Raw genomic sequence first — 67,483 nt, forward strand, 5'->3', positions numbered from 1 at the left:
TCCCGTGGGTACCCCAGTTTATGATACAGGGATTCCAAGGGATCCCCCATGAGTGTCCCAGGGCCCAACATGGGGGTTCCAACGGGCCTGGGGTTCCCATGGGGCAACATGGGGATCCCAATGGGTAATGGTGCCCCGGGATGCAGGCGGGGGGATCTCAGTGTCTGGGAGGTTCCAAGGGTGCCCAGGGTGCAGGAGTGGGTCCCAATGAGTGTGTGTGGGGGGCAGGGGGGGGCAGGTCAAGGCTGCCCAGGGTGCAGGCAGGGGGTTACGAGGCATCTGTAGCAGGGGGGAGGGTTCCAAGGGTGCCCTGTGGTGCAAGAGGGGAATCCCAAGGGGTTTGGTGGGGTCCCAGAGTGCCATGTGGTGCCACAGGGGGTCTGAAGAGGCCTGGGGGTCCCATGGTGTCCCAGGGTGCAGGTGGGGGGTGCCAAGAAATCTGGGCAAGACCAAGGGTTCCCCAAGGTGCAACGGGGGGATCCCAGTGGGTCTGTGGGGTTCCCAGGCTGCCCCAGGGTGCAGGCAGGGTGGTCCCAAGGCGGCTGGCTGCCCTGGGGTGCAGGCAAGGGGACCCCAATGGGTCTGGAGGGGATCCCATAAATGCCCTGTGGTGCAGCTGGGGGTTCCAGTGGGTCTGGAGAGCTGCCAGGGGCTCCTGGGGCAGGAGGGAAACTCCATGGAGTGGCTGGGGCTCCAGGGGGAAGGGGGCCCTGCCCCCCTGCACTGCTGGGTGCCTCCTGGTGACACTGAGCCCGGCACAGGGCTCCCCGCGGGTGCTGCGCTCCAAGGAGCTGGAGGGGGCCGTGGGGCCCAGCGCCCCCCCCGTGCTGGAGCTGCAGCTGGAGACGGGGCCCGCGGCCCCGCAAGCCCCCGCACAGGTGCCCCCGCGCGCGGCGCCCCTCGCCCTGCGGCCCCCGGCACCCATTGCCCCTGGGGCGCTGCCACCGGGACCCGCCACCCTGGGGGGTCCCAGCACGAGGAGCCCTCGCTGTGGGGCCACCTGCACCAGGAGCCCTCATTGCTGGGTCCCAACCAGCAGGACCCGTCACCTTCAGGCCCACAACACCAGGACCCCCCCACTCAGGAACACTTCCCACCTGGGCACCTCAACCTCAGGCTCCCAACCCCAGGCCCCTTCATCCCTAAAACTTCTGCCCATGTCTCTATCGTTATAGACCCCCCCACCCAAGGCCAATGTCCCAGGGACAGTTCACCCGTGGGAACAAGTCCCCAAGATCCCTCTGACCATCAGGCTGCTTCAGTCCCAGGGCTAGGCCCAGAGGACCCTTCACCTGTGGGACCGGCCCCCCAGGACCACTTCACACATGGACCCCCATTCCCAGGACCCCATCACCTGTGGGCCCTGGTGGTACCCTGGACCCTTCTATTATGGACCGCCCCCTCCCAGCTCCTTCCCCCATGAACCCCCAACTCTCAAACCCGTCACCCGTGGGCCCTGCTTCCCTGGGCCCTCCTTCCGTAGTGCCCGCTGCCCTGGACCCTTCACCCCTGGGCCCCCGCCCCCAGTAACCATCTCCCGTGGACCACAGACCCCAGGCCCCACAACTGGTGTCCCCCCAACCTGCAGGACCCATCTCTCATGGGTGCAAAACTGCAGCACCCATCACCAAGGGTCCCTCCCCATCAGCACCCTTACCCTGTTGGCCCCCACCTCCCAAATACTTCCCCCATGAGTCCCGTTTCTCTGAACCCTTCACCCGTGGGCCCCCCACCTTCCGGCCCCTTCCCCCATCAGCCCCCACCTCCTGAGCACTTTCCCCATAGGCCCCCGTCCCCTACACCCTTCTTCCATAGGGCTCCGTCACCTGGACCCTTCTCCCATGGACTCCCACCTCCACGTCCCTTTATCCGTTGACCCCCACCTATGGAGCCCATCACCCGTGGTCCCTGGTTCCCTGACCCCTTCACCCATGGACCCCCAACTCTCAAACCCATCATCCCTGGACCCTTTTCCTTGCACCCGTCCTCGGAAGCGTCCCCTCCCCTGGACCCTTCACTCGTGGGCCCCAACCTGCAGGATACTTTACCTGAAGACCCTGGTCCCCAGCACCCTTCATTCGTGGACCCCCGCCTCCCGGCCCCTTCCCCCATGGGCCCCCAACTGTCAAACCCGTCACCCGTGGGCCCTGCTTCCCTGGTCCCTCCTTCCATAGTTCCCCCTACCCTGGACCTTTCACCTGTGGGCCCCTGTCCCCAGGAACCATCCCCTGTGGACCACAGACCCGAGGCCCCACAACTGGTGTTCCCCACCTGGGGAACCTGGCCCGCTTCCTGGCCTGCTTCCCTGAACCCTTTACCCATGGGTCTCCACCTCCCGGCCCCTTTCCCCATGAGCCCCCACCTCCTGAGCACTTTCCCCGTGGGTCCTGGCTCCCCGGACCCTTCTTCTGTAGGGCCCCGACTCCCTGAACACTTCAGCCAGGGGGTCCCCATCTTCTCGGTTCCCCCCCCTCCCGGAGCCACCACCCATGGGCTCCCACCTGCAGAACGGTTCCCCTGGGTGTCCTTGTCCTCAGTGCCCATCCCCTGTGGTCCCCCCTCTAGCACAGTTGATCCATAGGCCCTATGAGCCATCCCCCTTGTGCCCCCACCCCAGGACCGTTGACCTTTGGGTTCCCTTTCCCCAGCGAGATCCTCCCCCCAGCAGCCGCAGGGCCCTGTTGCCAGGACCCCCCACCCCCAGGACACTTCCCTCCCAGCCCCTGTCCAGGACCCCTCCCCCTTGAGCTGCCCCCAGCCCCCTTTACCCACAGACTCCGGTGCCCAGGACCCTTCCCCGCCTGGCCCTCACCCCAGCACCCTTCACCTGCACAGCTCCTGCCCCCAGCGCCCCTCGCTCCCCGCAACAGCCCCCGATCCCTCCTGCCACAGGCACCCAGGACCCTCCAGCCCCTCTTCCCCTGGCCCCTTCACCCACAGCAGCCTCCCCCGTGCAGCCTGGATGCCCAGAGCTGGTGCCCGAGCCTCTGCAGCCTGCAGGGCAGGGGTGCCCACATTGTCCCTGCGGGGCCATGTGTCCCAAGTGCCCTGCACCCCTGGGTGCCCACGTGCCGGCGGGTGCCTGCCGGCTGCCCCAGCGCATGCGCCCCTCGGGTGCCCTCAGGCAGGTGCCCTGGTGCCTGGGTCCTGGGGTGCGTGTGGGTGCCGAGACACCTGGGTGCGTGGGGGTGCCTGTCCCTAATGTGCCTGCAGGCTGGTACCTGCAAGCCTGGGCCCTTGGGTTCATGCGGGCGCCCGGACGCCTGAGCCCTCGGGTGCGTGTGGGTGCCTGCTGGGGGGCACCCCGATGCCAGGGTCCTCGGGTGCCTGCAGGTGTCCAGAGTGAGCAGCGAGCTCGCAGACACCCAGGTCTGTGGGTGCATGCAGGAGTCCGGAGGCGAGCGTGGAGCTCCTGGGTGCCCAGCGCCCAAGGTTTACAGGTGCTCGTGCAGAACGTGGTAGTGCCCCTCACTGAGATTCGGATGAAGTCTCAAGTGGCGCATGGACAACAAGGACAAGAGCAGGATGCCAGGTGAGGCCCCCGAGGCACCCACGGGTGCCCCGAGTCCCCACTGACACCACTGGAATCAGAGGGGAAGAGCAAGGAATGGGGATGGCCAAGGGCACAGGGCAGCTCCCCCAGCAGGGGCAGCACCCGCCGAAAAGGGGCACAGGAGCATCCCCAGGGTGGGCAGCCCAGCCAGGTGCTCACCCATGGGTGCCCCCAGATGACTCTGCTGACATGGACAACTGTTCAGAGGAGGAGAGCATCTACTTGGAGCAGGAGGGCAGCAACGACGCTCTGCACGGCAGGTGGGTGCTTGACGGGCGTCCCACTGCCTGCGCGGCACCCACAGGTGCCTCCGATGGTGCCACCCTGTCACACCGTCCCCCAGGACCTTTTCTACAAGAAAGAGGAGCTGCAGAAAGTGAAGAAGAGGAGGAGGACGCTCCCAGGCTCTGCTTGGACCCAGGTGAGCAGGTGCCTCTCCAGTGTGGAGGTGACAGGGTGCCCGGAGGGTCCTGCTGCAGCCTTGGGTGTTGTGGGTGCCGCAGGAGGAGCTGGGGGCAGTACCCAGGATGCTCCCCCATGTGCCAGGTCCTAGAGTTGTCCCCAGGGTGTCCCCAGCGGTGCTGGGTCCCCGGGGTGCCCCTGCCTCTGCCCTGACCTCCTGCCTCCCCCCAACAACAACCCAACATGAAGCAGAAATTGGTGGCCTTGCTCAGACACTTCAAAGCGTTGGGTGAGGTAGGCACCCATGGGTGGCCCTGGGCTCCCAGGCTCCCTGTGGAAAACGGGGCTCTGCAGATGGTATTTGGTTCCCCCCAACCTTTTCCACACCCTGCCCAGGATTGGGGTGCCCCAAGCTGCATTTTCAGCCTATATTGGGGTGTCCCAGTTCCTCCCCAGGATTGTGGTGCCCCCAGATCCCTTCATCGCCAATACTGAGGTGCCCCAATCCCTTCATACCTAATATTGGGTGCCCTAGGACCCCCCAGCACCTTTTAATATGGATATTGGGATGCTCATCTCCCCCCCAATATGAGGTTCCCCTTTATCCAACATTCTGGAATACCCCAGACTCCCCTCACTATTGAGGTGCCTCCCATCTGCCTCCCCCCCAGTACTGGGGTGCCCCAGGATCTTCTAAGTGCTGGGCTGCCCTCTAATGCCTTCCTCCCATTTTGGGGTAGCTCAGACTCCCCCAGTATCGGGGTTCCCCCAGCTCCCTTTAACCCAATAGAAAGGTGAGACCTTCCCATAATGGAGTTCCCCAGGTTCCATCTCCTGATATGGGAAGGAATTGCCCCACTTCCCACTCAGGTTTGGGTTGCTCCCAAATCCCTTCACCCACAATTTTGGGGTACCCTGGGCCACCTCTGTAGTGGGATGCCACCAGCAACCTTCATCCCTAATATTAGGAGTCCCCAGAGACCCCAATATTGTTGCCAGACCCCCCCAGCCCTGGTGGTTCCCTCAACTCTTTTCACCCCTGTCCTGGGGTACCCCAGAGCCCTCCAGTTTTGAGGGTGCCCCCAGCTCCCTTTCCCCTCAGTTGTGGGGTGCCAGAGACTCCCAGCATTGGTGATACCCCCGGCTCTGTACACCCGCTCTCTTAAGGTGTCCCCAACTTCTGCCAGGCTCCTCCAAATATGGATCTGCCCCCTTCTCCATTTACACTGGATATTGGGGTGTCCCAGAGCCCTCCCCAGTATGGGGGTGCCCCAGACTCCCTTCAGCCCAGGTATTGTTGGGCCCCAGCTACTTGCACGGCCAATACTGAGGTGCCCCCGACATCTCCCAGACCCCTCCCTGTAGTGCAGGTGCCCACAGCTCCCTTCATCTAAAATACTGGGGTGCCCCAGATCCCCCAACATTGGGGTGCCCAAAGCACCCTTGGCTGCCAGTATTGGGGTCCCCTGGAATCCCCCAGTATTGGGGATGCTCCCCGCTCCCTTCACTCAGAAGTTGGGGTGCCCTGACCCTTTTGCCAAGTATGTGGGTGCCCCAAATTCCACCCCCCCACATATTGGAGTCGCTCCTAGTTTTTTGAGACCCTACCCAATCTTTCTCTCTCAAAACAAACAAACAATATTGGGGTGCCCTAGAGAATTTCACCCATAATATTGGGATATTCTGGACTCACCACCCCAGGTTTGGGTGCCCCCAGCTCCCTTTTCTCCCAAAAGGGAATGTGTGATTTCCCCTCTGTATTGGGGTGCCCCAGCTGACTGCCCTAACCCCCCCAGTGACCTTTCCCTGCACAGGCTGCAGGAGGAGGACCATAAAAAGCTCATGGATTCTGGAGGAATCCCCAAAAAGTTGAAGACCTAAGTGAAAAGCAGCCAAGAGGAGCTGACATCAGCCAGGTGAGGGGCAAGCTGGGGTGGAGGGTGCCAGGCATCCAAGGCTGAGGGGTAGAGGGGGGATATGGGTTGAGTTGGGGTCCTTGATTCCTGAGGTGTGGGGACATTGGGGTTGCAGGAGGAATTTGGGGTCCCTGGGGTGGGATTTGGGGTCCCTGAGTGGATGAGGGATTTGGAGTGCGGGAGAAAGGGAGGAAACTGGGTTCTAAAGAGGGCTTGGGGGTCCCTGTCGAGGAAGCAAGAAGGGATCTGTGGGGGCTGGGGGGATTTCGCATCTCAGGACAGGGGACATCAAATTTGGACATAAAGTTTGGCTTCAGGGATTCGAATGCTGCTCAGCAGATCAGACAGCCTTGTGTGGCGTTATCAGCAGGACTAAGTTTGAGTGAAAGCTGGAGTACTTTCAAAGTTGTCACAAAGCAGCTTTTAGTCATGCTAATGACCAGCTTGAGAAATCTGCAGTTTTGTCACATTTTCCCAAAGCAGGATACTCTGCTCCCGACCCGTGCCACCAAGGCGTCATCCTGACTGTGTCCATGACACCGAGGCGTCACCCTGACCCTGTCCCTTGCACCCTGGAGGCATCCGAGCAACGTGTGGCAAGCGAGGCAGATCTGCTGAGCTCTCCCTGCCCTCAGCTCACCCAGATGCTGAGGTTGCTCATATTACTCCAAACTTTCTCTGTAGATGATTTGGTGACACTTTGGTATAGTTTAGTGACAGCTCTGACCCTGTGAACAAAGGCGGTAGGAAAAGAAGAAAGTACAAATCAAAAGTAAAGCATCTTCCTGCCCAGGGGGTGCACAAAGTGGGATAAAACTTGCTAAGTGTTGGGGACCACACTCTACCTGGGATAGAGTGAGCTAAATCGTGACTTTCTCCTAGCAGCTTCCAAAATCCAGCCCAGCTCCTGGTAAGTTGGGAGCTCTGTTGGCAAGGCAGGTATTTTCCTGTATTTCATGGTTTTCCTGGAAGCAAAACCACAACCTTTCATCTTTATATTGCTTCTCTGCCCTTTCTACAGACACACATATACATGTTAGCTGGGATAAAACAGAGCATCAGGACAGGCCACCACTGACTGTACTATTATAATTTCTGGTTGGAAGGAGACTAAAATGAACAATCCTGTTGATTTCCTTGTCTGCATGGAAAAATTAACTCTAGGTTATTACTGCAGTCATGCTGGTTATCTTAGTCCTCAGGTGGATACTTTGTTCCAATTTTACTTGCAAATAATTACTCCCAAAGCAGAGCAGTTTTCCAGAACAACCATATCTTGCTCTGAAAGAGCCTCTGTCTGTCCAGCTTCCACCGAGCGCAGCCGCAGCCCCGGTCTTTGCCTTGCATGGGCAAAGCCTGAGAGGGAAAACATGTAGCCCACGTTTCCGCTGCAACATGTTGCGGCAAATAAGAGACTGAAAGGGCTGAATGAGAGAATTCTCCAAAAAGTTGGATGAAGCCACACACAGAATATGAAAAACAGTGACTTTATGGTAGCTTTAGTTTGTGTCAGCCGTCACAAACGGGCACAACAACAATAGTGGTGTGGTTCCAACCCTTTTTATGCTACCTTTTAAAGTCCAACTGTGCCTTCACAGCAAGGGAAAAATAAGCTAATAGCTATGAATCTATCAGCAGAAATTTGTCTCCATTTACACCATTCCCCCTGCATTTAATTGCTGGCCATACTATGATGCAGAGTTCTCCAGACACCATAGATTTCTCGCAGGGCCCCAAAGTGGGTAACCACTAGGAACTTCTTAAGTTTCATGCCAATTTCATCTAAGAGAGCAACTTATCATCTCCCCCAAACAGATCAAGCAGATGGTGGCAGGTGGGGGAAGATTCAAAAAATGCTGCTATCAACAAGATCTAAACTTTAAAGTGAAAAAATATACAACTGGATATTTTTACTGAAAATTCTTTGTGGATAGTATCCATTAAATTATTAATTCGCTGCAAAAGTCTAAGTTACATACTCCACATAAGTATTACCTTAACAGACCAAAATAAGTCAATAGTAACAACCTAAGTGTTTCTGATTTAAACATTCAGCTATCTCTTTTCACAGAAACATTCTTTTTCCAAGCTTCTCAGAATAAAAGCCTCTCCAAGATTATTTTGCAACACCTACAAGATACAATTTTCTAAAATCTCTCTTCAATATGCCTTCCAAAGTCATCACATGCCTGGATTTCAGTGGTCTAGGATATTAGGTCAAGTTTACCTATTAGGAAAAACTTGTATATTTGCAGAAACCAAATAGTTTGCAAGACATAGATATGAAAAAATCTAAGGTTAAAGCAATTGGGTTCTAATGTTCTTCATAGAGCTTCTCACCAAAACATGTTTTTTTTCCTTGATTTCTTCAGCAAGTCAGTCATTCTACACTTTATATTACTATACACCTATCACTATATATATGTGAAATTATTCTCACACACCTGCTCTGATGCTGTGTTTATTTTTCTTTGCTAGAATAATTTTTGGAATTCTTGGACTTCTATTTTTAGGTTGTCAGTCCGCATCATTCCCCTCTCTACCTATAGCAGAGCTCCTCTGTGGTTTATAATTAATAAGATTTCATTGTTAAGTACTTGGGTACATGCACAGCATCATTTACTAAAGCACCTTTTAAAGTTGAACATGATTTTTGCACAAAAATCCATATCTGCACATGCCTTTTGGAGAAAGCAGAATATTTTACTAACAGTGATTGTTGAATTCTCTGTGTGCTGTCTCAACAGGATAGTAAGAAAGGCGCTGAAGAAAGCTTTCTTTTCAGAAAACTGGCACCAAGGACTTATAAAATCTGTATAAAATCTGTGCAATAGATATCAAGTGCTGCTTTAAAGATGCTCATTTCTAAAGCAATCCATCTTCAGAGAGGCACTCACATCTTTAATACACAAAGAGCAGAGGTAAACAAATCAGCATCTTGTGCAGCCCATGATTAATATAATACTGACAAAAATATATTTTTTCAAATATTAGCCAGGTTTTTGAGAAATCCTGCCACACAGCTAGCCAGCTGCCAACACTGCCTGGTGTTGGGGTACCAGCAGCATTCCTGCTTTCTCCAACACAGGGCCACATTCACAGGCTGCCGGAACTAAGGGCATCAACTTAATTTCATAATTACTGAATTAGATCAGGGTCACCCTTATCTTTTTCAACACTGAAGTGCAGCCAGGGAAAATGCAAGCCCAAGTTCCATGTCCTCTCCTCTCTGGAACAGGAACCACTTGCTGCAGACAAAGATGTCCATAAAGAGTCTACTCATTTGTTTCGTTAAAAACCTTGACACGTTTGTTATTCATTATAATCTTTTGCAGTCAGATAGAAATGTTCATCTGAGGAGCTCATTTTACAAATTTAGCTTGAATCTGGCCTGGCCTCTGCTATCAAGTATTTGAGAATTATGTCCGAACTTTGCCTACAAAAAAAAGGAAGATGTATATTATTCCTTTTCCTCATAATGAGTAACCATTTCTCATGATATACAAGCAGCTTTTTGAAAGAGGGGTAGTGTTTCCAAAAATCATATCTAGTCACTTAAGTTCCTGAATTCCTCACCACTTTATATACTGGCATTCTACTAAGTGTAATAAGGACAATAAGATGTATTTATCTAGCTAGTACCTAGGTGCAGTTGCTTTCAGTTGCTTTCCCCAGTTTTAAGGGATCTCAAATGCACTGTACCAAAGACAATGTAATATTGCTAAGTGATGGCCAGGGATAATGAAGTGCAATGGTTAGAATATTTTTGTGGCTCATGAGGTCTCTTTCCAATGTTGCATACATAGATGACATATTCAGGAGAGACTTTTCATTCCATTTGTCAGCTTTTGCCACAACAATGTGTGCAGCACCTTTCTTTTTCCCCTAGAGGTGCTCAAGTTTCTCTCCAAATTCTATTTGTTGCTCTTGAAAATTCTTCAGAAGAATTCTCTGAGAAAAAAATTATCCCTAGTTGTGCTGCAGTTGGTGTTTCTTTGTGGTCACATATCCATTGCACCACCCACAGGAGCCTGTTCTGAATGCCTTCACACTTAGGCTTTCACTCTGTGATATTTCCTTTTCTATTACTTATTTAAAAGAGATAGAAAAGTAAGAAAATACAAGCTGGCTAACAAAAAGACTGCACACTTGAATTTTTGTAGTCCTACAGAGCACACAGTCTTCAAAGACCTGAGGAGCAACAAAATGTTCTCCTGTAGGTACTTCAGTGGTCACCTTAAAGCACCCAAAGTCCAGTTTCATATTCTGAGTTGATGGTGTTATTCGCCTCAAAGTACCTGGGGTCTGGGATTGTGAATAAGCTAAGAAAAAAGTTTTCTGCACAGTTCTATTTTTGTATCAAATCCAAAGCACCGCAAGCCAGAGCTGTTGCTTCAAATGAACATTTTTTGTGTTGTTGACACATAAATTCAGAAGCCCAGTGAATCAAATAAATAACTAGAAGTTCTGATAGAAAGGCAGAGACAAAGAGACAAACCTAGAAAATTAAACAGTTACGCTGTCCTTAAAGAACTGCAATTTATAGCAGTTAAAAAAAACCAAAAACACCTTGAAAACTCCTCAGAGCTGAAATGTCAAATACTAATGCAGTTCAGCTAAATACCCCACCATATAAATCCTATTTCTGTGACATTAAAGAGTCAGAACAGAGAGAATTACTGTTCAGGGAGCCCAGCACTGGGATGGAGGAGATGGAGATGCACCTGAGGAGAGGAGGATGCAGCGACAGGTCGGACTTAGCAGCCTCTTACATCCCCAGTCTGGTGAACTCGCACATGGAAGTGAGTCGGCACCAGAGCTGTGGATACTCCTGTTTCTTTCCTAGGCTGATAAATGATTGAGCCTTTGCTCTGCTGTGGGTCCGGGGGATTTAACAGAAGGTTTGACCTGGTTCGGGGCTAATTCACTTGGAGCAGAGACACCTGAACATCACAAACACCATGAGTATTAAAGGGGTCTAAGTGAAACTCGGATAACCCAAGGGACTGGTGTGCAGTGGGGCAAATCTCACAAACCAGATTGGTGCCAGCCCGCACAGAGGGGCCTCCTGGAGCACAGCCTGCGATGCTGCAGCTGGGCATGGGCACAAGGCTGGGTAGCGATACTGACTCCAGTGTTTCTGAGGCTGGAATTACAGAGTTGATGGAGAGCTGCTGAGCAAATGCTGCTTCCGATTGTGCCAGCTTGTGCACTATTGGACCCACTTCTGACAGCTCCCATCGGTCCCTTTGGTTCTTCTCCCCTCAATGTTCTGCAAAGTGCCAGCGCTCCCTCGAGGCCTCCTTGCCATGCAGCTGCCTGCATGCGCATGGGGCAGAGCGCTCGCCTCCCTGGCCAGCCTGTCTCAATCTTTTCTGTGTAGTCACCACTCGTGCACCCATTTGAACATCAATCAAGAGCACGCATGGCCCCAAGACTATGATTCACCAGCTGGGACCAACCCAGATATGCTGATGAGGCGACCGATGGCATTAATTTATGAACTTGCGGGCAAACTAGGAGCAACTGGGACATCAAGAGGGCTTCTCAGCTTCATTTCTGCACAGCACTTAGCCCTGGGCAACACTAGTGCGAGACAAGTGGTTCCTTATGGACCACCTGCACGATGACAACACCACCCTGATTGTCACCAGTCCATCTCTCCCACTCAGCCAAGCTGAAATGGCCAATGCTTCCCAGCGAAACAATCCCGTTGTGCCCCACACTATGGCTATTGCTGTGGGCAAATCCATTGGTCATGGCACAGCCATCGCTCCCCAGCGGCTGAAGCGGAGGAGCCCCAGCCTTGCTGCGCCTTTCTCTGCCACTCCGCTTCCTCTAATGCAAAAACCAAGAGGATAGAGGGGTGCTTCTGAAACAGAAAACTTAAGAGGAACCACTGCTAGATAGTCTCAGTGCTGCCGTCCTCCCCCAGCAACAGGCCTGCCCTCACCTCACTGCAAGCTCTGCCTCTGCGCAGAAGAAATAGCCACTATGAAATCCTTACAAAGAAAGGAGAGCTAATGGGATATTGCTATTTCTGGAGCTGCCCATTAGAGAAGCTGTTCCGTGGTACACAGTATGCCAGGGCACTCTTAAAAAAATAAATAAATAGAAACAAGAATAGTAGCAGAGGAAGCATATGTGGCCCCAAGGTCCACAGGTTCATCAGGTTAAATCCACCAGCTGAGGTCAGTGGTTCTATTTATCAGCTTTTATTTAGGAATATGATGATGGGGCAGCAGTTCTATTACTTAAGTTTTACATGCTGCATGTAATATGGCAGTGATTAATGGTCTGTAACTACCTAGCCAGCTTCCGAAGTCTAAAAACAGCCCATCTATTTCAAGGTCAAGAGGCTTGGTTTTCCTCCTAAAGCAGGCTTCTGGCCAATAAAAGCAGTCCTTCTATAGATTTCAGGGTGCATTTATAGGCATTGAAAGTGTTTAGTGCTCTCATCAGCATCTACAAACAGAGCCAAACAGCAGCTTGAGGAGAAAAGCCCAACTAATTGCACTTCCACAGCTGCACATCCTTTGTGCACCCTGGGAAGGCAGAAGCATTGGGAGGGCTGCCCGTAAGCTGATGCCAACCACAAGGCCACTTCAACAAGTGAGAAAAAAAATGATCCAACAAAGTGTTCTTTTTGGTTAAAGGCAAGGTGTCCCAAATTTTGATGCAGTGTCTTCCTCTTTAGCTAGCCTGTCTACTAGGCATCCCTACCTCCGGGGCGCATGGTTCAGGTGAGATGGTGCTAGTGGGAGGACTGACAGTGGATTTGCTCCTGGACAGCTTCACTGGTGCACATCTGAGCTCAGGCTCAGACGAGCAGATGGCAGGAGACCACTCGCTGCAGGGAGATCCACTTAGGCTGCCAGGACGGTGCATGCAAAGCATTAGAGCAGACACCAGTCACATGAGGTCCCCACTGTTTTGTATGTGGGTTATCTTTTTAAGCAATCTTCGCCTGACTGTGAAATCCTGCTGTTCCGTTTCCACTGTTGATCAGCAATCGCTGGCAGTGCTGACGGAAGGACAGTGCTCCCCTCCAGCCGAGGGGCACCCAGAAGCCTATACACACGCCTGGGTACAACGTATTGGCGTGGAAAGACAGACCCTTGTCTACTCAGGGACCTTTCACCAGGAAACCAGTGGGGCATCAACAGCACAAGCCCTGAGCAGGAGAACAGTTGAGTTATCTCTGATTTTCCCCCTCCATTTCCATTTCCAGTAAGGAAACATGGAGCAACTCTGCTCAGCATGATGAGCTTGTCAGCATCCCCACGGATGCTCACCCACCACCTCCTTTCCCCCCATCCCAGCCAGATTCCCACATCCAGACACTCCAAGAGGCAATTTCCAGCCCTTCCTGAGCCCACAGGCACCCAGCAGCCAGGCCAGGCAAGACTTGCTGGGGGAGCCCCACAGGGACAGCATAATTAGAGGCCAAGGGCTGCTCTGTAATTACTGAGGAGAAGATAACACTGCAGCTCCACTCCACGCCCGTCTCTGAGCAAAGAATTTTGTCCAGCTTTGCCCACCCTCCAGATCTTCAAGTCTTTTCTTAAGCAGACTTCTATACAAGATATTTTTGGCTAGTTTTTTTTTTTTTTTTTTTTTTTTTTTTTTTTTTTTTTTAACTCCAAAGCCGTTACTAAATGACACTCCCAAGGTTTAGACTTGTGAATCCCATCATTTCTGATTGAAGTCACATGTATCCCAGGTCCCTGGAATATCAAGGAGAGGCAATTTACCTGCTAGTGACAGGGTGATAATTTTGTGCTCAGGTTTGCAGGCATCCTCTGCAGCTCTTTCCCCACTAAGTGCTTGGCCTCTTGAATATTTCATGGCTAAGACAACTATGACTAAAGCATCCATAACAATTTTTTTTCTCCTTTTTAAATACAGGTTAGCTTCTCTTTTATTTGCTTTGCATGGGCATTATTTCACTCAACAATTCAGTGGCTTGTGACCCACTTACAGGCTGGAACAGGCTCCGGTGAACTTTCATGTCTTGGTATTCAGGTTGCTCTTAATATTAAAAAAAATAAATAAATAAATTAAGAAACAGAGGCAACTGTATCCCTGAGCTCTAGATCCAGGATTGCTATCCAGCCAAAAGAGGTCTAAAAATATTGTATTGTAATTCACATGAGTTATATGGGGGCCAAGTGGGGTCTAAACTGGGCACTGGGCTGCCATGAACCTTCTTTTAACTCTCATCCTGCATCCAACCAGGCAGGGAACTCTCCAAGGCTTACTCCTGACTTGCACCCAGAGCAAAACTGCTGAGGAGGCTTTGGGGGGGGGGGGGGGGTCCCTCAGCCACCCCAAAGATCTTTCAGAGCTGAGGCCCCTTTAGAAGAAGTTGCAGAACTAAAAAGCTTTTCTATCCCAGCACAAAGGTGTCCTTGTGAAGAGCTCAAATAGCAGCTGCCACTTGACTTTACAGGGATATTTGGGCCTGTATAGTGTCTGCTCTTCTCTACTCACATACCACCAGTTTGTTTTTGAAAAGGCTGAAAGGGGACTTGGTTACATTGTCAGGGCATTTTCTCAGGGGAAACATCACAATATATCAGCTGGGAGTTTCAGTCAAAATATCAAATGAGAGATGCAAGACAACTACACAGCATTAATGCGATATTAACCCTATTCAGATAAAACTAGCTAAGTATGAAGCAAAGAAATGAAAGGTACCTGGTCTCTTCTTAGCCTCATATCAATACCTTAAAAAAGAAAGTATCAAGGCACACAGGGGTGCAGCATGAACTGTTATTCCCTGGGGGGATCTCTCTTACTGTGCCATTTGCTCCTCTCTAATTTACACCATGATTTTCAGCACCAACTCTTAGCATCTTTCATATATTGCTCTCTCTTATAAAGATGTCTTACTGGAAAGCCCAATTTAGTCAAGACCTGGGATGGACACAGTGGGAAACAGATATAGCCTTGGGCCAGGAGATTGGACTAGTTTTACTAGCAGCCTCTCTTCACCTTTAAAATCACCTTAATTAACAGCCATTTTATTAGCTTTTACAGCTTTAAAGGAGGAACTCAGTTATCCAAGAGCAAGGCAAGTGAAGAAGATGTAGAAATATACAGAAATACCCTAACAGCTTTCTATAGCCTGGACTATTTAAGTTACATGTTATATTGTTCATTATAAACTTATTTTTCCTCTTTCTTCAAAGAAAAAAGATCTGAATCTGATGTGTGAGAAGCACCAAAAGACAGTGCCTCCCATGTAGAGCTTAAAAAGACCAGCTCAAGCATCAGAAAACTCAGCAGGCATACAGCTTACCTATACTGCGGATGAGAAGCAGAAGAACTCACATCAACATAAGCAGAGGCTGCAAACAGCACAACCTGACTTCCCAAAGCACTTACAGAGCTGTTGGCTTTCTAGGATACTGCCATGGATCTGAACTCACCACCACATCCCTCTTCAGCTGCTCTAACCACATGCACAGAAACCCTGTGTAGAGGGAAGCTCTTCCACTATCATCAGCTGCAAATCATGATTTACACCAACAGCTGACACTTGCTTTGAATCTTTCCCTTTCTTTTTCCCAAGGTTTTAATGGTCTTTATTAAGGTTGCTTCACACCTGTGATTCAAAGTGGACAGGGCATAAGACTAAAAGTGGTTTGTGATTTCCAAAGAAATCCCAAGAAATGCCTCATACTTTTTTAATTACTTACCAATGTATGTACTTAATTAAATTTAAAAACAATTATCAATCACCACAACTGATGATATGAATCAACTCTTTAGCAAACTGAAATTGCAGTTGGGTTTCCCTCCCTTCCCCCACCCCATTCTCTATAAATGATTCTGGTTATTTTGTTGTGGTTGTTGTTGTGTCAGAGAACTGAAAGATTGTGATCCTGCTGGTGCTCCAGGTGTTCTGTTAGAAGTGATACTAACTTCATTGCTATCTAGAGGGAGGTCAGGTGGAACTGGCACCTGAAAATTGAGAGATGCTAAGAATCTTTCTGAAAAACATGGTGTTAAGTTAGAGAGGAATAAATAGAAAGTGTGTGTGTGGGGAGAGGGGAAAGGGGAGATCCTGTCCATGGAATAAAAGTTCATGCTGCACCACTGTGTGCCTTGATACTTCCATTTATAAGGCATTGATGTGAGGTTAAAAAGAAAGTGGGAATCTTATACTTCTGCTTCATACTTAGGTAGTTTTATCTGAATAGGATTGATTTGGTGTTGATGCTGTGTGATTGTCCAATGTTTTCCCTGTTTTATATTTTGACTGAAACTTCAGCTTCTCTGAGTAGTTGCCACCCTGGTACTTTCCCTCTGCTGCCTCTCCCATCCCAAATTACTGGGGACACACAGAGCTCTAGGAGCAGCTTTCCTGAGAAGATTGAATCCTTCAGGCATTGGCATCTTCTTTGCCACTTGATTGTCCCCCGTGTTTGGTGACAGCCCCGTTGACTTGCTCCAGGCTGCCCCATTTGCAAGGGGAATAGGTGCATGTCCTGGCAGTCCCACCGAGGTGCCAGTGCTGGGTGCAGACCGCACGTTTGGGCCTGCAGGCATGGAGTTCCCTGTGTTTGGAGAGGAGATGAGCCTGGAAGGAAGGAGCTACAAGGACAGCATTTGCTGTTGGCTGCACATCCAAAATCTTCCAGGGGCCAATCTGCAGGCTCTGAGTTGCTTTGGGAGGTGAATGCTGGGGGAGCAGGGACTCATCTGCCTGTGCGACCAAAGGGCTGAACACCAGCCTCAAATGCCATTCATGGGGCAAACTCACCTGTTTCTGAAGCCTTTCTGTGAAACTGGTGGCTATAACTGAAAGACATGCTAAGAGCAGGACAGTCACTAACTGCTCATAGCTTTAGTTATCTTTCAAGCAATTGTCTTCCAAAGATGCACTTCAATTACAGCTCAAATAACAGCTGCTGCTCACCTTCACTGCGCAGAGTAAATGAAAATGTGCCAGACATTTCTGCTGTTCATGGCTCACAAATCCTTAACCCTGATATTGACTGTCAGCCATATGTGATGTTGACAGCATGTCCTTTCCATTCTCTACAGAAGAAAGGGAGAAAAAAAAAGGATACTTTAGTATGATCAAAAGTAGACTTTGCTTCCCAATAAAAAAAGAAAAGGCAAGAAGCGAATTTAAATACCAATCTATAAGTGCTGTGCACAAATTCCTCTGTATGTCAGTGCTGCTTGTGCAAAAGGAATTCTGTATGTCTTTGGCCCAATATCTCTAATTCGAGAATATTAAGTTGTGTGTAAATCTTGCACTGGATCTCTGGGGGAAGCTATCAATAGCTAGTGCCTAACATCTGGCAACATATTTGCAGAAAGCAATTTATTAATTCAGTGGATTCAGCTCCATTTCCTGTTTGCAGCACATCCAACAAAACAGACCCTCATTGTTATTCCAAATGCGTGCACAATTCCATTTTTATTTCAGGCCTGTTTTATTTGTATATATTCCCAGTTAAAGGTCATAGGTACTCCCCAGGTTTAAGTACAACCATCCCATCACATGGTGTTTTCCTGGCTGGCTGAAACCTCCATGAAGAGCTGACTGCTGCACAGGCATGAACACGGAGTGGACACATCCACAGTGCCTCGGCTGCAGGAGGGAGACCTCCATACGTTCAGCTCTGCAGTTCTTGCTCAGTGAGTCTTTGCTACCCTACAGGGTCCTCAGCACGCTCAGGGCAGGTTCCCTGGGACAGAAGTTTCCAGGGAAAGATGCCCAGTTCCACAAGAGCGCTCTTATGGTGCAGAGCCTACCTGGACAGAGAGCCGTACCCACACGGCCTGGGGAGCAGCAAGTCTTCCCAGCCTCTGGCCCGGTACCAGCTCCACTTTCCCTAGAGGAGAAAAAAGAGTAATCAAATACATATCTGTACAAGATCTTTCTGAAATGTCATAAGAGTATTGCATAAGATTAACTGCATCAGGAATCTCAGACCTTTCCAGGAGAGGAAACCTTCTTGGACCACTTCTTGCTCAGACATCAGTGTGAATCTCCAGCAAGAGCTCTGCCAAGTGACGCAGCTGAGGTGGGTTCCTCTGAGCATGGCTTGCAGAGGTGACCTGGTTTTGCTAATTTTCTTCTGCAAGTGCTCTGAATACAAGACCTGAGATATTTAATGGTGTGTAGGCTGTGGAAGAATTGTTTGTGGAAGAATTGTTTGCAAGCCAGAACTCAGAGAAAGACTAGGGCCCAACCGAAGTTTTGGCATTACAAAAGCTTTCTTGGGGTGATACACAGTTGCCACTTCCAGGATGGTTGGTACGCACGGACTCAGCTCCTCCACGGTTCCCTGGGCAACACAATCTGCCCTCCTCGCAGCTGCAAAGGGGAGTAACGGAGGATGGAGCGAAGACACCGCAGCCAAATTCTGTTGCACTCCCTGTGCTGGGCTGCTGATAAGCCGCACAGTGGCTGTCTAATGGGAGATATATGATAACATGTCCAGTGCTGAGCCAGCAAAGGTGGCAAATCACTCCTTTCAGATGAACTTTGCTGGAACTTTGCTCATTATAATGTGAAAACCACACCTCCATCCCCAAAGTTACCCGCCTCCGAGGTATGACCACTCCTCACCGAGCATGCACTCTAGATTTTCGATTGACTGTACCTTTAAATGAAAGTGAGAAACTTTTCCACCAATCAATAACAATATTAAGTATGACTCTAGTCACTCAAGCTCCACCTGAATGTAAAGAAAAGTATAAAAGGTGAACTAAGGATGAAAAGGTGGGGGAAAGAAACCATTGTAACTCCTGGGTCATTTGACAGGCTGAGCCCCCTTCCCTCCCCTCAGGTCGGGACACTGCCTGAGGAGACTAAGGCGTGAGGAGGAAAGAATCCATCTAACTCTTGGATCAGGTGACAGGCTGATCCCCCTTTCCTCCCCTCAGACTGGCGCGCTGCCTGAGGAGACTCGAGACTGAGAGCCCTCTCCCATCTTCTGGGGTGAGTGATGATTGCACATTTGTACATCAGAGCTAGTGAAAAACCCCACGCTCTAGTAGAGAATTTCCTGTACTGACATCTGAAACCTGCTTTGTAAATGTTGCATTTGAATAAATCATACTGTTTGTGAACTCGGCTACTTGTTTGGAGGGGGCGATCGGACCTACAGTTGATGGACTGTTCGCGATTCCGATACTGCCAGGGTCGAGCTTATAGGTGATCACACTATTTGGGAACTCGATTCGCTCCTAGGAAGGCGATCGGACCTACGGTTCACAGACTGTTTGTGAATCCGATACTGATTTGATATCTCCTTCCCCCCCTCCCCCCACCACCACTACCACTATGGCTTTCAATCTGCAACATTTCACATAGGCATTGCTCTATTTAGTGTTGCAAAACTTCCATGATCTTCTTCAGAACTGACTGACCATCTTCAGAAGTGACTGGAGTATTCGGGAGCTTGAAGAGTCATAGCAGGATTTTAAAAGTTGGTTGTAACATGATTTGGTTTCACTTGCACAGGCAGAAAACAGAAAGGTCTATAAGGGCTCTCCATTGTTTATGGACCTTGCTAATATTCATAACTCTGCTTTGTGCTGCCGTGTGGGACACGTTCAGCATCCGACACAAAGCCCCAGGGTACCTGCCCCAAGAAAGCTGCCCAGAGGATGGACTAATTCCAGACAGAACCTCCAACATATTTCATGGGACAGTTATCAGCTGGCTGCAGAACACCAATCTTGTTGCACGCCACTTTACAACAAACCAAAGCCTTCTTGGCATTTGCTTTCAAGATCCATCCCAGGGAAAAGGGGGAAAAAAAAACACAGATTTGAAGGAATACGTAAGAGGAAGGGATAGAGAATGTCGACACACCCTAAATCCTCACAGACTAGAGCATTAGCTGGTGGCAAAGCCTATCCAAGCAGACACCAGATGAGAAGGAGCTGAGTGATGTACTGGGAGTCAAGAAAGCAAAAGTGAAAAAGCAAAACATTTTAGTCTATTTTTCCAGGAAAAAATGAGTTTATCTGATCACGTTGTAAGTATATCTGTGCTTCTTTCTTTTTCCCACTTCTCCCCTTTTAACCAAAATGAAGGAACTTTCCAAATAACTGAAATCTCCATAACTTCAATAAAAATAGATGGCCAAGTGGAGAAGATGCTCTTCAGAGCTGCAGCACAAACTCTTTTTTTTTTTTTTTTTTTTCTTAGCAGAGAACCCAGAAAGAAAATTAATCCTGTATTGTTGGGAATTGGCTACGAGAGCGTGGACATGAGTATGGTTCTACTGACTTTGGTTCAGGCCTGCAACTGAGCAAGCAGGGGCTTCTGGGAGATTAGGCCTCAGGAGAGAAGTGCTGAGGACGTGCTGGTAAGGCAAGGACACTCTGTCCTTGGCTAGTTTCGTAAACAACCCTGAGGGGATAAGGCAGGAAGAATGAAGAAGCTGCTTGCTTATCGATCGTAATCTGGGCTGGCCAGACAGAAGTTATCTTTCGAATAAACAACCAAATACCGTGGAATAAACAATCAAATACCGTTGGCAGCCAATCGTGAGCTCAGGCTTTGCAATATGTATGAGGCTAATTATCTACTGTATAAATATACTTGCTTGTGGGACAATAAACGAGTTCTGTTGATGACCAACGGGTGTCTGCAGTCTCCCTCTCTCCGACAAATGGTGACCCCGACGTGATCGCCACGAAGGAGAGAAGTATTAGAGAGTCGGGTTCCGCAGCGCAGCCGGGACGGTGCCGAAGCCGCCATTGGAGTGGAGAGGAACGACACCCCCCTTGGCCACATCGGTGAGTAAGGGGCCGTACGCGCCACCGAAGCCTGGAGAAAAAGTAACTGCTAGCGATAAAGAATGGATAGGCAAGTGGCGTATGAATTATTTACCCGTACCTTACAACAATGTAACGTACAGGGAATTGACTTAAAGAAAGAATTACCAGGATTATTAGCATGGGGGTACGCAAAAGGTTGCTTCATGGTGAAGCCGGGATTGTGGAAGTCCTACGGAAATTTGGTGAATAGGCTCGTGCAATCCCTGGAGCAAGCTACTGATGAACAGGCCCTCTGCAAGCTTTTGATCTGGTGCAGAGAGAATGGGTTCAAAGCCGAGCCCCACCTAGTATTCAAATCCGATGTGAAAGCAAAAAGCAAAGTGGCCATCGGAGCCACGGCAGCCTTTGCAAGCACTTCAGGACCGGGACCGCCACGCCACCGACAACCGCTGGTGTTTGGAGATCCATCGCTAACCCCCCCGCCCGTGCCTGCCTCTGTGCCTGCACCTGCGGCGCCTACACCGTCTGTGCCCCCGCTTCCGGACCCCACCCCGTGGCACCTGAAGAACGGCCCGGCTACGTCCAGGACTTGTTAGATCGCCTTGAAAAAAAAAAAAAAAAAAAAAAAAAAAAAAAAAGGGAGAAAGGGGGCCGGGGAAGAAAAGGCGAATGAGATCAAGGAGACTGACGTTGCTGAGGGCTTGACAACAGCCAGGGGGGAGGTGCAGGGGAATTTGATCTGTCTTTTAAAGTGGGGGTTGAAGAATTGTAATGCTTTAAGTGAGGACAGAAACCGTTATTAGGGCTATTATTTCTGTTTGCTATGTTCGTCTGTATTATGTGTTGTGTCCTTTGTATAATGATGCTGACACGAGGTATGGTTGAAAGGAGGAAATTTGTATGATCTGTAGAGTCATAATGGGATCTTGAGAAAGAAGATGTTTGCCTGCCCGGGAACTGCAAACATCCTCTAAACTAGTTTGAAGGTCAAACATCCGAGCGGGAGGAAGATGAGGAAGGCAGGAGCCTCAGACTGACGGCTGGGACCGCTTTCTGATATGCGCACTTGCGCACCCAGGAGGGAAGGTTATGTGACTGAAGGTGGAGTTTGTCCGCCCCCCGGACTGCCTGCTGGCACGTACTGGCCCTACGTGGCAGGATGCACCGGGCTTAAACAGACAGTGCAGAGAGAGGGGGGGGGTGAGACTCCTAATACTGAGATCCACGTTGTCTCCGCGGGGACGCCCGCTGAGTTAGGAGCCTGTCAGCAACCCTCTAATCTGCCAACTCGAGAAGATGTTCAGTCTCAGTATCCTGCCGACAAGTATTACCTCAAGAGTAGTTATTCATACATTGCTTATTAAAGATGCTTTCACCTGAATAGAGGCTCGCAGTAGCTACATTGTTTTGGGTGATTATTGCCAAATCCCAAGCCCATTCGCACCTAATTGGCGACAAGGATGGGCTTTGGCAATTGAGACAGTGGAACTCACTAGTGAAGTGCACAGCTACGTGGTCGTGCCACTAGATAGAAACTATGTTTTTGCTGTTTGTGTGTGTAGTCTTTAGATCTTTATTGTATAATATATATCAGCAGAGAGGGCTGACTAAGTACAACAAGAAAGTGCAGAATTTGAAAGCGGGAAAGCCCGGAGTAACTCAGACTACGGTGTACTCCACCCCACCCCCACCAGTGGAGGACTGGGAGTTGTACTCTGACTTGTATCCCTGGAAAGAGACTAGGGAAATACTTCAGCACAGGAAGTAAGAATGAAGAACCAAACGCTGAAATGCCATCTCGAATGGTTGTATACATCACTGCAACCACACACAACTATTCAGCAGAAAGTAGAAAACTTGGCGGAACTGATTATGAAAGGGAAAACACGAGTGGTGCAGATCACGGGAATGGAACCAGGTGTAATTAGAATTCCAATAAAAAGAGATCTGCTTGAATGGTACCTGCAGCATTCTGGAGAATTACAAACGAGTCTATTATCAACAGCTGCTGATATCAAAGTAGACTCTATATAAAGTCACCGGAACTACAATGGGTGAGCCGAAATGAGTGGATTATGCCACATAAAAGAAGTGAAGTACCATTAGCGGACGCAGTCACCGCCTTCATGGATGCAGGGAAGAAATCACGACGAGCAGCTATCACCTGGATGGAAGGAGTGGAATGGCATCACCACCTGCTAGAAGCAGCAGCAGGGGACTCACTACAAACGCTGGAACTGGCTGCGGTGGTTTGGGCGGTACTTAGATGGCAAAATGAGCGGCTCAATCTGGTCACGGACTCTTTATATGTTGCTGGAATTGTTACGCGCATAGAGGGGGCGAGGGTCCGGGATGTTAAAAATCCGCGGTTGAATGAGCTCTTACGCAGGTTGCAAACTGCTTTGCAACAACGGTTGTGCCCGTATGCTGTGATACACATCAGGAGTCACATGTGGACTCAGGGTCTGGGCGAGGGTAATCACAGGGCTGATCAATTGGTGGCCGCGGCTGTACCTCTCAATGACTTCATTAAGGCTAGGGAAGCCCATCACATGTTCCACCAGAATGCTAAAGGCCTTAAAAGTCAGTTTAATATAACAATGAAAGAGGCCAGGGGAATCGTGCGCGCCTGCCCCGAATGTAGCCATCATGGGCCGGGGTTGGGCATTGGGGTAAATCCGCATGGTCAAGGCCCTTGTGGGCTCTGACAAATGGATGTTACCCATGTTCCAGAGTTTGGCCACTTGAAGTACCTTCATGTCACTATTGACACATTCAGCCACTTCATATGGGCAACTCCCCAGGCGGGAAAAAAGGTAGTCCATGTAATCTGTCACCTGACGACCTGCTTTGCTGTAATGGGAGTTACTGGATGGCTCCGCAATGTTTTGCAGAGCTTGCTAATGTTTTTAGTAGTAGCTATAATTGTATTGTTATGTTTAAGCTGTATCTTATCCTATGTAAAACGCATGATAAATAAGAGCATGGGGGATGTCCTGCTCGCGCAAAAAGAAAAAGGGGGAATTGTTGGGAATTGGCTACGAGAGCGTGGACATGAGTATGGTTCTACTGACTTTGGTTCAGGCCTGCAACTGAGCAAGCAGGGGCTTCTGGGAGATTAGGCCTCAGGAGAGAAGTGCTGAGGACGTGCTGGTAAGGCAAGGACACTCTGTCCTTGGCTAGTTTCGTAAACAACCCTGAGGGGATAAGGCAGGAAGAATGAAGAAGCTGCTTGCTTATCGATCGTAATCTGGGCTGGCCAGACAGAAGTTATCTTTCGAATAAACAACCAAATACCGTGGAATAAACAATCAAATACCGTTGGCAGCCAATCGTGAGCTCAGGCTTTGCAATATGTATGAGGCTAATTATCTACTGTATAAATATACTTGCTTGTGGGACAATAAACGAGTTCTGTTGATGACCAACGGGTGTCTGCAGTCTCCCTCTCTCCGACACTGTATAAATGCCCTCACTATAGGAAAAGTTCCAGTAGGGGAGAGCAAGTTCTTTGAGCACTGACACTGGGACAAGATCTGCTTACAGGAGACTACTAGCAAAATCATTATCCTCCACTGTACATCCACCTTGCTGCGGGGGTAACAGCTCAGCTTTTGAAAGATGCAGACAGCAGTTTCAAGGTAAATCAGCATCAGTTCCTGTTCGTCCTAACAAAATGTGTTATAAGCCATAGCAGAGAGCCAGATCCTTTAAGTCAATCAAAACCTGCAGAATACCCAATTTCAGTTGGTATTGGTTTAAAAATATTTGCTGAAGAAGGGTTGGTTCCTTGAGGCAACAGCAGGGAATCAGAGAAGAGGGGAAAGCGACTTGTGAAGAGGGTAGTTGAGTTGAGCGACTGTAAAAGTGAAGGAAGAAAAAGGTTAGAAACAAAGATGCAAGAGTGGAAATAGCCAAGACGGAATCAGTAGAGATTGTTCATGAGTGTGAAAGAGGAAATCACCAAGACATGAAATAGGGAAAAGGGAAGAAACAAAGATGACCAGGGGCCAAAGTTGAGAGGGGAAAATAAACAAACAGTCAATTGTTTGGAGGCTACTACTCATCATTTCCTTGCCCATCCTTTCTGCTTAGGAGCAAGCTTTTCTTCTCACCATTTCTAGAGAAGCTCTTTCTGCTGAATCAAAAGGCATTTATTCTCCTTGACTTTCCACAGTGCTTAGTGTTGCTGCTTTGTAGGTGCAAGAAAACAAGACCCAAAAGGAGGGAACTCCACATGTTATTCAGAGATGAACTTGGGCAGTTCACAAGGGTTCTTGTCTGGAGCCTCTTCCCCACCCAAAGAGCCTCCCTTTCTACACATACCTGAAGGCACACATCTATACCTGGCACTTGCACAGTATTTGAAAACACCTGATTTTCCAAGTAATTAAACTGTTGTAAACATCACCACAGAATAAATGAATTTCTACTTTTGAAAAACGTCTGTGTTCCTCTAAATCTAGAAAAACACTTTCATATAGAAAGACAGATGGACACGACAGGGGAAACGAGGATGTAACAGACTTTGACTAGTCAAACTGCTTGAAAGCCATTTTAGACAGAAATGAGACCTGATGGAATTCTTTAGTTCTGTTCCCCAAGCCGGCATAGGCCAGAACCTTAGGAAAAATACTTGGAAAGCACTTGGCAGATGAATCCTTCAGCTATTGCATGCACGTGATACACACTAACCATTTGCAGCTTGTAACGTGAAAGGATGCTTTATTTTGTTTCATTACAGATTCAGTCCAGTTCACAGAGAACACATTAGTTAATACATATCTTCACTTTGTAGGAGAAATGGGCATGAACACATGAGCACTCAGTTTCCATTCCTTTATAGCCAATTTATGCCATTTTCACCTGGAAGTGTATGCAGGTCTCAAAAGCATCATGCACGGCCCACAGCTGCCGATGCCGACTCCACGAGACGGAATGAACGACACTTCAATGTGAAGCAGGTTCAATTCGCTTTACTATTGTCTACTATGTAGCTTTATACAATTCTATCACCCGTAAGCGTACACACGTGCTAAGCAACAGCATTCCCATTGGTTAGGCTATAGTGTCCATGCATAGCTAGCTTGCAGCTGACTGGTGTTCTTTCCCGATGCTCTGTTGCTGGGCCTCCTGGATGCTTATCTGGTTATGGCTGGCCTAATTCATTAAAAGGTTGCTAACAGGCGTTATCTTCTCCGGGTGGCCTTGGTTCCCATCGCTTCAGCTCCTCGGTTCTCATCACTCAGCTCCTTGGTTCTCATTACTTCAGCTCCTCATATTCTTGCAAAAGCACTAAGGCCCCAACATTTCCCCCTCTTTTTTCAAAAACAGAATTAGCGATATTATGCATCAAGTGTTGCAAGCATTGGCAAAAGCAAGGTAACATAATCACAAGCACGAGTATAACCATCCCGATCACGCACAAGTGGTACAACATTTCTGTAACCCATGGTCCTAAGCCTAACGATCTGAGCCAATCTTCCAATCCCCAACTTTCTTCCTTTAACTTGTGCAGCCCTTCCCTCAAGAGCACAATCTTTTTATGGATGGACTCTGAATGATCGGATAAGTTTAAACAACACATACCTTCAAAATCCTCACACCCATGCCCATGTGCTAATAGCAGAAAATCTACTGCGGCTCTATTCTGCAGTACTGCATGATTTACGCTAGCTACATCTTGCGATAGCTGGTCTAAAATGTCCTTGATCGGTAAGAGCACATAGTAGTATTTAATATGGTATCATTAAGCACAGCAAAATTAGCTACGTACTCATTGAATTCTTGAGGTTGCCAAACAGGGACTCCTATCAAACAAGTGCGGAAAGGGTCTCCTGGACGTTGCAAGCTAAGACGGAAGGCATTTTGGCCTGTCTGATTAGCTATGGTGACCCAAATGTTCTTCCTCTGCTGAATTTCATTTCGAGGGTTAAGCCAATTTAAGACATAGCATGCTTTGCTGATTAATTCGTAGGGACCCTTCTCCCCCTCTTTTTTCAAAGCAAACAATAATTGTTTTAAATTTCGATGGTGACACTCGATCATGGCCTGATCACCGGAATTATAAGGGATACCCGTCTGATGGATTATATCTGCTGTCCCACAAAACCAAAAACTCTTAATTTGGGTATAATTAACAATATGCCTAAGAAGCATGACATATCCATTAAAAGCAGTATCAGCTCCTATAATAGCATTAAAAGCAACACTACCTCCTAAAAGCCACAATATACAACTAATAATAACAGTAACATTTCTTCCTCCCATGTTGTTCTGCAGGCTCACACTTGCACCAGCTGCTTGCCTGCTTCATCTGATGTATGCGAGTTTGCTTCCAGCCAAGGTCTCACCCATTTCGCTGGCACCCATCTGGTTCCAGTATCTGTAACAACACAAGCATACCCTTTCCCCCAGGTTATCAAGTCCAAAGGTCCCATCCAGTTTCTGCTTTCAAACAATTCTTCCACAAACACTTCTTCCACATTATCCACCCCGTGACCATAGTCACTCAAGCTTCACATGGAATTGTTTAGGTGTTAATATTACATGCCCTAAACATGATGCAGGTAGGCGAGTGATTGCACATTGGTACATTAGACGGAGGAAGCTACAGAAAAGGAAGGGAGTCTAGTTCTACAAGAATATATATACAGAAAATATTGCAGTTACAATAGTAAGTAATTGAGTATAACAAACTTTGTATCCACCCCGTGACTCCAGTTACCATTGTATATTGAAATTTAGTCTCAAATTAGAGTCTTAGTACTTGGGACATCAATTGGGTCATCCACCTGTAAAGGGGTATAAGCGGTGAACTGAATCATCTTTACGTTAATAGCTTTCATTATAGTAGATTTTATACAGGATATTGCTATACTTAGGATAATTATCATCACAATGAACATCACCACATATTCTATCAAACTGAATCCAACCAGTGACACCAAATCCAAACCAACTAAACACCTTCGCCAGCCAGCTAGTGTTCATTGATTCTCAGAGTTCATGGGTGTCTTTTGCCACCTGTCGCATCTTCTCTGATTGGATATCCAGGTCCTGTGTAACATTAGGGATATAAATGCTGCAGTCGGTACTGGAGAGGTTTAGGTAGCCACAAAGTCCATTTTAGCATAACAGCATCAAGTCCAGTGCCATCCGGTTCTGAAGAGTCATTGTTGATGTGGCTTGTAATTGATGATTGAGCAACTGTATACTAGTATCGGTGGCATTAGCTAATTTTTCTACTTGATAGGCTGGCTTACTTAACCATAATCGCATTTGTAAGACCAAATCCAAAAAAAAAATCCTTCCATCTAAGACAGATCCTGGGAAGTACGGCAATCATTACGAGGCACAAAGTCTTCACTTACTGATTTATATTTTATGCTGCGATTATGGCACAGCCTATTTTTAGGGAAATGTAAACTGGCCAATAGTGTCTGACCCAATTGTGTTGTTCCCAATTGGAGCAATTTATCACATTTTAGCAATACCACAACACTGGCTTGTTTGATACTGAACCGAAATATGTTCCACTATGTCATGGTCCTCAGGATGCAATGGTATGGTGAAAAAAACAACCCTTTAAATCAATTATTAAGATGTCCCAATCATTTTGGAAGGTTCTCTGTTTCCATTTCTATTTATGTTTGCATAGCTTCAATTTGGTTTCCTCTCTGTCCAAGGATACAAGTCAGAGTACGGCTTCCAGTCCTCCACCGGTGAGGTGGTGGGTGGGTGGGTGGGGGAGGCGGGGGGGGGAAACGCCGTAGTCTGAGTTACTCCTGGCTTTCCCGCTTTCGAATTCTGCACTTTCTTGTTGTGCTTATTCAGCCCTCTCTGCTGATATATATTACACAATAAAGATCTAAAGACCTCAGATACAAACAGCACAAACACAATTTCTGTCCAGTGGCACGACCTCATGTAGCTGTGCACTCCGCTAGTGAGTTCCACTGGTTGTCGGCAGGTCACTGAGACTGAACATTCTCTCGAGGTGGCAGATTAGAGGGTTGCTGACAGGCTCCTAACTCGGCGGGCGTCCCCGCAGAGACAACGTGGGGCTCAGTGTTAGGAGTCTCACCCCTCCTTTCTCTCTGCTCTGTCTGTTTATGCCCGGTGCATCCTGCCACGTAGGGCCAGTACGTGCCAGCAGGCAGACCGGGGGGGGGGGGGGGGGGGGGGGCAGACAAACTCCGCCTTCAGTCACATAACCTTCCCTCCTGGGTGGGCAAGTGCACATACCAGTAAGTGGTCCCAGCCGTCAATCTGAGGGTCCTGCTTTTCTCATCTCCCTCCCTCTCGGGTGTTTGACCTTCAAATGAGTTTAGAGGATGTTTGCAGTTAAGTTGGCTACAAGCCCGGTCGAGCAGCCGCCTTCAACTGCTTTCGGAGGAGGTTGGCTCTGAGCCTGGCTGAGCAGCCGCCTCCGCGCTCCTTATCTCTCAGCCTGGGTAGGCAAACATCTTCTTTCTCAGGGTCTTGGATTCTGTTTTGTACAATAGTTTTATGACTCTACGGATCATACAAATTTCCAGCTTTTCAACCATACCTCGTGTCAGCATCAATATACAAAGGATACAACACATAATAGAGATGAACATAGCAAATAGAAATAATAGCCCTAATAACGGTTTCTATCCTCACTTAAAGCATTACAGTTCTTCAACTCCCACTTTTAAAGACAGATCAAATTCCTCTGCATCTCCCCCTTGGCTGTTGTCAAGCCCTCAGCAACATAAGTTTCCTTGATCTCATTCGCCTTCTCTTCCCCAGCCCCCCTTCTCCTTTTTTCAAGGCGATCTAACAAGTCCTGGACCCAGCCAGGCCGTTCTTCAGGCGCGACGGGGTGGGGGGGGGGTGGGGGGAGGGGGCGGAAGCAGGGGCACAGATGGTGTAGGCGCCGCAGGTGCAGGCACAGAGGCAGGCACGGGCGAGGGGGTTGTGATGGATCTCCAAACACCAGCGGTTTTCAGTGGCGTGGTGGTCCCGGTCCTGAAGTGCTTGCAAAGGCTGCCGTGGCTCTGACGGCCACTTTGCTTTTGGCTTTCACATCGGATTTGAATACTAGGTGGGGCTCAGCTTTGAACCCATTCTCTCTGCACCAGATCGAAAGCTTGCAGAGGGTCTGTTCATCAGTAGCTTGCTCCAGGGATTGCACGAGCCTATTCACCAAATTTCCGTAGGACTTCCACAATCCCGGCTTCACCATCGTAAATGATGGGGTCTTTCGTTCTGACGGCACTAAAAACAGCGCCTGCTTCACAGCATCCACGGCTGCGTTACGCTCACTGCCTCTATTCTCCAACTTCCCTGAACTTTCTGCCGACTTTCTCGCCACTCTGGCCCTTTCCTCAGCCCCCGCCGGTGGTCCTGTCTCCTCCCCTTTCCCTCCGCGGATTGCTTCCCGCAGAGCGGCAGCGACTTGGGCCTCCCCGTGCAATTGTTCAAGCATTAGCCACACGGGACGATATATTTTCCCAAGTCGCCGAGCTTCCTTTGATCCTACTTGCATACCATCCCACAGTTCCTTTCCTACTCGCTCCCAGGGCTCGAGTTTATATACCTGAGAGGCTTCCTCCATGAGCCTTTTCTGCTTACAGAACAGCAGTAAGTCAATTAAATCATCTTTTGAGATCACAGTCTCAGTCTTTTGAGCGAGCTTTAACAAACTTTCTACAGTAGCACGCTCCGTTGCTGATGCAGCAATTTCCATCCTAGTTGCTGATGCAGCAATTCCCATCCTGCTCCCTGACTCACCAGGTCAGTCCTGACTCACTAGGTCAGCCGTGGCCACGATCCGCCTTTCTTCGGGCGCCCAGCTACTTCTCCGCTGGCTGCAGGATCCCTCGCGTTCTCGGCTCCACTCTAACCACGATCACGTCGGGGTCACCAGATGCCAATGCCGACTCCACGAGACGGAATGAACGACACTTCAATGTGAAGCAGGTTCAATTCGCTTTACTATTGTCTACTATGTAGCTTTATACAATTCTATCACCCGTAAGCGTACACACGTGCTAAGCAACAGCATTCCCATTGGTTAGGCTATAGTGTCCATGCATAGCTAGCTTGCAGCTGACTGGTGTTCTTTCCCGATGCTCTGTTGCTGGGCCTCCTGGATGCTTATCTGGTTATGGCTGGCCTAATTCATTAAAAGGTTGCTAACAGGCGTTATCTTCTCCGGGTGGCCTTGGTTCCCATCGCTTCAGCTCCTCGGTTCTCATCACTCAGCTCCTTGGTTCTCATTACTTCAGCTCCTCATATTCTTGCAAAAGCACTAAGGCCCCAACACACAGCTTTCACCAACATCTCTGATAGGAGCGCTGTAATGTAATGGAGGCCCGTTTCAAGGACATTAGTACGGGACACCTTGTTAGTAGATAACCAACCTCAAGGACAGCAGTGCAGGTGTTCTACCAGCAAACAAGGAGCAAAAGCAACTGTACAGCTGCTGCGTGACCACGAAGCTGATCGGATAGTCTTGATGCTCTCCCTTAGATTATTGGTCTATTCAGTAACTGTGCTTCGCATGCTTGTAGGCAAATAAGGTATTGTATCCAAGACAGCACGGTATATAAGCTTTATCTGATGCTCAATAAAATATCTTTGGTTCATTATACCAGAGGCCCTGCTCTCAACACACCACATAATGTCATCTCCGCAAACAGAGGAGAGGAGGATAAAAATCTCAAGGATTGTAAAATTTGGGGGAAAAATGGATTTATATTTTGAATCCCATGGAAATTTTGGTGCAATTAGAAAAAAAAAATCCCTAAAATCTGTTTTTCCTTGAGACACCAGCCTGGGTTCAGGGTATGGAGAGTAGTACCCAGAATCGCCTCCAGCCAGGCCACTGGCAGGCAACACAGGAGGGAACAGCAATCCCAGCACAACAGAGCAGCCTCCTATGTTAAACCTTCCTAAACTTCCTCTATTGCAATAGCAACCAGTAAGGAAGGCGAGGGTGTCTGCCAGATCACCCCTGGCAGCGCAGCGAACACCCAGGTGCAGTAGTGCTGCTGAGGCCTCTTTCTCTCCAAAAACACAACGTGGGAGAGAGAGAGAGACAGAGAGAGAGAGAGACAAAGACAGAGAGAGAGAGAGAAAGAGCGCGCGAGAGCGAGCGAGCGCTCTTCAAAATTTTTATCACAGCATCTTACAACTGAGAAAACACTGTTTAACTTTTTATTTGTAAACCAGATTAGAAATACTTTGCAATATACCTTTAATTTCTCTTTTACTAAAGAAACAGCATTTAAGAACTGAAAGAACAGCACGGTGTTAAATGTTAAGGACCATAGTTTAAAAAACTTGGATCAAAAAAGGTTATAGAGGTATGATGAATTTAAGTTGCATTTTAAAGTCAGCTACTTGGGTATCTAAATGTTTTTAAATGAGGTGGAAGTCTGGTCACAGCTGAGCTGTGCTCAGAGGGAAGGAGGTCTCATCCTGGCAGCCACAGCCACAAACTCTCCAACTAACTCACAGGAATCCTACATATCCGAGTGACGCCTGAGGAGGTTGGCTTGATCCACCTCATGCAAACTCTCTCTTTCTAGTAAGAAGGATATTAACTAAAGCTTTCCGTTAAGTGATAAAACCTTTCTAATTAGCAATCCAAAATAAAAATGACATGCTTGCTCTGTTTCAGGCACTTTCAAGATCATAGTTTATTTACTGTAGGTAAAAAACTAGATTAGGGGATCCCTTAAATTTCAGCTCTACAGTTATACACCATCTAAGTATTCTTGCTTTGAATAGTAACCAAAAACATTTCTAAACACCTGTAAGCCCCCACTATAAATCTGCGCTGTTATGAGGGAAAAAAAATAGATAAATGCTTAATTTGTTCAACGCATAATATTTACACTGTGAAACAAAGGGGAGATAATAACATGCAGTGGTAAAGAGGCAAGTAATTTTAAAAAAGCCAAAGTTTATATATATATATATATATATATATATATTACAATAGTGTGCTAATCAGCATAATTTTATATAAAAAATAAAATATAGCATAGCATCCCGTTACAGAAATTTTAATCACCTGAACTGCAGTCATTACTTGCTAACCATTTACATGCAACACCGGCTAGGACTGACTTTTTGCTTTTGAAGTGTAGACATTTAGGAGACAAACATTAACTCATGTACAAACAAAATTAAAAACTGCACTCAAGAATTGTACTGGTCACAAGCCTCTTCCATATAGGAGAAAAAAAAATTACAAATGATGATAGAAAGTTGTCTCTTTCCATACACTAATTATCAAAGGCAATGCATAGACTGAGAGTACCCGGATGGCAAATGTTGCAGACATTGGAAATAAACAGCTTTCACACAGAGGCGCTTTATAAGAGGCCTTTCCTTCCACCAAATGGTGACGACTGAGAGCAAGCAAAGGAGCACCAGGCGTACAACTAAGTAAATCTTGCAAAAAACGAAGATGGGGGAGGTTGTTAATATACATTTTGAACTATATATACAACATAATGGAATGTATCCCATCCCAAAACTGTTTTATGAAACAATTGGACCGCTCTACACTAGCCTTATGACTCAGTTATAGTTCTAATGAAAGCATAAGTACACAGGAGATTTACACATAAAGTGAAATTCACAGAGCATTTAACAAGAACTATTGACAAAGCTGCTTAATGGCATTTCTGCTTTTAAAGTAATTTTGTTAAGTATAAGTGAAACTTTCTCTGTGCACAGTGTCCTCACAGACACTTCAATATGGAGCTTTGGTGATTTAAGAAGGCCCTTTTCTGAATTGCTATGAACTGTATTGCAGACCTATCAAAACACGCACACGTCTGCGTCAGTTAAGACTAGTGATCCAACTGCATGCACACTTCCTCCTCAAGGTGCTTCCCAAGTTAAACCACTGCAATAACAAAAACATGAAAAATAGATTAAACCAAGTATTTCAGATAACTGCAATTTAATAGACGTGAAATGCCAATATGGCAGTAAAACCTTTTTCTGTTGCTTTTAAACAGGAAGGTCTCTTGTACCAGCAGAATCCTGTATACAGATACACAGAGAAGGAGGGAATATACCACTTATAATTCCCAAGAAATAAGAGCCAATTCATCATGTGAGAAGGTACAAATTACAGAAAACCTGAATAGTCAATAGAAGAGAAACAACTGGTTTACATGTAAGAAGAGAGAACACCAGTCTGATTGCAGTTACTTTGTGAAAGCTGCTACTACTGCCCACAGAACCTCATTTGTGCTGGCTTTCATACATTCAACCTCAGGGTCTAAATCCAGAAGCTGTCGCACTCTCTTGGTGGCTAAATCATACTGCTCATCCAAAAGGGGGGCAAAAGCGTTCTCCAGCACATCCGAAGCATGGGCTAAGTACACGAGTGCCAGCAAGCGCTTGTCCATGCGGTGAGGGTCGTTCACCCATTTCTCAAGAACTGCTTCTTGCACCTTCTTGATGAGGCGTTGCTTGATGTTGCTGTTGGTGAGGGGGTGCGTGGTCATGTCAAAAAGGAGGAAATTCTGTTTCTCTGTTGTCAGTACGCCTTTTTCCACTAGATTTTTAGCTAACCGCTCACGGACGTTCCGCAATTGGTAGTGCAACTTTAATGGGTTCCATGTTTCACCTAAAAAAGCAAACAGAAAGAAAGCTGGTCAGGCCAAGTTTAATCTGTACTGTTACTTTTGTTTTTATCCCCCCCCCCCCCGCCCCACTGTGGTGCAGAATGAGCTGTCAAAATCATATAACTGAAAACAGGTTGCTGTGCTCGTGTCAGCATTTCTCTGATAGTCTCAGACGCACATGCACAGGGAGCCCCTAAGAGCATCTTTGAGGAGCTTCAGCGCACATGGAAATTTAGGACGAAACGCCAATTAAGCCATGTCCTGCTTAAGAATATGGCATATATACTGAAGGAAATAAACACAGTCATAAAGGAAGAGATTTTTTGGGTTGTTTTTAGATAAGAAACAAAGAATATCCTCCAAGCCTGCCCATTTGCCTCTTCACAGCCTGTATCACTTCAGGGACTGGAAGAAGTGTCATTGCCATCTTCTCAGTCACAAGGACAAACTCATGCACACCTGCCCCACGTGTCCTTCTCTCTTTTTTTCTGCTTTTTCAGGTTTACATTCTTCTCTCCCTTCCTGTCCCCTCTCTCCAAGCTACTGTGTGTATGGGGAGTAGGGGCTTCAATATTTCTACAGAAATTATTTCTACTGTTTTTTGTTAAGGCAGGAGAACTAGGCGCATGCGTATGTGTGTGCACACATGTGCGTGCAAGGGAGGGAAAGCACAAAATAATATAGCGTGTGTGTGAGATGGGGGGATTTAAAAAGCACAAAGCAACAGCTACTGATAAAGCAGAAGTTGTTAATCATTTGGACAAACCTACCTTTGGTTAAAGTTTACATAGCAAGCTGAGTGCTTATCATAAACATTAAAATCCACCTCTGATACAAGGTAACTTATATTTTAAGATGCAAGAGAAGAGATAACAAGATATTTCTTATGCAGGTGGCTTTTTCCATAAGTGATCTGAGAATTTCTATAGCATTTTGTTTCCTAGCTGGAAAGTCTTTAAAAGATCATTGGTATATTCTTAACAATAATAAAAAAGAATTCTGAAATGAGTTTAAGGTTTCTCCCATTGTGATGGAAGTTGATATGCAACATATTTAAAGTAAAATTCAAGTTCAGTAAGTAAATGAAGTGACACCAATTGCAGAGTGAAAGGCAAAAACTCTGTGAACCCACCCAGGCCCATTTAGCACACTGAACTATACAAGTTTCTGTATGACCCATACTGTACTGAACGTGATTCCCCACACTGACCATAAACAAAGCTTTTTAGAATGAATCTAAAAAGTGAAATGCAATAAAAGCAGATTTTGTAGGGAAGAGATTATTTCCTAGATTTTTTTAAATTTGTTAGCTTGATATTTTATATGCTAAAAAAATGTACTGTGGTGACACCTTGTGACCATTTTCCTCAATTACACAGAAAATTGCTTGTGGAAATACAAACAGATGTTTGTTACATTTGCAGAAAGATCTGACATTCTGACCTGAATTTCAATATTCCCAGCTTGGGGGGGGGGGGGGGGGGGGGAGAAATCAGCCTGGAAAATGTAGCCTTAAACATCTGTTTATTTATTTAGCTATTTATATTGTGCAAATATTTCCATGCATACAGTATAATTTTAAGCAGTATCTTAAGCAGTATCATTGATAGTTACAGATGGAGTAGCTATCTACCAGGATCAGGCTCCTAGCTAAAATTCTAAGTATTTTTTCAGTGCAATCGATCAAAGCCCAATATAAAACACCAAAATATTTTTCTTGAAAGGGCATCTGTCTAAGCCATGGGAAATGCAAAGGTCCCTAACCCCAACTAAGAAATAAATAAGAAGAGAGGACCGATCCAAGTGACAGATATAGTACTAGCAATAAATATCTCCCCAGAGCCAAAGCTTGGCAACATCAGGCCTCAAGACAAAGCTACAGCTTTGCTCATTCATTTGCTGACCTTCTCCTGACTTGGCACTAACCTGATGTGCTCCACACTGGGAGAAAGGTGAAATGTCAGCACAGATTGTGTTGGGGGTGAGAATCACACAGTGATTTTGCAAGCTGCAAACCTGTGGTGGTTTGGCCACGCATCCCTGCTGTCATGGAGCACCTCGTTCTCCCTTCTTCCCTGCTCTCCTCGCTCTGCCGGACACACAGCAGGGAGGAAGAGGCAGGTGACGACCAGGGCATGAAGTAGGAACCAGAGTGGCAGGAGGGCTGGCTCCAGTGGCATGGGGAGAATGGGAAGAACACGATCAAAACAGGAAGGCAGGAGAAATTTTGTTGGTCTTTGAAACTCTTGGGTTGTTACATTGTTACACACAGAACATAAATTTAGACAGACAACTTCAAGACTTGTGACCCCTCACCTAGCAAAGTCCCATTGTTGACAAAACAGTGTTGTTGTTTTCCTGCACAACAGCTAGTCTAGGGAAGCTGTATTTGGTGTGTTTTGTAAAACAACACACAAACCTGGGTAATGAGTCTTGACTCAGAAAAACAATAAAAGCACAATAATAAATGGGTAATGGATGTTGTTCATTTCAGTTTAACTTACATATCCTGAGAATACAACCATGGTGGAAGAATATGGAAAATGTTAAATACAATGATAAAGATGAAGTCTAACTGACTTTTCATCTTTTTGACAACAATTTATTAGCATTTGCCAGAACAACTGCATGCAAAGCATCCATCATGAAGTCTTTGGTTTGAACATCGATTCAAAAACACCGCTTACATTTCATATCAGAACCGTGAGTTCCTTATCTCCTTATCAACAAAGCTGAATGCTGAGGACATACAGCTGTATCCTGAACTTCCACTAACCCTCCTTTGCAATTACAGATAGAGCGTGCCACATCTCCAGGGTACGGGCCTGGTTTACTTCGGGCTCTGTTAAGATGCCTCCTTCACAGAGTTGAGATGTTCTCCAGCACCTCCATCTAAATCCTCTCCATATCCAAGTTAAAGTCAAAAGTGACAGTTATTTCTATTCGATTAAAAGCTACAATTGACAAGAGACTACTCTAGAGGAAAGACTAATGAACTGTTTTGCATACTTTCTCCCCTCAAATTGTAAAGTATACTCTCTAGTGATGCCAGATAATTAGTTTTACTGGAAGGAAAAAAAATACACACACAAAAAGCAAATGCATTGTGTCTGAGTCTTACCACTGAGCAGTTCAATCCAATTTTGTACAGTTTCAGGAGGCTGGGTCTCTTTTATGTGTTTCAGAGCTTCATCAAGTAGAACATCCCCTGTAGGCGCATCTGACTTACAAATCACCTGAGGCAGAATAAAACGCAGTCAATAATTTGACTTAATCTACACACTGTAATCACTCAGCATTTAAGGACTAGAAAAATCTACCTGTTACCAGAACCAAGGAGAATTTAAAAATTCTCCTTTAAGGATGTGTAAGTTCTAAATATATCTGATTTAAAAAAAAAAAAAAAAAAAAAAAGGTACCTTTCATCTTAAGCTACCTATAACCCCTTAATCAACTAAAATGTAGCACAAATGCATGCTTAACATGCTTAACTATTTTTAAAGGAAGATAATCCACTAACGTCCCTCATTTTCACCTTAAAGGTGAGTACAGTGCAGCATTAGATTGCTTTCTGATGGCTGTCATCTATTCTACAGCTTCAAAGCAATTTTTTCAAAGACTACACTTAAACAACTAGGTCACATGAAGCTGAGAAACCAATTAAAACCAAAAAAGCAGGAAGCTGGTTTTCTTCTTCCATAGATTTATGGATAGAAGTAGGTTCAAGAAAACAGCTTTGAGCGTTGCAGCTCTAAAGAACACACTGACCTGCAACACTACATTCCATTTGCTAACAGGTAAGACACATGTATTAGGCAAAATATTTATGTCATTTTATTTGTCTCAAAGTTTAAGTTTAAGTTTATTATTTAATAACTGCTAAAATGATTTAATTGAATTCTTTCTCTAAGAGAAAGCAGAAGGAAAAAATGTTCTCAGTAATAAAATAAGAAAAAAGAATAACTGTTTATTTACCAATATAAGTAGTTATATAAACCATGTACAAATACTGCTTTCTTCTGGTTAGAACAGTACCAAACTAAAACTTACTGGTTTAACAAGCAGAAGTCCATATGTTTTAATAAGAACAAAATAATTCTTTCTTCTTTTGGAAAATTATTAGATATTCAAAGTTATTTGGGAAAATAATGATTAAATCTTGCAACTGAAGTACTCATGCATTAGCAATAGATAGGTTAAAAAAAAGATAACGGACAACTTAGATTCAGAATAATTCAATTCGCAAAGGAGAAGCAGCAGGTGAAAGATCTTGAATTAAATTCATCTTCCAAAGAGCTGAAAAGGTGTATGCCACCAGCCTGGAAAAATATTACATGTCCTGTTGGAATATGTTTCAGCTTTACATTTGTTCTATAATTCTAGAAATTCTTAATACTAACAATAGGGCAATAGAATATCTGCTTAAGGGGTCTGTAGACAACACTCAACCGAGAGGAGCAGGAGGCTACAACAGCTTGATAATGACACCATTACTCTAAACGGGAGTCAAGTCTGAAGTCTGTGAGAGGAAATTAAAAAGAAATGTAAAGTCGTATTGTTAGGATGCAAAAATAGAAGACAAATATAAAACAAGTAATAACAAGTTCACAGTTCAAAATGTCAGTAAAAAAAGATCTAGCAGTTACAGTAATTGACTATGAACTCAAAAGCCAAGTCCTTTGGTAGAGGGAGAAATTTCTCTGTAAATTGTATTAACAGTAGTATTGTATGAGATAGATAATTCTTTCTGAACAACAGATCAACGTTGAAAGATTACGTCCAACTCAGTAGATATAAAAGCAAATAAACTAAGATTTTAGTAAAACCATCAAGAATCAAACGCAATGACACAGTGAAAGATTAAAAATTACCTTTTTTTAGTTCTTAAAATAAAATCCGTAAGATTTTTACACCAAGATATCAACCACTACCTTAGGGTGCCTAGCTAGGAAAAAATATCAGCTTATTTGGGAAATATGGAAGATGTAGGATATATATTGTCAAGCACTTCACAGTGAGGCCACTGAATTGCATTCAGTGGAGAATTTTAAGATAAACATCTGCCAGGGAGAGATCAGAGAAACCTGATTTTTGGTTACTGCAATAAGATTAGCTAGTCTATTAAGATACAGTCCAGATCCACATCTCTGGGAGCTCAAGATCACTCCAATCATAGAAATCTGATATTTGGTTTTAAAAACACAATTACATTGTAATCCAGACAATCCAGTATATTTAAAACTCAATATACAAAAATTTACAATTATTTTTATATTTTCTTTTTATTTTGATTTATCTTTCCAATTTACAAACTTAGAACATGGCTGCACTCAAAACCTCTATTAACCATCTGAAAGAATATTAGTTATCTTCAAGTTTTATATCAAGATAAATGATATAAACTTTAATTATATATCTTTATTTATACAACTATAATTTATAATTACATAATAAATATTTTATAATATATATATTATATAATAATATAATTTACATAATATATATAATTTATAATTATATATCTTTAATTATACAGGAGCTTACTTCAGGTTGGACTTTCAAGCTGCTAGATTCAGCTCTATCCATACCCTTCCTTTCAGGTTCTTTCTTAACCTGAAAATACACCAACAAATTTATCTTCCCTTCTTTTTAAAACTGACATTCTGGCAAACAAATGTATTTTCGTATCTTTGAATTGCCCCATATGATAAATTTCACAGTAAACCTTAGTCACTGTGGATATCTTCGCTCTGCTGCAGTTAGTAACCTCTTATGCATCATCCAGCTTAAAGAGATAAGATGTGAAATCATTTTATAGACCTTTTTTTATATGTATATATAAAAAAGGCTCACTTTGAAGAGATCTAACCTAGGCTTCAGAGTATTTTTGAAATAATAAGTTTAAAAAAATAAATTTAGAAAACATCTTTCTTTGCTTTTTTTTTTTTTGAAATGGGTTCTTCAAGATATTTTTTCTTATCACTGGAAAGGAAGTTTAAACAGATGGTTTGAAAATAATCCAGAATGACTGTATGACCCTAAACACGCACATATTCAGAGCAAAGAGCTGTAAGGAACAGAGACTCTTCCATTCAACTTATCCTTTGCCTCTAACTAACTTGGATCACACTTCCATGATATTCCTCTTCCCTGCCCTCTCCCCATACTCCCTTCCATGGGGAAGGGCAGCAGAGGAGACCCAGACACCCTTCAATGCTCACAGCTCTGCCTGTTCCTGAAGGAGGATTTACTGACTATCCCTGCTGAGTACTTCTCTCCAGAGTTTTCACACCAGAAGTCACAGTTTCCTTGCCCTTCTTGTTAAGTTAAGAGGGTTGAGGATCTCATGAACTGAATCATCACAGAGGACCAAGTATCCACAATGATGGATTTTTTTTTAATGGATGAGCTAAGCTAGCGAAAGCAGCTAAAAAGCTGATTGTGAGATGATAGCCCTCAGCCCTACTGAAAACAAACAAAAACAACAAAAAAATTTACTTATTCTAATTTTTCAATGATCTATAATGTGCTAACTTGCTTGAAGGAGCTTCTACCCACCAAGTCCCAGGAATGGTTAGGAGGGGAGAGGAGGAGGCCTAGCTTGAGAGGCTGAAGCTGTAGAAAATAATACTGAAGTTCCCACCTCACTGAGCCTTGGATACAACTGGACAGCTCATTCCATTCACTGAGCACAGTATTTAACTCAAAGAGAAAGTTGGGGTCAAGGTAAACAAGGCTTGCAAATTCCCTTAAAAAGGGATGGAGGGGACTTGATAGTTGAGACATTGAAATCTAACAAGCAAAAAAAAAAAAAAAAAAAAACCAAGATGACTGAAGTTTGGCCTTAGACAGTGCAAGACTTCAAGTAATGTACAGAACAGTGGGAGTCATCCCCAAGAATGATTACTCAACTGAAGGGTTGGGAGAAGATGGGAGAAAGACACAGTGTATATATCAGTATTAGGGATTTCATTTGCAGACAATTCTTTAAGCATAAATCAATCTTAATTTGGATTTCATATTAAGTCTTTTTCATAGAACTCTTCTGCCTGTAAAAAGAAAACTCATGATTGCCGTAACAGCAGAAAGGAAAGTATTTAATCCTGTGCAGCGTATAACTTCTTAAACAAACAAACACAAAAGCCACTTGTAATATTTTTTTTAATGCAAGACAAGCTTGGATTTTATTCTTTATTGGAGATAGGCACACGTTATTTTTCCATTTTATTAAAAAGCATAGTTAAAATTTCAGTTAGACCGATCTGACAGGGTTTGTGTAGAATGAAAATAATTGCTGAAGAACATTCCTGAATGCCTAAGGAGCCAAAAACTTTAGAGGAAAAATTTCTGTGCAAACTAATCAAAGCTAAATTACTCAAATGAAACTAGAAGAAGCAGGAGCTGTTTGTCTGAACAGAGGTTCAATCCTTCAGAGCGGGTTGGAGAATTTTCAAACTTTCCATTAAAAAAAAATAGCAAAAGGTAATATTAACAGGGAAGTCTGCCATAGAAATAAATTTATTTGTGGTGAACAGGCAATATTCAACCACGTTTTTTCAATAAATCTATTTCAGAAGTATCCACTAATGCCAATGATGTAAAGATTTGCCAGTGTGACCTTTAAATATTTTACACTAAGGAAAAATCCAGCTGCAGAAGTGTGGAAGAATTGTTTGAAAGCCAGAACTCAGAGAAAGACTAGGGCCCAACTGAAGTTTTGGCATTACAAAAGCTTTCTTGGGGTGATACACAGTTGCCACTTCCAGGATGGTTGGTATGCACGGACTCAGCTCCTCCACGGTTCCCTGGGCAACACAATCTGCCCTCCTCGCAGCTGCAAAGGGGAGTAACGGAGGATGGAGTGAAGACACCGCGGCCAAACTCTGTTGCACTCCCTGTGCTGGGCTGCTGATAAGCCGCACAGTGGCTGTCTAATGGGAGATATACGATAACATGTCCAGTGCTGAGCCAGCAAAGGTGGCAAATCACTCCTTTCGGATGAACTTTGCTGGAACTTTGCTCATTATAATGTGAAAACCACACCTCCATCCCAAAAGTTACCCGCCTCCGAGGTACGGCCACCCCTCACCAAGCATGCACTCTAGATTTTTGATTGACTGTACCTTTAAATGAAAGCGAGAAACTTTTTCACCAATCAATAACAATATTAAGTATGACTCTAGTCACTCAAGCTCCACCTGAACGTAAAGAAAAGTATAAAAGGTGAACTAAGGATGAAAAGGTGGGGGGAAGAAACCATTGTAACTCCTGGGTCAGTTGACGGGCTGATCCCCCTTTCCTCCCCTCGGACTAGCGCGCTGCCTGAGGAGACTCGAGACTGAGAGCCCTCTCCCATCTTCTGGGGTGAGTGATGATTGCACATTTGTACATCAGAGCTAGTGAAAAACCCCACGCTCTAGTAGAGAATTTCCTGTACTGACATCTGAAACCTGCTTTGTAAATGTTGCATTTGAATAAATCATACTGTTTGTGAACTTGGCTACTTGTTTGGAGGGGGCGATTGTACCTACAGTTGATGGACTGTTCGCGATTCCAATACTGCCAGGGTCGAGCTTATAGGTGATCACACTATTTGGGAACTCGATTCACTCCTAGGAAGGCGACCGGACCTACGGTCCGCAGACTATTTGTGAATCCAATACTGCCAGTGTCGGGCGTATAACTAACACAGTATTTGATATCTCCTCCCCCCCACCACCACTACAGCTTTCAAACTGTAACAAATTAAATTAAAGCCTCAAATCTTCAAGATTCCACAAAGAATCTTAAAAATATGCCCATGCTAACATTAGGTATATAGAATACATCTAAACTCCCAGTCCCATGGGCAAAGCAGACCCGGGCTGACGGTCTCCGGGGTGCAATGCTCACGGGCTGCTTCCTTTGCAGGCCGCAGCGTGCAGCAGCCAGGGCCTCAGCAGGGCACAACTGTTGCTCCCGGCCCTGGGCAGCAGCAGCTGCACCACAGCCTGTGCCAGCCGCTTGGGCAAGGATCCCAACAGCAACCGGAGGCACTGCTCATGATCCTTATCCCCATAAAAACGAAGGGAAAAATAGATCTTTTCCTTACAAGCACTTGTAAGTTACTGTATTGCCTGGAGCATTTTGTGTGACCGTTTTTCTCTGCTTACCTTTCTCATTAAGAGGCTTTTGCGCCTCATTCCACAAGCCTCCAGCTGGACACGTCCCCGCAGCCCCAGCTCGATTAACATACAGCCACGCAACCCCGAGGAGATGCAGTCATTCCAGAAGGATGTGTAACCCTGGGAAGGACAAAAGAGAGTAAGAGATTTCCCTCTACAGCTGAAAAAAAGTGAAAAGGACTTCCTGCCTTTTCTGCATCCACCTTCATTAACCCCGTCCTTGCTACCCTAACTCAACCTGAAGCAACACAGGTAACCGACCATCATGTTTACTGAAAACAAAAAGGAGAAACAGACCCATCCCCAATTAGTTTTAACACAGACTCTGTTCTTTGAAGAGCAGAGAACTTCAGAAAAGTGATACAAATTAATACAGCAAGGTATCAGCAACTGCTAGATATTAAGTGTAGTTTATAAGTAGTTAAAATAGCACAATTACATTTCTCAGACCTCAAGTGTTTGACATTTCCAGCATCACACAATCTTATCTGGATTTCCTGAGAAACATTAAAGTTATTTTACATCCATAAACATAATAATCTGAAATCAAGATTAAGTAAGATCTGTAGCATACTGTAAATTAATAGAAAAATCAATCAGAAAAGTGGCAATCAGGAGAATGTATGGAAGAAATTTTTCAGCTTGATTGTAATAAAACCAAAAGACAATGAAACTTTTTCAATAAAATATTTAGAAAGCCACCATATGCCTACCATTTTGTCATTTAAATCTCTAAACAGGGCAGAACAGAGTATTTGACTCAATAGATCTATTCAATACCTAGAAACACATTTACTGACTTCTGTACTTTATTTCTTGAAAACTGTGAGGAAGTATGGTCAGTTTTGAAACTCACTTTTCAATTTAAAAGAAGCTTAATGTTACTAAAACACTGTGACCAAAGACAAATTTATTTACAAAATTAAGGTGAGCTGATGCTTTCACTTGCAGTGGGAAGAGAACTTCTATTATGGAGTAGAAAACAATCAATAAAAAAAATGTTACTGATGCAAGACCAGCATTTAACACAAAATAATTTTGAGAATTGATTTGTCTTAAATGATTATGGAAACACCAGGTGTGATACAGAAAGGCCTTCCAAAATCCCACTAGTGATGGCATCCCGTCTGTGAAAATATCTACCTCGAGATGCTCTAGGAAAAGCTGCATGAAATAAGAAAAGCACTTTGCCTTTCACAGGATTCTCATTCTAACCATGAATAAAGACTAGCTTGAATCATAAGCAATGCCATTCAATACTACTTGCAAATAAAGGCTGCCCATGTACAAAGATACCTCAAGTGTATACATCTCAAGTCTGCTAAATATGTTTAGATCAACAAATGCATGTTCTTAAACTTAGATTTCTAGGAACATGATGGTGTTGTCTTCCACTTAGCAGCTAGAGAGAGCTGCATTATTAAAAATTAAAATAATAAAAAGCATTAGCTTGAGACCTGCAGTATTAAAAATCCAGTACTCCTAATATTGTACAAAAGCTCTGTATGTCTAGAAAGTCAGTAACGAAATACATCACAAACATCTATCGACAAGACCATAAATACAGGGTTGGAAAGGTGGTTAAGAGGATTCCTACTCAGCCCTCTATTCAAAGTGTTGTATTATTATTCAAATAGTTTAAGTTATGGAATTTATTTCCTTGTGTAGTAATGAAAATTTGCAATCTTGAATGAAAGGGAAACAAATGATCTTGAAGAGATTATGGTCTTCATAAATAGACTGTGCTCACACTAGTGGGTTAGATGACAAAAATCAGGAGAATGTTTACTGCCTTTTTGTTTAATAGTCTTTCACCAAGGTGACAAGAGAAGGAACACCACCAATTTTAAAACACAGAGATTATACTGGTGAGATTATACTCCCATGGTGAGGGAAAAGATATTTTGTGACAGAAGGCATCATCCTGAACATTTTTCAAACCATTAAAATGGTCTTTCCAGATAGTTCAGACAAAGGAACTGATCATTTTCGTCACTTACTGCAAAGACCTCAGACAACTGCAGGAGCTTCCACAGAAGGTTAGTTTGGCACACAACAGCCTAAATCATTTCTAAATTATCTCAAACCTCTTAGCGTAACTGAAAAAGGACATAGACATTTATCTTCAATACTGCAAGCAGCATCTTGTCACCTATCTCAAATAGCATACAGCGTTAGCTAGAAAAAAAGGATACAGAAAAGAGAAACAAGAACACTCAGCAATACAATATTACTGCATATTATAAATGCTATAAATGGACAGTGAAGAAAGAGAGAGGGAATCGGGTAGGGAGATTAACATGTGTATAGAGTAGGAGAATAATAATATAGAAGGCTACTTCTTTTTCTTGATTTCTTGAATTCTTGAAGTAAGAATTCAACTGTTTCTACAGGGAAGCAAAGTAAAAGAAAGCTTACAAAATATGAGTTAAATTCATAACAGATTGACAATGAGGCTTGCTAGGCAGCAATGAACCTGTAAGCCACGCATGATTTGGGCAGTCCCTTCACCCCTGCTGGGAAGGGGCACTGGAAGAGGAGTCACCAAGCAAGCCCTTTTGACAGGTATTCCTTAGCCATCGTTGATAAGAGGATATAGGAAACAGACCAGAAAACCGGTTAACACTGTTCTTGTATTGTTTCAAATGCCTAAAATTCTTCAAACAATGTCCTGTGGACAACAAAGATCACTACTTAGATCTTTGATTGCAGAGGCTCATTTCCCCATGCCATGTTACTGTGACACATTATGAAGCTTCCAGACATATAAAGACTGGAATTTTTGTGACCCTCAGGAATTCCTTTAGCTCTGCTTGCACAGGTGAGGCAGAGGAGATTGCACACTAATGCTATGTAAGTATTTATACTTCATGCAGTGAGCAGGCATCTTGTTCTTGATCTGCTCTCAGAGGGCGAGAAAAAGCCACGATCTGTGCACTTGCAGGCAAGTCCTTCCCAGAGGCTAGGTCTAGTTTTGCTGGGCAAAGTGCACGTTTTTGCAGTTTCTTCCTCCTTGCTGTAAGGAAACACAAGCTGAGATCTACACACAAACCACAGGGTAAGCACATACCAGGCTCCAGTCTCCTACAAATGCTGCACACAGAGCGCGGCGAAAAGCACGGTTTACGCAGGGAAGGGAAGAACAGGACTGAAAAGGTGCTATCGATGCCCTCAAACCTTTAGTTTAGGCTATTCCCTAGCACTCTCGGGTCCCCAGAACCACTACAGTAAAGGCCACTGTAATTTAGTACATACGTAAAAAATCAGAACAGTAAGTTTCTAAGATGATCAGCCCATCCATACGAGCTTGGCAGAGAGCAATGCCAAGCGTGTTGGATATTTCTACACAGTGGATGCTGTTTGAAGAACTCTTATGAAACCTGAAATAGTTTTGCTTAAGCTCAAAACAGCCAACAGATTTATTCATTCAGCTTCCAGGCAACAGTCAAGCTATCTTATAGAGAAAAAAAAAAAAATGTTCACTGTCTTCTTTACCACAAGTGCAAATTAAAGTCACCCAGCAGTAGCAATACAAAAATACAATTAAATTGCTGGTGCCAACGGTGATATTTCACATTCACAGACATTACCTCAAAGTATTTACTGTGGAAGTATCTTTAATGGATTACAGAGCGAGGGTTATAAACACTTTCATAAAGATGAGGACAAAAGACTTGCACACACCATATAATTAATGTCTTATTTCAGAATACTTTATTATTTATTTTTTACCCATAACATTTAATTACTAAAATTCTCTTCCCACCACAAAAACAGAGATTACTACACCAGCCACAGATCAGAAAAGCATGAGGAAGAGGGCAAAAATCGGAAAATATCAAATTAAAAAAAAACAAAAACAAAAAACAAATGTGTTGGCACAGTTCCAATCCTGAAGTCTCAAGATTCACATACAGTAATTAAAAATACTGTGTTTAATTTACTTGACTAAGGCTGCCAATTTGCAGCACCCTCTACAAAACAACATAGACTGTGGCTACCAATATGTTCCCTGATTTGAGCCCGTGAGTCTCAAGCTATTACACATTACTTTGCAGTCATGGCAAATGAGTATCAGCCCTACAAGCCTTTTAATTAAAAACATCATAAAGTCATGAAAATAGTTGAGGGTGACAATGGCCTGCTTGGCCAAAAAAATTGGGAACAGACCCCTCGAGCCCATCCTCAGATGTTCACACACTCATTATTCCCTATTAGAGGTTGGTGCCAGGTCCAAGTTTTGGCACTGGCTCAGCTTCAGTTTACCACGTTTGAGGCACAGAGGTGGTACTTCACTGCGACAAGGCAGGTAACCCAGCTTGGTCTGAACTTCTCTTTCTAAAAGTCTTTTCATATTATATTCAGGCTTATAGTATCCTTTAAACTTTACTTAGCACTCTCGACATAAAAGCAAAACAAAACATTTCTTGAAATGAAACAAATAATTTGGGGGGAACCAGAAGCAGAACCATCATTAGAGCTGCACACAAACTGAAACTCCTGTTCACAGGAAATTCCAAGTTTAAATTTTTTTATAACAAAACAAAAAGACAGACTTGAAAATTTACCAAAGAATGCAATTTCTGAAATTTCATTTAGAGGGAGCAGGAAGAAAACTTTTAACCCCTTTTAACCAAGGTAGCCTCATCAAAAGGGAAGCTGGTGAACTGGGAAGGCAGCAGAAAGCCAAGATAACCAACAACCAGAGCACCTGAGGAGTTTGCAAGTCCTGGCTCCAGGGCACTACATCTGACAAGGGCTCCATGTCTTCGTGGCAGCTCGACTTCAGGATTCCTCAGCTAAAAGGCACAACCTAGGTTAAGGAAAGCTTTCATTTTCACAAACAGTAAATTCTGAATTTAAGGAAGCCTGTTTTCCATTACTCCGCTGGGGACCCTGCCATTACTTTTACATGGGCAGCATTCAAATACTGTGTCAATGGTGAAAATGTAAAAGCACTAAACTTATGTTTAAGACATGTTAAAAGACTAAACTTATGTTTCGACATAAAACAAATATCTAGCCTTCCTAAACAATGGTTTCTTTATTTCTTTCTGTTCCTTCTGATGTGTGACAGAACCATATTTTTATGGTATGCTCTCAGCAATTACTGAGGGCAAACATCCTGGAGAACCTGCCATGCCTGCTGGCATCAGGGGAAGTCACCGAGGTCTATGAGCTCCAGGTTGGCTTCACCACCCTTGCCAAAATTTACACAGCAGCATTTAGAGAGGATGAAGGGGGTGAAGAGGAACAGGATTTTAGCTGAAAATAGGCTGGGCTGTTCAAAATAATTTGCAGCCCTAATATAATATTGGGGTAAGGTAATACTGGGGTAAGGTAATATCCTCTCACTACAGACACCTTTTATTGTATGAATTAATCCATTTTCAGCTTCCAGTGATCAAAGAAAAACCTTTTTTTTTTTTTTCTTCCTTTCTTTCCAGTGCAGGCTATTGTAATTGAATCTACCTGAAGACAAGCATAACCACAGCAGCAAAGCTGCAGCTGAGAGCAAAAAAAGTCTCAGACAAGAAAAGCTGACATGATTAAACTCTGTGTGTGCTTTAATGACCTAGAGAATCTCTGCTACTTTCTAAAGAAATATTCAAACTCCATACAGTTGTCCAAAACTCTAATAACTGTAGGCATAGTTACCTTAAAGAAAATTTTATCCCCCATAGCAGTACAATACTGCATCATGCCAAGTAGGGTGTCTGTGGCAGTTCCCTCTAGCAAGACCCAAATTTATTTTCTTTGGCAAGGAACTGTGTAGTCTTGCTGCATCCTATTTATATTCAGCTGAAAATATAATGTGCAGGGTTACGCTCTTTCAAATAACTCTTCAGTAATAACTTGCCTTTTCTCCTTTGCTTATTTATCGCTTCCTTCCCTCTTCTATTGCCCTAAAAAGAAAAAAAAAACACAGGGAAAGGGGGGGGGAGAGGAAAGGGGGGGGGGGAGAGGAAAGGGGGGGGGGGAGAGGAAAGGGGGGGGGGGAGAGGAAAGGGGGGGGGAGAGGAAAGGGGGGGGGAGAGGAAAGGGGGGGAGGAGAAAAACTCCAGCCCTTCACCACCTTAGTATCCTCTGCTGGACTCTCTCCAGTAGCTCCATGTCTCCCTTGTACTGGGAAGCCCAGCACTGGATGCAGCACTTCCAGATATGGCCCGACCTGGGCTCAGCAGAGGGGAAGATCAGCTCCCTCAACCTGCTGGCGACTTGTCCTAATGCTGCCAACAATTCCATGGGCCTCCTGGACACAGGGGCACATTGCTGGTTCACTGTCACCTCGCTGCCCACCAGGACCCTGGTCCTTCCCTGCTGAGCTTCTTTCCAGCTCTTTTTGAGAACTGGAGTAACACGAGCCTTCTTCCAGCCATCATATTCACCACCTCACATATTCTCCATTCAGCCACCTCACATATTCTCCATATCCTTTCAAAGATGGTTGAGAGTAGCCTAACAATGATGTCCACCAGCAACCTCAGCAACCCAACAAAGCCCATGGACTTGTGCATGTCCAGTTTACCTGTAACCAGCAAATAAACTCCTACGTTACCAGCTCTTGAGCATAAAGTCTGACATGTATTTGTAAAAAAGAAAAGAAAAAAAAACATATTAAACTAGTGCTCAAATCCTCCACATTAGATACTTCACTGAAAAAACACATCTGACTAAAGCAGCAAATACGGCGGGGTCAGAAAAGTAGCTCCTATCATGCTTAGACACAAGTTTAACCACCACAAGCTTATAACAGAAACTTGCAAATGATTACATGTCTCATCTTAAAAATAGCAATGAATCTAGTATGTCTTTCCAATGCAGACAAAGCAGGTCTAATATTGGCTGACTTTGGACCGCAATAGGCAGCATTAAAACTACAGTTCCCTCCTCTGGGCCTAAGAGCACATTGTACCTGTGCCCAAATACAAGATTATCAGCCTCTCCTTTTCTTCTACAGCTGCCACAACCTAAAACATTAAATAGAGCAATGTGTTATTTCTAACTGGGGAGCAGTAAAAGGTTTCATTTTTAAGGATTTGCATCACTTAACACATCACTAACGAGGATGGATTTCCAGAATAAAGATTTTTTTTTTTTAAACAAGACATGCACATACTGGATAGGGTTCCTCCTATTCATCTCCTTCATCAACAGTTGCTTTTTGGTATGTTCTTTTCAGAACAGGTCTATCAACTGTTTCACTTAGGCAGGCGCAAAAAAATTACAAGAATTTGAGGTTATGTCATAAAAAATGTCACATCAAGAGATTATCACTATGAGATAAAAAAAATCCATCCATATCACACTGTTCTCACAATTAAGGAAAAGTTTCTTGCATTTCTTAAGATGTACTAATTATCAGTTTACACTTTTAGACAACGGCTGCAACTACAGCCTAAAGCAGAAGTCACATTTACCTATCCAGCACAGGCAAAGCAGCTGTAAGCAGCATGTAACTGATTAGTGTAGGCTGAACAAACATCTGGCTAAGCAGTATAGGCTAAACAACATTTGTCTTAACTAATTAATAACTGTTACACCTGCCTTCTCCATTATATAATGCAGAATACAGATTAAAATGTCAGTCTGATATATATCGAAAGCTTCTTTGACAGCAGAGATTGCTGAACGAGAGTAAAAGAGTGCCAGGGTAAAATCAAGTGCCTGCTGAAGTACAGAGTCCTGCACTGCGCAAAAGTGATTTGCTAAAGAGAAAACCCACAGTATAATACAGGCCTGGGCACAAAAGACACCTCAACTAACAGCTATAAAAGACTGCATAACTAATTTAGCCACATGATGCTATCTAGCAAGACTGTAAGGACAGAGGACTAGAAAGTTTACAGCAGGAAGCATCTTACAAGCGATTAAAATCAGTATCAGAGACACAGAGACATGCAAAAAGCCTGATTTCCTAACGTGATGAATAAATTCTATAAATTCCACAAAGAGCAAAGGACCTATAAGCGTTTAACACCTTTCCAAAAAGGTGTTAAACCATTTGCTCCTATTCATCCAGGCTTACATGCTCTGCGCTTTGGCAGAAGAAAACAGCTGTGCTTGATTTCAGGTGTAACTATGTCAGAAATCTGTGACTGTTCAACCATTCCACAGTAATATTTCATCAATATTTCTACATGGAAAGAGAGTTAGTTGACATAAAAACTCTTGGCAAGCAGATTAGTCATGAAAAATCTAGTTATGTGACACATAATAGGTTGATTGTTATTTCATTTTCTTTCATTGTTAAAGAGTTATGGCAAAACAGATTGAGATTATTGTGTATGAAACCGAACCTGACTCACCCTTCCCTCAGTAACACAACACAGAAGCAACAACATGCCGCAATAATTATTTCCTCTGCAAGTGCCAAAATTGTTCTACCATATACTATGTGTAACAGTCATGCTGGTCACCTCAGCCATGCAAAGAAGCCCTATTACATATCATTTAACAAGATCAAAGCAGGAAAACCAAAAACAAACAAACAAACAAAAAAACCCTGAAATGTTAGTACAGCTTTTCTTCAATCTAAAATTGTATTTTTCAGTTTCCTGATTACTTCACTCCTAGTGATTAATCAGTAATACTTTCTCATATACTTCAGGCAAAAATTTTAATGAAGATAGCTTGCTATTGGAAAGAAGTACTGCACTGTTTTTAAAAGCATTTAGAAAGACAAACAGAAAAGTGTCACTAGGAATGCTCCAACAAAGAGTATTTGTTCTACTTTCCTACTTTCTTTCTTTCCTGAAAGAAAAAGGAATTACACTACATGCCAAGTTATCCTTGAATAAATCATAGAGATTACAGATTAATGCTACTGTAGGAGTGCAGATAACCACATTGGCTTCATTCAGAAGCATAAAAAATAAACAGTTTGAACACATGGACCCAAATTGGATCTATGATGTTGCTTCCAAAGCAACTCATCCTCCAAAGAACCCAGAGGAGGATTTACACAGCACAGTACAGGGGCACTTCAGCCCTCGGTATACAGAACTTGGGGCTCTCCTTCCCCACGCCCCATATCTTCTGCCAGGTTATAATTTATGTATGGACATGAAATAAAAAAGGAGCAAAAAGGTAGGCAAGTATGAAGAAAATAATTTTTAACCTCAGACACTACACACACTGTTGTTACTAGGCCCTGAACACTTGAGAAAAAGCAAGTGTTTGTCAAGGATTCAAGACATTCATACATCATTCCTCAAGTGATATGTGAATTCCCAGTAGACACCTCTTTATGTTTCACTTATTTGTCCCAGAAAATTTACAGCAAGACTTGGGAGTGTGCAAGTTGATATTCAGATACCAGGATGAGTTCTCAAAACTGGATTACTTACTACACATGCAAAAAGACAGACTTCTGTATCCTAATTAAAATTTCACAAAGCCAAATCTTAAGTTCTAAGAATCACCACCTATATTTCAAATAGATTTAAAATTATTTATTCACTCCTCCAAAAACAAAATGAGAAAACTCTTTAGGATTAAAATACAAAATTCAGCAACAAGGCCTACTACTCAGCTTCGTCAGAGCAACAAAGAAGAAACTGCATTTTAGCACTAATTTGATCAACAAATGTAGTGTTATAGAACAGAAGCTAACAAACTAGCTGCCTAATAGCTTTTTTATCTTTATACAATTAAAAATATCACAAACTGGAGACCTTCAATTAAATTATTTACATAGAAATCTATACGGTACCCTAAAATTGCCCTAAAAACTTCATCAATAGATGAAGTTTTTGAAGGCTGAACACAAGCAGTCATGATCTAAGAGAACTTCTGTATTTCAGTGATTTAACATTACTTTTCTCTCACAAGACATTTCAGTCTTCAACAAAGGCTAAATAAAAATTAAATATATATATATATATATATATATTTATCAATACAGCAGATTGTAGCATATGACTGTTATTTCATCATACATTAGCTATCTTCCAGCAAATAAGGAATTGGTTACAGAGCAAATTAATACCTTATTAACTGTAATTATCTGAACTAGAGAGGCAGGTGTGATGCCTTTGTATCTGATTCGGTTTGCTCAGTGGTACCACGTTTGCTGAGTACAGCTGCAGCTGAGTGCATTGCTCTATTTCAACAGAAACCCAACTCCTACCAAGCAACCTCCAAGAGAAAAAGAATCCTGTGCACAAAAAGCTAAATGGAGCACTAGTTATGAGCACAGCCAGCTAGCAACCTTTCAGTTTTCTATGAGACTGAGATGCAAGATGTCTGTAAAGGCTGTAATGAACAAACTAACTGGCCTGTTCTTACCTTTTAGCTGTAGTTTTAAAAATGAGCTAGCTTTTAATATTTATCATTCCATCCTTTCAGGGAGTGTTAACTTTAGATGCTTTAGTGGGTCTATAAGGTAACCTCCCCCCTTTTTGTGGCTTTGATCTATCCTTTTGCAGTATTATTTTTAATTTGAGAGAGCAAGGTATTTCAGTGACTTTTTTTTTTTTTTATTCCTATAGCAACAGACTAGTGCACTACTTGAAATGAATGAGTAGCATTCCCTTTACCAGCTTTGTTTCTGAAGAGTTTCCAAATGAGTTACAAGTGTTTTTGTGATGTTCCCTGAACTACCCTAGTCCTGTATTTGGCTCCAGTATTTTACTTGCTCTACCAAGGATGCCAAATCTATCAACTTGCCACGGGTGCAAGTTGAAACATAGAAAGTTTAATCTCCATATGAGGAAGAACTTCTTTGCTGTGAGGGTGACAGAGCCCTGGCACAGGCTGCCCAGAGACGTTGTGGAGTCTCCTTCTCTGGAGATCTTCCAAATCCACCTGGATGCTACCCTGTGCCACGTGCTCTAGGTGTCCCTGCTGGAGCAGGGGGGTTGGACCAGATGATCTCTAGAGGCCCCTTCCAACCATAAGCATTCTGTGAGTCTGTGAACTACAGTTCATCTTTACTCTTCTGTGAGCACATCAAGATATTATTAATGGAAATACGTAACTAATCTATCAGCCTTGTACATTAAAGATGTGAAATTGTCAGAAGGTTTTAAAAGACTTCAGAGTAAGATAATGTATATATTCAAAAGACAGATATCTATTTAATACTTATTTTTCGAGGGAGTGTAAGTATGCCCATAATGGAAAACTAGTCAACAGCAGGGTAGAGACACAGCAGTAATTAAACAATTGCCCTGAAAATTCTGCATATTAGTTCAAATATGAACACAAGTGCATATGCATGTATTCTCCTTTAGGCCTCCTCTTTTGACTTTTGACATGAGGGGCACTGTCAGTCTATAAAGCCCCTTTTCTACATCACTACAATGTATGCCAAAAATCAGGTGGTTTTAGTCTCTCATTCCACACACAAATATAGTTACCACAAAACACATGACCATTACAAGTAAACAAAAATGCAAGTTCTCCTCGGTTGTGTGCTTGATTACACTTGAACAAGTTCCATTTCCAACGAGTACAATCATTATCTTATATATGAGAAAGAATCACATTTATACAAGTATTATGTATTTCAGCATATACTCCTCCTCATAACCTATCTTGACCTTAGAATACAGAACTAATTATGTATACATAGAATATACAAACGGAAGAGGAACAATCGATGGAAAAAAGATCCAGCAGCTGACATGCATAAATGACATTTTAATAAAGTCAAAGAAAAAAGAAGTATTAACTGTGTGAACACAGTTAGTTATGTTGGAGCAGTAAGAATGGGATTGCAGAGCGCTGTGTTTGTTTTAAGATAGCTGGACATTCACAGCACTGCAAACCAAGGCTGCGGCAACAATCGGGCAACAACTTCCAAAGTTTTGCCAGAGTTCAATCATCAAACTGTTCTGAAAGCATGATTCACATCAATACCTAGCAGCCTCCTAGAAATGTGGGATGCATCAATCCATCTCCGTCTGCTGAATCTTCCTGAAAAATTCCTACGAGTCAAGCTCTGGCCTCTACACTTACAATTATAAATAGTATCTGCTCAAATGCAAGCCATTTTCATACACAGTTTATATCGTGTAAAGCTATACTGACTGATGTTGAATATTAGAACAAATTTCTCCCTCCCAAAAATTCAAGCTAAGCTATAAAAGGCAGTTATCAATGTCTTCTCTTGAGAGTGAAAGCCAGGGTTTTTAGGGAAATATGCTCTTATCCATAAAGAAATCCAGACTCCTGGATTTTTATTTATTTTACACTCAACACTAAATTATTTTATTCTGCTGAAATAAGCGGATAAGACTGTCAGCTTTAAATTTACTGGCTTTCCATTGAGTTCATATACCTGTCTCTTCCTTAGAATTTATTAAGTTTCACAACTATAATTTACATGCATTGTTTTTTCTCTGCTTGTTCTTATTAGCAAATCTCACATAAATGTGAGGAAAAATCAAATCTATTGGAGGCAAAAACTTTATAGAAATTACTGCAATTTATTTTGCTTGCTTATCATTAGAACAGTAGAGAACATCTTTTAAAATGAATTCGTAGTTTTAGTTTCAGGGTTTTTTTTTTAAAAAAAAGAAAGAAAACCTGAAGACAAAGAGATTTAATTAGTATAAAAGAGAGGGACACATATAGACACAAAACCAAAATGCAAATCCTAATAATTATTGTCTAAGAAACCTCAGAAAATATGCATGCTATCATCTGTGTGCCTAAGACCCCTATCTTAGGGATAACATTATCATTCTTTCTGTCTGGTCTGTCCACTGCAAGATCTGCAGAAGAGTCATGAATAGCTGAACAACTGTACTCATTTAGTTATTTTTTCCATACAAAGAAAACTAAGATTATCTTTAGTACAAGGCATTGTTACACTTGATAAAAGTGGATGATGGGCAAGAGTGATGCACACCAGGGCAAAGCAGGATTTGTTTATTCCTCCTTTTAGTAATTAAACTTTTTACCATACTAGGAACAATCGTGCTCTAATATAGTCTTTTTTGGGAGACAGAACACTCACTAACTTGAAATCTTTACAGTCTAATGCCCACAAATTCAGGCAATTTAGCACACAATAATGGGGAGAAGGGAGGAGAAGATGAAAGATCATTCAGTCTATCCCATCTTCCTCAGGGCAAGCAATCCTGACAGATATCTGTCGTGCCATGCCTAACTTACTGTAGTGCAACTACTCAGCTGAGCACAAAAAGGAATGTGCATAAGCATAAGCCTTAGAATTTATCTTCATGTTAAACAGGCGGAAGCACACAGCACTGAGCATCTGTTCACTTTATTAGGATGTCATGCCAAGGTCCATCTGTAAAAATGGGATTACAAGAATATGGCCTAAAAACTGTCTGAAAGAGAAATAAAATGTTATTTTGGCAGCAAGATGGATATAGGTAGACCTATACATATTAATAACAGAATGCCAAACAGAAAAACCATTCCTCAATCTATTCATTATTAACCAGCAAACTTATTTTAGATGCAATGCACTGTCAAAGAACATGCAACTTTGCAGCTTTATTTCCCATTACACTGCACTCCTGAACACACAGAGTTTTAAAATACTTATTTTTCCACCCAAATCAACAAACTGTCTTCAGTAGGGTTGATTAAATAAAAAATGGAGCAGGTCCTGTACATAAATCCAAATTAGAACTCATGGCTAAGATAGAGATCTACTTCACCATGCACCATATTAAACTGAGCAGTTTCCTCTGGCAGGCCTGGCTTCCTGCAGTGTGCCTGCTTCTTCGGACAGTTACCTCTTCCAAGGGAAACAAAGATCCAGCACACAAGCAGCAATACACCTCCCTCAATGAATGCTATTCACAGGTCTGTGACAAACAATTAAGCTATAAATCAAAATTATGTAACAATGCTATTTCCATATTTGATCCACTTTCTATTGTTCAAGTCCTATTTTTGTCAAATATATCTCAAACATATTTTAAAAGAGGTTCAAACACATTTTTCACATGTGCTAGACTGGAAGACAGAGAAACTTACTGATGACTTCAATGCAGCTAAGCATCCAAAAGCATTTGAGAATCCTATAAATACAGGATAGTTCTGTCTGACTAAACACATGGAAGTGGTCTAGTCACCCACATAGGAGCCACAAGTGAGTTGCAGGAGGAGTAAAAATATCACTGGTCTGCCCAAACCTCCACTCCTGTGCGGAGGCCCTTGGCCTCCTCTCTAGGGGACCTGTCTTCCCCCAAAACCAAAGTTCCCTTCCTTGAAATGCTACAAACATTGTCCCCCCTCTGCAAACCCCACAGATGATGGGCAATTCAAAGACTCAGCCCTCCCTCTCCCTTGAAATCCCAGTGTCCTTCCCACTCCTCCAAATCCCAGGCCTGCTCTAACATGTATCCCTGCCTGCAGCAGCATCACTGTCCCCATCCCCAGCAATGCCTCTGTCCTAACCCAATGCCGTGACAACCTTCCTGATCCAGCAGCGTCCTACCTGCACCCCACACATCCCTTCCACATTGGTAATGCCCAAGAGCTCCCCCGGATCCATAAACGCTCTCTAGAAGCCCTCAACAAAACTGTCCTTTCAGGTACCCTCTACCCAGTGCCCCCACTACCTCCAGGGCCTCCTCAGGCACCATGTCCCTAATGTCCCCTCCACATCCACTACCCCTTCCTGTGGCCCCACCACCTCCAGCACCTTCTGGGGCCCCCTCTCTCTAACATCCCCATCACCACTAGCACCTCTTCCTGTGTCCCTAACACCTCCACCCAGCACCCTCTCACCAGTGATCCCATCACCACCAGTGTCCCCACCACATCCAGCACCTTCTGGGACGCCCCCTCCCTAACGTCCCCACCACATCCAGCACCTCCTTGGCTGTCTCCCCACCGTGGCCAGTGCCCCCCGAGCCACAAGTCCCTCAATGCCCCCGCACCTCGCGGTCCTTGAGGCCCAGCAGCAGCACCTCCTCCATGAGTGTGAGCCGCGTTTCCTTGGAGTCGCCCTTCTCGTTGTTGCCCGGCTCATCCTGGCGCCCCTTGTCCTCCGGGCCGCCACTGGCACCCCGCTCCTTGTCGGCAGTGGCGGCGCTGCGGGAGGCCTCGGTGCGGCGCTGCACCAGGCCCGAGCTGCGCTGGGTCAGGGAAGTCATGGCTGGCGGCGAGGCAGCGGCGCGGGCGAGAGGAGGAAGAGGAGGAGGAGGAGAGGAAGAAGAAGCGACGGGGCCACTCGCACCTCTGCCCTATTGATGCCGGGGCTGCAGCAGCCCGAGGGGAGGCATGGGGAGTGGGCCGGCCGCAGCGGCAGAGCAGCAGCAGGAGGAGGAGGAAGCGCGGGGCCGGTGTCCTCCCACCTCAGGCAGCCAAGTGGCAGCGGCACTTCGCCTCCAATATGGCGGTGCAGGCTGATGTCAGCGGAGGATGTGGCAGCAGCTGCAGGGGGAGGGCACCGGAAAGGGCCACCGGTGGCTGGGCTGTGCTGGGATGGGCGGGACAGAGGGAGCAGGAGCAGCTGCCACCACTGCCGCTGCTGACGGGGGTCGCGGCTCTGTCCCGGGAGCGTCTCATGCCCGTCGGCGCGGAGGTGTCCGCGAGAACACGGCACCTTCCTGGACAGTGCCACGGGGCGCTCCGTTGCGTCTGCCCGGCCTCTGGGTGAAACATCAGAGAAAACAGCAAAACACACGCAGAAAACAGCAACAAACAAGAAGCAGGGGCTGCAGAGGCAGCAGGCAGCAGCAAGCTGCCCTGCAGGCGCCGTGGGGGCCTCCTCGGCTCATCCCCGCATCAAGGGGCCCATTGACGCATCCCCAAATAACTCCCCAAATCTAGCGAGGAAGGGACTAGGACGCCCCGTAACCCGCTGCATGTTGGTGCAGAGGCAGCAGCCGCGCTGCTGGAAGGCCAGACGCGCCTTCTCTGCTGCCTCAGGGCTGCTCAGCTTCCTGCTTCCAGGACTTCACTTCCAGCCTCGAGGCTGTCCGGTCGCTGGGGATCAATCTGTGCAGACACATCATGACCAAGCTCGTGCTCAGCGGGGGTGACCGCAGGCCCAGCAGGATTCCGCAAGGCGCCTTTCTTAGCCTTTAATCGTCACTGGAAGTCCTTTCTGAGCGCTGTCCGCTGTAACACCTTCCATTTACATGGAGTGTTGGCGCCAACGGGGACACTCATGTTGAAGGCAACACGGCTTCTCCTCCTACTCGCTTTTCTTCTGTCAAAGAACACACTAGCTTGCTTGAAGAGAGACCTCATAACCTACAGAATCCCATACATGTTTCCTCATGTGTTTTATGTCACAATGAAGGTGCTTATCGAGCGGAATGCTCAAGTTTGTGTATTCATCAATAAGGGGATTCCCTCACAGTCTGGCTGAAGAGCAGGACAAAGGGAGGGGAGAGACTGAGTGGAGCCATGAGTGAGTGGGACAAAAGAGCAGATGCCAAGAGGTGGGGGCCTTTACGAATAAGGGAAATAAGGGAATTCCCCCACATTCTTCAGCAAGGGGGACACAGGAGTCAGGTGGCCTTAGGTGAGAACAGATGGAGAGAGGCAGGGAGTTTGGTGTAGGCGGGCTGGGAAGGCTGTAACTTCTGAGTACCTTGGCCAATGGAGAAAAGGAGAGGGCATCCCTCGGTCAGGAAATTAGGATAAAAGGGGGGCTGCGTCCTCCAGCAATTTGAGAGACCTCCACAGGGATATGCCCAGTGGACTCTCCCTTTATTCGAATAAAGTTTTAGGACTCCTCTGTCTTTTTTTTGAACATTCAGTTCTTGACAGCGAGATTTTCCGCACAATTTGGGGCTCGTCCGGGATCCTTCCACCTTCCGGGAATGGCAGACGGCGATCGGGGTCGACGGCGCGCCTCACCATAGCTTTTGGTGATCAACTCCCTTCAACGGCAGCCTGCACCGGACAACTGATTGGGTTCCCGAGACTGTCTGGAGACAGACGAGAAGCGGATCAGGGGGATCCGCAGGTAGGACCGGGAGGGGGTCCTCAAGTAGTCCGACGGAAAGGACTAAGTCCGACGGAAAGGGCTGCTGGGAAGCACTGACAGAAAGGACAAGGTCTGATGGAAAGGACCATTAAAATCTCACTGGTGAGTAGTATGGAACAGTGGGGAACAAACGGGGTGACAACCCCGACATGGACGCCCAGTGAGGGCAGCAAAAGGAAGCCAAAAGAGGATGTTGGTGTGTATCCCCTTTGTCCTGCTCTTCAGATAGACTGTGGGGGAATCCCCTTATTGGTGAATACACAAACTTGAGTATTCCACTCAATCCCTCTTTTTTTTTTTTTTGGACAATATTTGTTTTTACAAACCTCTACGCCCATCTCTAGAAGCATAGTGGACTCTGCATTGGTTATTAACTAACCACCTGCGTTCAATAGGTCTAGTACCCATGGGTAGTCTTGATATCCTCCTGGACTCCCACAAACCCAGAATTTATTCTCCAGACCCACTCCCAGCGAGTGGTGCAGATCTACGGAGAGTTAGCTGGGGCTTTCCATCCTCTTCCTTCAACTGAGAAGTCCAGACTTCTGGAGTCTTGGAAATCTTAACTCTGGTATGATGAGTCCATCCATGCTCAGCTGTCTCGATTGATGTTTCTGTGGTTAGTAATACCTGATAAGGTCCACGCCACTTTGCTAGCAGTGGTGCTTCTTTCCATTCTCTGACCAAGACCCAATCCCCTGGTTGGATATCATGGACTGCAAAATCCAAGGGGAGGGTCTGTGCGAGCTGGGCTTCCTGTCGGAGAGACTTCACAAGAAAAAGTATTCTGGCCACATATTGCTTTAAATATATATCACTTATCTCCACCTCCCTGCCAGGTTGGGTGTTAGCAGGATAGGGAATCCCAAACATTATCTCAAAGGGGGACAGCTGAATGTATCCCCTTGGTTTTGCTCTTACTCTTGCTAAAGCTAATGGTAGAAGTCGTGTCCACGGCATCTTAGTTTCTAACACCAATTTCAAAAGATGCTTTTTAATGTTCCCATTCATCCTTTCCACTCTACCAGAACTCTGAGGATGCCAAGGGGTATGCAAGTCCCATTGAATCCCCAGGGCAGTCATGACACCTTGAAGGACCTTTCCTGAAAAGTGAGTGCTTCTGAATCTATTGCCTCTACCAACCCATATCTTGGAATTATTTGTTCTAAAAACACCGTAATTACAGATCCGGTTGTTGCTGAGGCATTTGGAAATGCCTTGGGTCATCCCGTCAACTGACATACTATTACCAGAGGATACTTAAGCCTCCCTATACGGGGCATCTCAGTAAAGTCTACTCGTCATCATTGGAATGGGCGTACAGCCCAGGGTCGTCCTCCCCTTGCAACTTCTCTTGTGGCTCTGGCTATTGGCCTTAGCACAAATCAGACAGCCCTCAATAGCCTGTTTTGCCAGAACAAAAAGATCAAGGGCAGCGTAGGTTTTAAGGAAGGCTTCTGCCAGCCCTTTAGAGCCCCAATGGCCTCCTTCGTGAAGCTCTTTCAGTATTTGTAGGGCTAGGGCATTGTTTGCCCTCCTTTGTAAACCAGTTGTGTCCTTTTTTTTTTTTTTTCTCCACTATTTTTAATTATCTCTAATTCTTCTGGTGGAAAAGACATCTTTTCCGGTATTGGCTGGACTACCGGGAGGAGAGGGAGGATCTCAGATACTTCTGGTAGGAGTGCTGCCTTCCTCATCAGCCAATCGATTGCCTACCTCCTGCTCTGAGTGTCCCGTCTGATGTCCCGATATGAATTATTGAGACCTTCTTGGGGAAGTTCACCACCTCCAGCAGGCAGGTAATCAGATCCTTATGTACCAATGCCTTTCCTTGGCAAGTTAATAAACCTCTTTCCTGATCTGTAAATATATTCATTACCTTGTCTTAGTATAATTCACAGGCTTTTATTAGAGAATACAATCCTGCGGTTTGGGCTGACAAGGTAGACATCAGCTTTCCTCCCTCCTGCAGCTCCCTTCCCTTAATGATAGCATATCCTGTGGCCCGTTTCCCCTTTAGTTTTGAAGATCCATCAATAAACACATTGTCCCCATCTGGCCAAAGGACGCCTCTCAAATCTTCCTTAGTCTGAGTCCGGAGATCCGCCACCCTCGATGCTTCTCCCTTGGGGCCAGTCAGGCAAGAAGCTGGGTTAAACCCTTCCCTTGCTTCCTAATTTTAATTCTTGTCATCCATTCAGAAGCCCCCTCAGGTAGCGATGCCCTGACCAGGTATGGGACCTTGACAACAAGGGATCCCCCTGTGGTCAGTTTTTGAGCCTCAGTTACCAGTAGGGCCGTAGCTGCACAATTCTGCAGACAATAAGGCCACCCCTTAGCCACTGGGTCTAATATTTTAGAAAAATAAGCTACTGGTCTTCGCATGCCTCCATGCTTTTGAACTAAAATTCCCTTGCCATGGCCCTGTTTGACATCCACATATAATTCAAATAGGGACAAAATGTCCCAATCCTCCTCCTCTTCACTGTCGCTAGAAGCAGGAGGTAGGGAGGGGACAGGAGCTGTGGTTCCTGATGGATTTTGATGATAAAACAGGAAAAGGTACTGGAGGACATCCCACACCTCCCTATCTCTTTTCTTTTCCCCTTCTTAGGATTCCTGCTTCCCTTTTTCTCCTCTCTCCTTTGTTACATAGATTCCTCTAGATGTTACCCTTAACCATATTGACGCACATTCTTTCTCGATGATTTATATTCTGGCCAAACAAAACAACAATATTTTATCATAAGTTCCTCCCAGGAAGGATAATTAGATTAATTCCTTGTGGATGTTTTGAAACTGATAGCAAGAAAAACAATTTCTGTTTTCTGAAGGAAACAGAAGCTAGAAAGAGGCTGCTAACTCTAAAACAACTTAACCACTCACTGGTTTCACCAGTAAGGCTTGTTTACATTCCTACCTGTGATTCACATTCCCTTTCAGTGCAAGAATTTACCACTCCCAATTATGCCACTACAAACAAGCGTCAGGTGAAGCAGTTTCCTATATCCCTGAGAGGATGTCAGTTAAAAATAACAGTCCAAAAGAAATGTTATTTTTAATCTGTATTATTTTGATGATCAGTTCAACAGGGCAGCCTCACAAATAGGGATAGTATCATTAGTGAAGGAGCACTGAGCTGTCATACAAAATGTAGAAACCAGTGGCCAGAAGCAAAGTGACACAGGAATTCCTCAAGATCAAACCATCATATCATGAAATTTCCTGATTTTTCTGGTTAGAACCGTGCTGCTTAAGAGCTAGAGTAGACATTAATGATAGAAATCCTTTTGAAGGAACAAAATATCTTGAGATTTGTTCTGTCCTATATTATCAATGTGATCTCTATGAACAGGAAATGAAAATTCTTCCAGGAGGTCTCAAGATGAGGAGTACGGAATGTGACAGAAAGAAGAGATTATTGGCAAGGGAAGTGAATAGATCTTGATATTATAAGCAAAGAGAAGTGAAAATTAATTATGATCTGACTATTGAAATTGTGTCTAATTCACAAAATATTCTCTAGCCTTTTCTCTCTTTTGGTTTCAGCCATACCTGTTTTACCTGTCCTGTTGTTCTGGTTACCACATATATCCGTTACTGGCTGTTCAGTCCTTTTATTGGTGGTTTTAGGACTGAAGTTTCCAAAACTATCAGCAAATCTTTCTAAGTAAAAGTAACCCAATGAAATGGCTCTTTCTGTCCATACAGCGAAGAGCTACTTTCAGAGTTTTTAATGTTCAGTAGTTGAACATTAAGTTACCACTTTACAAAACAGAAATTTGGTAATACATATTTTCTCATAAGTCTCTTCTTTGGGATGATTTAAGGATGATGTTTTAGGCCTTTCAAAAATACAAGGAATTATTCCATATTTGACCTAGATTGGTTCAGGATAATATTAAGTTGCAAATTACTTTCAGTGGCATAGTGCCAGCTGTTAACCCCTAGCTCATTAAAAATAAATAAATAAATAAATAAATAAATAAAAATAAACCCCCCCAAAAAAACAAAAAAACCCAAACAGTTACAGCCACTAATTCTGTATTTTTTTTTTTAACTTCAAGGGCTTTGAGCTGAAATTTTACTGCAGCCTTTATTTTTTTATATATACAAAAACTTTTTTAAGAGAATGACATTTTCAGAAAACAAAAAACAAGCAAAGGTGCTATTCACATTTGCTCATTTCAAAAAGGTTTCCTTTTATATCAAGTATTTCCAGAACGTCTAATTTTCTTATCACCTGCTGAGTTCAGATGATTGCTAGTTCCTGTAATCTTTGTATTTTAATAGCATCCTCCTCCCTGTATAGCTATCATCCGTGTGATACTATTCAATAGCGAGAATCTGTACTTGCAATTTTAATATTACAAGTACAATACTGAAATCATGAGGACAAAAATACCAGTTATGGTGGTGTTTGATACAAAGATGTTTCCATTTCTGCATAGCGGGTCAATTCAATCAGCATCCATCACTAGGAAAAAATGGTCATGATTTACTAAATGACACATGTTAATTTAGTAAAATGAGGTGGAAGTCTCATGTCGTGAAAACACTGCCAAAACTGCATGTCACTGGTACTTTGACAGCTTCTTTTCAAATATTCTCAATGTCATGTACTTTATATAAATTCAGTTTTGAAAAATCTTTGTTTCAGTTCCTAATGTAACAAACTCTTCCCTATCTATTCCTTGTAAAGTATATAAATACTCACCAACTCATTAAAAAATATATAAATCCAGATGGAGAGAATGTTTCCACAGAGTTGTAATTCACAAGATAAATAGTGATTAGAACAGTAGGGATTTTTTTTGTCTTAATTAGAGAGAACTCTGGTTCGTTCACAAGTGTGCATATGATAAATGCCCATTGCTTTTGGTGTGCTTTCTTTCTTTCCCTATGACTCCTATGATTCCAGCACAAAGAGAATCAAATAATCAGTGGTAATTTTAGAGCATAGTAAATGTGAGGCAAACAGAGACATGGGGTCGAACAGGGAGAAAAGCATAAGATTGCAAGAAGTAGTGGTCATATTAACTCAGCAAAGGTGGGTGGTGAGCAGTTAGAAGAGGAGAAATGGAAGAAAAATATGGAAATACTTGGCAGCAGTCATCTCCAGGCCTCCAGGAGGTTGTCATCACAGCTAACTCCTGCAGGAGAGATTCTGATTAGGAATCAATGAATCCTTGTGAAGTTTGGCACAGATGGTAATGCTTTCCATAATACCTTCTATCCAGGCAGCTCAAGCCTGTGACAGCCATTCATAGATAAAGCATTTATATGTGTCTGGCTTCTCACTGACTAACACTTTACCATCAAAGTAATCATTTATTAATGCATTTGATGGCAGAGAGCTGTTGTTCAAACTGCAGTCTCTTTGGAGGGCCTTTACAAGGCATATTTAAAGGTAATCTCTTCTTAGATAGGTAGATAACCTAGGATATTATCTACATGCTATATAGACTGAAGAGCATTTTGAACATCAAGCATAACCTAGTCCTTGAGGCTGGCCAGTTATTCAAAGAATGTCACTGTCCAGTTGAATAAATAAATTTTATGAAAAAAATGAATACCGGCTGCATTGTTAAGAGTTCATTAATGACCTACAGAAATGTACAGTCCCCTCCTCTGTACTTGAATAGCACCCAGAACAAGGAGACTACCTGCAGGCAACTAAAGAAGATACATGGTATCTGATTATGAGAGAGGAGGGAATGTGATTATAGTGTGTTTCCAGTTTTTTAATTTTAGTGCTTGTAGCAATCGTGGTGGATTAGATCAGAGCAAAAACCTGACCAGCAAATAAGAATTATCTGAAAACTCACAGCAAAGCAATAAAGATAAAATCAAATTTGTATATCTCACCTGTTCAGATGTTTTTGCCTTTTAGTAGTTTTTCTTCCTAAAAATTAGATTGGGGAAGAAAAGAGGGGACTTGGGTCTTTATTCTTGAAGCCCAAAAGAGCTAAGAAGAACATCAGGAATGGAAAATACAGCAGGGAAAGTTGGACAAGAGTGATGTGCCTTTTTTTCCTGGCATCCTGTCCAGTTTTGACACATGCATGTCATCTTGGAGTAAAATACTGATGCAAAACATGCTTCCTCCATTTGCTTACTGATCATTCCCATCTCTCAAACTCTGACCTGGAAATCGGTTCAAAGATGGGGAGTCTCTGAGCAGGAGGTTTGGGAATGCTGCACTTCAGGCAGTAGCACTGCACTTCCAGGTTTAAAGGAAACCCTACAGGCCACACACATATGTGATCCAGGGGGCTTTCCTGAGATGGGGAAGGGGGAAGTCTCACTGACTCTTGAGTGAATCGACATCTTATTGCATCTCCCTGCATGCCCAGACGTGCACAGCAGAGAGGCAGTCCCCCTGACATGAAACAGCCTTGGAAACCCTCTCATGAGAAAAGCTCCCCCAAATACTTTTTTACTGTTGGGAGGGAGAGGAGAGACAGCATGTAAGAATATTTACATTGCTTGTTCAATTACATGAACTGCTGACTTACTGCTTGCCACTTTTGCATTTTGTTTTATTTTGAAAGGTACTCAACTACAGCAAAATTGACCTTTGAACAGGTTGGAAGAGGCTTTCCTGTTCTCTTGAATTCATCCACTATTAATCAAACGATGTCAGGGCAGGGCATTTGTACCTGTCTGCCTCTGAACTTGTGCTAATACAGACTTGTGGCGAGTGACCATCAGATGCAGCTGCAGGTCGGTCAAACGCAGCGAACCTTTTGGGCCTCCTGACAATCTGCCTCCCGGTCTTGGTCTGGAGCTCATGGTGAGGAGCTACATCACTGAAGGCAGGATTAGACCTTCAGGACTCCGGTGACTTCCTTGGGGATGAGGGAAAGAAAAGGACCAGCAGCTGAATTAATGTCATACACAAATCAGGAGAGAAGTTTTAATAGGTGTGGCACCTATTGGCAAACCAATAGAATCATAGAATCGTTAAGGTTGGAAGGGACCTCTAGAGATCATCTAGTCCAACCCCCCTGCAACACGCAGGGTCACCTAGAGCACGTGGCACAGGACTGCATCCAAGCGGGTTTTGAAGATCTCCAGAGAAGGAGACTCCACAACCTCTCTGGGCAGCCTGTTCCAGTGCTCTGTCA

General features: G+C 44.4%; 1 protein-coding gene and 1 pseudogene across 1 annotated transcript; one reads left to right on the forward strand and one right to left on the reverse strand.

Moving 5' to 3' along the window:
• The window catches only part of LOC148595000 (ATPase family AAA domain-containing protein 2-like), a 25,842-nt pseudogene extending 24,568 nt beyond the window's left edge, over positions 1-1,274 (forward strand).
• A 31,312-nt stretch (positions 1,275-32,586) lies between these two features.
• Positions 32,587-58,506, reverse strand: LOC104577650 (Golgi phosphoprotein 3). Its single transcript, XM_088522835.1, has 4 exons — positions 58,291-58,506; positions 43,409-43,540; positions 37,378-37,492; positions 32,587-34,258 (listed from the first exon to the last, which is right to left on the reverse strand). The coding sequence occupies exons 1-4, from the start codon at positions 58,504-58,506 to the stop codon at positions 33,834-33,836; spliced, it is 888 nt and encodes a 295-aa protein (XP_088378961.1). The 3' UTR covers positions 32,587-33,833.
• Between the last annotated feature and the right edge of the window lie 8,977 nt (positions 58,507-67,483).

The sequence above is a fragment of the Tinamus guttatus genome, unplaced genomic scaffold (genome assembly GCF_059628265.1).
Source record: "Tinamus guttatus ecotype Peru unplaced genomic scaffold, ASM5962826v1 Tinamus_guttatus_pri_ptg000168l, whole genome shotgun sequence".
In the NCBI taxonomy this organism is placed as follows: Eukaryota; Metazoa; Chordata; class Aves; order Tinamiformes; family Tinamidae; genus Tinamus; species Tinamus guttatus.

Coding starts and splice junctions, on each gene's coding strand:
- LOC104577650 (XM_088522835.1), bottom strand. CDS start 58,506: ATGACTTCCCTGACCCAGCGCAGCTCGGGCCTGGTGCAGCGCCGCACC. Junction 37,493..43,408: donor AAAGCCTCTTAATGAGAAAG/GTAAGCAGAGAA, acceptor ATTCTGCCTCAG/GTGATTTGTAAGTCAGATGC. Junction 34,259..37,377: donor TTGGATTGAACTGCTCAGTG/GTAAGACTCAGA, acceptor TTGCTTTTTTAG/GTGAAACATGGAACCCATTA.